Here is a 72,089-nt window from a genome sequence, read left to right on the forward strand (position 1 = left end):
TTTATCAAGTTGGGGCATAGTCCCTCCCAAGCTCGGTGGGATGACGACTGATGCCCAGTCAATGCCAGTGGGAAAGGGTGATTCTTTTCCTTTACTCTCAATTGCTTCCTCTTTTGTGGGTTCTCGAATTCTTTCTAATAGACTTTCGTCGGAATCCCCATTGAATAAAACATCAATGCCTTCAATGAAGGATGATTGGGACTCAACGACTGAGTCTTCTTGAATGTGCATAGGTTTGAAATTTACCTTCTTTGACTTTTTTGCTGGTTTTGTTGGTAGTGGTTCTGATAAGTTGTTGGGTCTAATCTATGTTTTTGGAAAGCTGATACTGATATGCGAAACTCTGTCCAGATTCTAGACATTCGGTTCAAGGTTTTGCTTTCTCGCTAGTCGAAGTTCTTTTTTCTTGTCGTTCATTTCTACTATGTCCTTTTTTGTGGGCCTAAACCCCAGACCGAAATAAAGATCGTGTTTTGTTGCTTCGACCGGTGTAGCTTTCCCTCTTCCTCCTGGTCCCAACCCTTGTCTGGGTAGATAACCTGTTTTCTTCAGAACTCGCCCAACCATCAGATTTTTCATTGACAACTCTGCTCTTACCTTCTCTTGCCCCTTCTCAATATGATTGATAATAGCGAATTGATAAGAGTGATAGAGTGCTTTGTCCTTCGTCCTCTTTATATCGATAAATGGCATGTCCGGAGCTCTGCCAGTCGGGATTAAGTTCTCTGCCAAAAAGGATATCATCTTCTGCCTCATAATGAATTTGACTCTTTGGTGTAGAGAAGAAGATACAGCCCCTGCTATGTGGATCCACGGCCTGCCCAGTAGTAAGTTGAATGTTGTCGGTATCTCCATGACTTCAAATGTTACTTCAAAGGTACATGGACCTATAGTGATAGGTAAATCCACTTCCCCCAACGAATCCCTTCTTGAACTGTCGAAACCTCAGACGACCTTGTTGTTGGGCTTGACATGTGACCAATCAGCGTTAAGCTTTCGAAAGGTTTCAAGAGGACAAACGTTAAGCGCTGAGTTGTTATCAATCAGTACTCTGGCAATCATCATGCCCTTGCATATGACCATAATATTTAGTGGCTCGACGTGCCCCTGTCCTTCAGGCACAAATTCACTTTCAGTGAAAATAATGGGATTGGGGGCCATGATCTGGCCAACCGTTTGCTCTGATTGTGCCGATGAGGTGTTTGCAAATACATGCGATTTTTCCAAAACTCTCAGTAATGCCTCTTGGTGTTCTTCTGACTTTTGCATCAGACCCAGATTACTAATTTGAGCTGGCTGTTTGTTCAATTGGTCCACTATATTATACTCACTCTTGCGAACGAGCTTAATGAAATCTGTAGCCTCCTTATCTGTCACCTTCACCTTATCTTCTTTCTGGTCACTCTCGTTCATTTTGTCCTTTCCTTTTACTTTTCTTTTATCTTCATCTTCATGCCTTTTGTTGTTTCTTCAGTCTCTTCCCTGATGCTTACCCCCTTTTTTGATATTTTTTTACATCGTCCTGCCCTTGTCATATGATCGATATCAGCCACCATCGCTTTCTTCATGGTCTCAACCCCTGAGGTTGTGGTGATGGTGGTTTCATAGCTCTAGGGAACTGCCTAGTCGGAGCTATAGGGGAATGGTTTAGGTGAGAGTATGGTCATGGGAGGTGGATCGGGTTTTACATTGAGAATGAGAGGTGGTGGCGATGATTTGGATATAGTGGTGGCAGGAGGAGTTATGTGAGGAGTTGATGGAGTGTATGGAATGACGAGCGGTGGACGTGAAGATGAAGTATATGGTATATGAAAAGGGGGTCAGGTTGATCTTTGAGAATTTGGTAGTGTGTAGGGTATAACAAGAGAAAGTCGGGTCAAATTTTGATGGTTTGGTGATCCATAAGGTATGACTAAAGGTGGTCGGGTTGCAGTATTTTGACGAATGGGATGGATGGTGAGGTCGGCTAATCTGAGTGGCAATTGTGAATTTTGATATGAATCTGTTGTGTAGTGGTTGACTGTGCTGACTATTGGTGCTTTTGATCCTTGAGTTAAATGGACCCTGATTTTTGCCCCGATAGGCGCTATCAAATCTGAGGGATTGAAGTCGAGCTCTCCACAAACAACATTTACCCTGTGTCCACTTCCCCCTCCATTGTGAGTAGGTAGGGGGCTTTGGTTGATGTTTGCTGCTGAGTAGGATTCGCTGGTCCATCCAGTATGAGTGCTTTTTTATCTATCAAATTTTGCACCTGGTGCTTGAGTTGCCAGCACTGATCAGTAGAGTGCCCCGGTGCACCCATATGAAATTTACAAAATAAGCTGGGGTTATACCCTGGTCCTTTCGTAGCTTCTGGATTTGGTGGTCGTTTTGTGAGGTACTCTCCCCTAAGTAAGATTGGAAGTAATTCTGTCAACGTCATAGGCAATCTGGTGAATACTCTGTTTACCCTGTTGGGCCGTGCTTGTTGATTTTTCCCATACTGTGGTGTTGGTTGTGCTTGCAGAGGAACTGTCTGAAAGGGATTCTACGGTGCTGGAGCCCAAACAGCTCGAGGTACTGGCGTCCAAGGGACTTGTGGTGCTTGCGGCCTCTGAACTGGTGCCTGAATGAAAAGAGGTTGGCTGGGTTGTACATTGTTGACTTGAGTTTCCTCTTTCTTTTTGAAAAAAAGGCACTAACTTCTTCTGTGCCGATGTCCCTACTGCCGCACTTAGGGCTGTGAAGTCAAATATTAAACCAGTTCGGATCCTGTCCTTGACCCGGTCAGTCACTTGAACTAAATTTGAGAAGGTGCCTGTAGTGTGTCCAACCAGATGGGTATAAAAGGCATGCCCTAGTGTTGAGATGAATGTGGTGTTCATCTCTTGTTCAGCCATTGCAGGCCTCACTTGTGAAGCAGACTCCCGCCATCTCTGGGCATACTCTTTTACTATTTTACTCTATTTTCTCACCATCTTAGCCATATCGTTTCGATCCAATCCCAGATCTGTATTGAACCGATAGTTGTGCCAGAACATCTCAGCTACGTCCTACCAATTCTTGATGAGTGTATGGTCCAATCCGGAGAACCACTTGAGGGTCGGCCCTGTTAAACTCCTCTGGAATAATTGTACCAATAGCCTGTCCTCTTCGCCATATTGGCACATAGACCCACAATACAACTTTAGATGTGACAGCGGACACCCTACCCCATTGTATTTTTCAAATTCTGGACATTTGAAGTTGGCCGGTAATTGAGCAATGGGGTAGAAACAGAGGTCCATGGATCGAGTTCCACTCATAGTGTTGATTCCCTTCATCCTTCTCATTTTTTCCTGTAGAGACTGGATTTGTTGAGCCAAATTTTCATCTGTGGCACTCTTGGCCTCTGTGGCCCTATACTCACATTCGTCATCAGGAATGACCACAGGGGGTGGTCGATTCTGTGGAATATAGAGTGGGGGCCCCTGGTATTCAGGCATTGTAGGAGGCATGGTGGTCTGTGGTCCTTGTGGAGGTTGTTCAGGTAAATCCTGATTTGATCCGGTCGCATGTTGTTGTATTGTTTGGGTTTGCATGATGCTGGCGTTGGCTAACACGGCACTTACCATTTTTTCTTGCCTCTAAATTATTTTTAATAGTGTTGCTATTTGTGGATCGATACCTGACATTTCAACTACTGGGGGTTGTGCTGGTTCGGAAGAATTCATGATGACGGTGGAAAATCTGAGAAAATACGGAAGTTCCTCTGGTAGCTTATATTTCTTTCGTTTGGCCACCTTTGGGTACAGAAGACCAAGCATTTTGTTTACAAAAAGAAAAATGCATGACATTTTATTAGGTTGGGTAAAGTTATTTATTTTAAAGTAAACGAGTTCTAAAGAAAAGAGTTCTTCGGCTCGGAGCTGACATTAACGCGAAGTTGGCATCAACACGGGACTGGTAAAATATTTTTGAAAATGAATTACATCAGCCGGAGCTGGCATCGATACGGAGCCGGTGAAAATTAAAATGATTACATCAGCATAGAGCTGGCATCGACACGGAGTCGGTAAACATTTTGAAAAAGAATTACATTAGCCGGAGCTGGCATCGACACGAAGTCGATAAAATTAAAAAGATTTCATCAATACGGAGTTGGCATCGACACGAAGCCAGTAAAAAGATTTCATCAGCACGGAGCTGGCATCGACACGGAGTCGATAAAATTAAAAAGATTTCATCAGCACGGAACTGGCATCGACATTGAGTCGATAAAATTTAAAAACGATTTCATCAGCACGGAGTTGGCATCGACATGGAATCGGTAAAACATTTCAAAAAAGAATTACATCAGCCAGAGCTGGCATCGACACGGAGTCGGTAAAATTAAAAAGATTTCATCAACACAGAGCTGGCATCGACATTGAGTTGATAAATTTTAAAAACGATTTCATCTGCACAGAGCTGGCAACGACACGGAGTCGGTAAAATTTAAAAACGATTTCATCAGCACGGAGCTGGCATCGACACGGAGTAGGTAAATTTTTTTTTAAAAATGATTTCATCAGCACGGAGCTGGCATCGACACAGGGCCGGTAAAAAAGATTTAATTAGCACGGAGCTGGCATCGACACGGAGTCGGTATGACTGATGGGTCATGGGTTTGATTCGAAATTGGATATGAGTCGTGGACCCAATCTGAGATGGATATGGGTTGTGGACCCATTTGAGGTGGATTTATTAATTGCGGTGTTACCTCCTTTGATAACATTTTGGTGAATCCTGAGATTGAATTTTGTACACCAACCCATTAAATAATTCATTTATGCAATGATTTTTTCACAAAGAAACTAAAATAAATTTTATTGAACTATTGAAGATTATTTGACAGATAAGATTTTCATTGAATAACAACTTTCAATAACTCTGACTTAGATTTTTTTACATGGACGTTTGGATTTGTTTTGATCGTCATCAGGATTGCTAGGACCATTAGGCTTGCTTCTCTTGGTTCTAACGACTAGGTATTTGAACTCTGCTAGTCCATCTGGATATCCTAAGGTGCGCTTGTTCCAAGCTTTCTCAATGAGATGCACTAACTTTTTAGTCAATAGTTCGAGAGAAAAGAATTCTTTGTGTTGAGGTAGCAAAAATTGTATAGGTACTCCATACTGTTCTGGGATCAAGGCAGGTTGGTAAAAAGATGTTTCCTTCAGTCCAATCAAACGGACATAATAGGATCCTTTGGTACCTAAAACAGGATAGTCCGTCATCTACCAAAGGCATCTCAAACCAATATAACGAGCAAGGCGAGAATCCAACCATTTGCTCCAACCCTTAACTGAGTTGTGACCCACTAACATGTTTCTCTTGGAAAAGTGCTCTGGCCTATACTCGAGGGTTGAAGGAATGTCCACAATTTTAAGACGATCGCAAAGCCACATATAAAGTAGGTAAGGGCTTCCTTTGAAATCCCTTCCCTCATCATTTTTTATGGCATCCAAACCTGAGAAGGTTTCAGCTAGAATGAGAGGTGCAGGATTGGCTTTTCTAGAGAGCTGGGAAGCTATGTCTATGAAAGACTCAGGAACAGTTTGACACTTACTTTTGGAGGTCAGTATGTATTGGGCTAAGATTCCTAAACACAATCGATAGTCTCTAATGGCTCTCCAAGCTTCTGATTTTACATTGATGGGATGACTATGGGAGTGGTATGGACTCAATAAGGGTACTAAATCCAATCTCCCATTACGGACTAAGGCCTTGGCTTCTTCTTTTGAAATGTTTAGACCTGTGGCGAGGTCACTAGAATATCCTGTCTTCAATGAAGGCCTGACTAGAGGACCTAAAGTAGATATCCCCATGATGCCACAATAGTCTTCATGAGTAAAACACAAGTGCATATGCCCAATGTGGAAGATGTGAAGATAAGGGTTCCAACGATTAGCCATAGCGCGCAAAATGTTCCAATCTATCTTCACCTCGTGGAAGTACAGGGTGCATCTCAACATGAATTTCCCAAAGTTGAATTTCTCTACGGTGTGCATCCCCGTGATGGTAATTTTGACCAATTGATCGATTGGGTTATTGCTTGCAGCTAGCATCCTGAGTTGACACAAAAAAATAGTTCAGTACATTTCCGAGGTCCATGTAAAATTACTTTTCTTTTGAAAATTTTTGTTCTTATGGAAAACATTTTCTTGAAAACACTTTTTTTTAGAAAACATTTTTTCCTAGAAAACACTTCTTTTGGAAAACATACTTTCTGAAAATATTTTCCTTTTCTAAACCATTTTTCTTCTTTGAAAATTTGATTTCCATTTTGATTTAAATGGCCCGGCCTATCATGATTATTGGATCGAGATGGACTGGGTCATTATTGAATTTTTGCAAGAAATAGATTAATTATTGGGTCGGTGCACCCATTTTAATTTCTAAAAATAAAATTTTTGATCCTTGAGAACAATTATACACTCTGATCTCATCATTCACATCATTCACATACATCAATCATAAGGTTTCATTCAATGAACAACCCGGGAACACCCATGATAAGTTCAAGTCGTGACCTACAAGGAAGATTTCTAGACTCTAAGCTTATTACGTGCAATGCATTTTTATCTTGCCACCATTGCCCAAGCACACCTATATACCTCTCAAGTGTACTCAATCAGACAGTACATGGTGACTTGGTTTGATATACCGTATAAGTGATAATCTAAAACTTCAACTCACTTCTCTAAAGCCAAAAACAGCCAGTTTGATCCCCAGTTGAGAGGTGGTGCACGATGCTGAGCAAGGGCCCACTTAAGTACCTCTCGTCTAGAATAGACGTAGTCTATCCCCCTCGTACAGTAGGATACAGCGGGGCAGAATCTTGCTTAGGTACTGGTTTTGACCAAGAAGTGCAATTGATATACTTGGATTATCTTTTATATACCTACAAGTACGAGTAAAGAGTTGTAGCTTTCATAAATGGTTTGGCATCCCACGAGGGGACCGACCACGTACTAGTACTACGTTGGCAATCGGGACATGTGACCGTGCGGCTTACAATAGGACAGAGGCTCAAGTCGCTCCAACATGGGTGTATCAATATACCTTTCAGAATCACTCGATCAAACGGTACTGATGTCCCAGTTTTATATACCTTACGGTACGTGATTGGAGTTGTGGTTTTTATGAATGACGTCGCATCTCCGAGGAGACCGGGCCACGCACTAGTACCACGTTGGCTATTAGGGACATGCAAGCGTGCAATGCAGTAAAGTAAACGTGCTAGTTGTGTGTGCAAATAGGATAGGGTGTGCCCGAGGCATTTTCCAGATAAGTGGGCCCGTTAGCCAGATCAAACCATTTCTACAAGGATACCACATAGCTCAAAGATTACCAAATCTATTACATCCACATTACGATCATGTAGGCATATTAAAATATACCTATAGAGACCATGGCCTTTTAGATAATTAGTCCACAAGGATAGCACATTCATGGTTACGCATCAACTAATCGATTTTTTAATTTTTTTTCATCATTTTTTTTTAATTTTTTTTAAAACGAATGAACTAATAACAAAAGGACTTCTCTTTTTATTTTTATTTTTTTATAGTCCAATCGATGATCGCTTTGAATTTTCATTTTGATCAATCAAAAGGTGGCGAGCGGTACGCCCTGAGTTTAACAAAAAAAATGATCCGTTTGATCTTTTGAAGCTTTAAAACTCGAAACAAAAATTAATTCCAAGAGGAAAGTTTTCAAGACTGATGTAAGGAACAAGCTGAGCAAAAAAAAAATAATTTTTTTTTATAATTTTTTTGTGCTCATTTTGAGGCACATTGCCTCTAGTTTTTGGCTTGGGCAAAAAAAAAATTTATGCTTTTTTTCTTCTACTCATTTTGTATCCCAACAAGACGTCAAACAGAAATGCTAGCATAAACGATAGTAAACGGGCTCAAAAACCGATTCTGACTTAAACAAAATCTTGTTGACTTTTGTCACATTTGAAAAATTTTGTTCTACTCCAAATCAATATGCACTAATAGTTAATCGGAGATCAGACGAGAAAGTTACAATCAGTTTAAATTCAACTGTCCATTCGGAAAAAAAAAAAAAAAATGATTTTTTTTATTTTTTATTTTTTATTTTTTATTTTTTTGTTTGTTTTTTACTCATTTTGAGGCACACTGCCTCTGGTTTTTGGCTTGGGCCAAAAAAAAAAGAAATTTTTTTCATTTTTTTCATGATATGCTTGTTTAAAAGACATATAATCGGATAAATAAAGTAAAAAACTGATTTTTTTCTCATTTTTTTTTTGTTTTTTTTTCAGTCAAAGGATTAAATAAAAAAAAATACCTACCTAAAAAATAAATACAACAAATAAACCAAATAATGTTAGCTTGCGAATAAGAATATTTTGAAATTTTTTTTTCAAAATAACCGAGTTTACACGAGGGTAGAGCCTTTACTCCCTAGTGGAGTCGCCAAGCTGTAGATACGTGATTTCGTCATTACGATAACCACATCTACTAAGGTTAGGAGTCACCACCATTCATATTGTAAGTAGGTGTGAATGGCCACCCGATTTGTATTTTTTTGAAAAAGTGACATTTTGGCATTTAGTGACTCTCGATGGATAAGGTACGAATCAAATATGGAGATTCGGGATAAGCGGCTCGGATGGAGAAAAGGGAAGGTGTTAGGCACCTTTTTCTCCCACCAAGTGCGGTAACCTCAACTCAACTCGATCCTTTGATTGAAAATACAAGAATAAAAACAAAGTGCCACGTGTGTGCATTTGTACCCTAAGTAGGGACTTACTTTCAGCTCGATCATAAGATCATCTCATTGAAGGAGATGATCATAATTAATCATTTGCCTTGGGGTCCATTCATCCTAAATCCATTGGAACAAAGTGAAGAGGAGAGGGGATAATAGGAGAGCGAGGAAGAGAGGGTGTAAAAGAGAAGGAGATTATTTTTGTTGCACCGCCTTTATATCTTCAATCTTCTTTTCTTCTTCTTCTTTGAATCTTCTTGAGTCCTTAGTGATTTAAGAAAATACAACTCTTGTATGATTGAAGGACTAGAGAATAGATGATGAGAGAGATGAGTGTAGTATGTGATTTTTTTTTGTGAGACTTGGGGAGGATTAATGAGAAAGGATTTGTAAGATTTTTCTTCGTGAGAGTGGGGGGGCCATTTTTGGGAATAGGAGGAGGGTATTTATAAATGTTGAGGGGTTATTTTAGGGATATAATGGGGTAAAATGAAGAGAAATGGTAGAATGATGTAGGGTTTAAGAGAAAGGTGGGGGTAAATTAGAGATGATTGAAGGGTATTTGTGTAAAAAGGGTAAATGGGTTGTTTTACAACTCAAATGGGTTGGATCTTTCAACCCATTTGGGTTGAGTATTAGATGGAATAAAATAAATGAGAGTGGTTGAGAGGATGGGATTGTGAAAGAGAGTAATTAATTGGCGAAGTGAGTTGAGTGGATGGGTTTTTAATTAAAAGAAGGGTTGTGTAAGAAGGTGGTTGATGATATTTTGGGAGGGTGTGGGAGATGATGCCATGTGTCAAAATGGGTGGAGATGAAGGGTTGAGATGGGTTAATGGAAGAGGATGAGTGTTTGATTTGAGAGGAGGGGTGTGGGTTTAGATTGTAGATGTGGGTTTTGTAGGGAATGATGAGGGTAGATTAGGGGGAGGTATAGGTTAGAGGTGTGGGTAGATTAGATTTTTTTTAAGAAAATGTGATGGGTTGATGTAAGTAGATTAGGGGAGGTATAGGTTAGGGGTGTGGGTAAATGTGATTTTTTGGAGAAAAGGTGATGGGTTGATGTGTGGGTAGATGAGATTTAAGAAAAATTAATGGGATAGGTAGTTGGATGAGGGAGGTGAGATGGGGTGATAACATGTGTCATATTTGATTATAAAGATGGTGATTGATTGATGTGGGTAGTGGTTTGTGGGTTAGGATTTGGGTTAGATGTGAATTGGATATGGGTTTGGGCTTAGGGGCATTGGGCTTGGGTTTAGGAAGGTTGTGTTGTACGTATTTTGAGATGGGGTAGGTATTTTTTGTTTTAGGGTAGGGTTGGGTATGTTGGAGATATTTTGGAGTTTAGGTTATGTGGAGTTAGGTTTAGGTTAAGGGGTAAGGTGAGGGATTGATTTTAGAAAGATGAAGGTTAGTGGGCCCTAAATGGGCTTAGACTATTTTTTGTTTCAGCAATGGAGCGGTGAGGGTAAAGGAAATGATAGGTGTCCCAAGTCTCATTTTTTTATTTTTTTTATTTTTTGAGTTTTTGAAAATATTAGTTTGATCCAAAAATGCCACGTGTTGGCAAATCGGGTTTTTTAGGCCCGTTGGTGAACTTTATAAAAAATTTAGCATTTTTTGTTTTGGGAGCGGAACGGTGAATATTGGGAAAGCGGAGGGTTGGCCGAGTCTTCTTGATGGGCCTCCCAAACCATTAGGAGGTCTTAGGGGCCTTAGTTCGATCAAAATGCCACTTTTCAATGACTTGGGCCCCTGAAGCCCGTTGGCCCATTTATTTGGAAAATTTGTATTTTTGGGCCCTTTCGAGTAGTGGCTCGTTCAAATTGAGGTGTCTATAAAACCCTACTAAGATTAGCATCTCAATTCATCCAATGCGCAGGAAGTTTATACAAAAAGTCTTATGATGGGATTCATTTATCATGTATTGGTGAAGATCAAGTTGAAAAGATAATGGTTGAACTACATTTAGGAGAATGTGGCCCTTACTTGAGTGGGAAAATGTTAGCTAAGAAAATTATGAGACAAGGGTACTACTGACCCACGATGAAAACAGATTGTCATCACATGGTCAAGACGTGTCACAAATGCCAAATACATACAAACCTCATACATATGCCACCTTCTCAATTAGTTGGTCTGACTTCACCGTGGCCATTCTCAGTTTTGGGAATTGACATTATTGGTAAAATATCGCCTAAGGCATCAAACGGGCATGAATACATTCTAGTTGCTATCGATTAATTTACAAAGTGGGTCGAAGCTACCTCTTAGGCTATTCTCACAGCATCTCAAGTTGTAAAGTTTATCCAAACGAACATCATCAGTCGATACGGGGTACATTTGGAACCGATTTCTGATAACGAGTCACACTTCAAAGCTGAGATTATTACATTGTGTTCAAAATTCAAATTCTCACACCACAAATCATCTCCTTACCGCCCTCAGACCAATGGAGCAGTCGAAGCAACTAATAAGAATCTAAAGACAATCATCAGGAAAATGTGTCAATCACATCAAGATTGGTCAAAAAATTACCATTTGCACTATGGGCATATCGAACTTTAATTCGATCCTCTACTAGAGCTACTCCCTACTCCTTAGTGTATGACATGTAAGCAGTCTTTCCAGTTGAAATGGAAATTTCGTCTCTCAGGGTCTTGTTGGAAAGTCAGTTGTCAGAAGTAGATTGGGTTCGTCAACGGTAGGAACGACTAAGAGCTTTGTACCACGTACAAGCTTATCAAAGAAGAGTTACCCGTGCGTTTGACAAAAAAGTCAAGGCCCATCACTTACAAGTCGGAGATTTTGTACTCAAAGAAAATCGAGCACCTATCTTTGACCCTAGAGGGAAGTTCAAACCAAATTGGGGACGTCCGTTCATCATCAAGGAAATATTTTCAGGAAAAGCTGTCAGACTTCAAGATTATGATGGAATCGAATTACCATAACCAACCAACCTTGACCAAATTAAACGGTACTACATTTAAGAAGGCCATCTTTGACCGAATCAATTCTCCTATTACCCAGTTCAATATATCCTTTCTCAACTCCTTTGCAGCCTTTTCAAAAATAAAAAAATAAAAATTATGCCTTTTTATTTTTCAGCCCGGTCACCTAACCTAGGGGAAGGAAGAATTAGAACTACGTCTTGGTCTGATCCCAAACTTCTGGGGTACGTAGACAACCTGAGAAGTTACTTCAGGCCCGACCACATCAAAATAAAAAAAATAAATTCTCCGACAAAGAAAATATCTAAAAAGAAAAAATTCAAGAGAAAAAGAAATATCATCCAAAATGGGGAAGAAAATTCAAAGAAAAAGAGAAAAATACCACACAAGGAGCATTCGGATTTTTGAGCCTTAAAATTCTTTTTCTTTTTATACCCAGTCCTAAGTCTACCTATAAAAGTACTCCTAAGTACCGTGTGAAATATTCAAGGAAGGTAGTAAATCATGATCAGGTAGTAATTCCAGAAGTTCAAAAAAGGGAAGAAAAAGAAAAATGGGGCCTACTATGTTGAAAACCCGAAAAGGCGACTTAGGAAAAAATTAAAGCAAGCTCGTAAGGTTGAAAATCCGGAAGGACGGTCTTGGCAATAATTAAAGTAAAAAAAAAATATCTGCTAGGTTGAAAATCTGAAAAGGGTGACTTAGGTAAAAATTAAGGTAAGCTCGTAAGGTTGAAAATCCGAAAGGACGGTCTTGGCAACAATTAGAGCAAAGAAAAAAAGAAAAGTTCGCTAGCATGCTCACTAGTTTGAAAATCTGAAAGGACAATCTAGGCAAAAGTTAGAGCAACAAAGAAAAATAGAAGAAAATCTCCATAGAGTCGAAGAGCTAAAAGGCGGTTCAAGTTGAAACATCAGAAGTCTGAATAATCAAGTTTAACACTTAGCTTAAACTGGGCAAAGACTCAGAAGCCACAAGTATCTTGTCTACGATCAATCTAAAATTTTTTACTTCCCCAAGTGAACCAAGGGGAGAAGGGTGAATTCTATGATGAGTCTCAAAAGGAAATATTTTGTTCTCTTAAGCCTGACTCAAAATCTTCAATAAAATTAATCAAAATTAAAAGTTGGATCTTTATTGCGCTTGTGGTAATCAAATATTTCAAACCTTCATACAAGGGTCATTTTCTTTTTCCTCTAAATATGTAGTTTCCCCCTTATACTAGGGGCATTTTTTTAATTTTTACATGATGTGTTCAATTGTCTTCAACGCTATGTTTCTTGTCAAACTGGGGCATTTTATTTTTGAGCAATGTTAATCCTAAAAGATAATGGGAACCCCTAATTTAAGATTACCCTCATGATAGCATTTTTTTTTAAAACTCATGACGTTAAAAAAAAGTTAAAATTCATAAAATTTTGAAAAAACTTCAGGTTCAAACAAAAGCATTTCGGATCTCACATTTGATTGTGCCCAGGAATTAACTCATAACCCTTTCACCTAGAATAGGAGATATGGCATTTATTCTTTTTCAGATCTATTCATTCCTATATTCAATCACTCTTTTCCAGATTCATTTTTAATCGTTATTTTCCAGATTTATTCCTTCATTCTCAGCTTTACTCAGTCAGATACCGCCGAGGGTTTCTCGAAATTATGCTCAGTTACCGCCGAGGGTATTCTAGGAATTATGCTCAGCTATACAGAGGGTTTTCTCGGAATTATGCACAGATACTACCGAGGGTTTTCTCGGAATTATGCTCAGTTGCCGTCGAGGGTTTTCTCGGAATTATGCTCAGATACCACCGAGGGTTTCTTAGAATTATGCTCAGTTACCACCGAGGGTTTTCTCGAAATTATGCTTAGATACCGCCGAGGGTTTCTCGGAATTATACTCAGTTACCGCCGAGGATTTTCTCAGAATTATGCTCAGATACCGCCGAGGGTTTTCTCGAAATTATACTCAGTTACTGTCGGGGGTTTTCTAGGAATTATGCCCAGTTACCGCCGAGGGTTTTCTCGAAATTATGCTCAGATACTACCGAGGATTTCTCGGAATTATGCTCAGTTACCACCGAGGGTTTCTCGGAATTATGCTCAGTTACCGCTGAGGGTTTTCTCGGAATTATGCTCAGATACCGCCGAGGATTTCTCGAAATTATGGTTAGTTTATACTCAATTTATGCTCAAATTATGCTCAGTTTATGCCCAGTTTATGCTCACCTTATGCTCAGATTCTACCCAATTCTCACTTAAACTATTTGAAATTTATCTTAGATTTTAAGTGCACACACGTGCACATTTCACACATTAATCAAGGAGAATTTTCTAAAATTCAAGGATCTAACACTGTCAGTGAGAGTTCGCTCTCAAGGACCTGACAACCTTCTAGTTCGGGGAAGTTTTATCTTCAAGGATCCAAACATCCTGATGAATTGCTAAATCAGGCTGTAAAATGAACTGTCACTAGCTTTGGCATTCGGATATTGCACTATCTACCCAAATAGATTTGCTATCTAATTTGCTTCAACCCTCTGCCAAATAGGGGCATCTGTAGACACCCCATTTTTGCACTTGCTTGATTAAGCAACTCGTCAACCTGATCGCAACGTTCCCGATGATGGATGTTTATTCCAATGTTCCGTTTTTTACCAGATATATTTCAGAAATTCGGATAAGGTATCTCAAACTAAAAAAATCTTAGAAATCACGCTACGCTAGGAAAATATAACTCCAAAAACAAAGAAATCATCATCTTGCAGACAAAAAGAAGTTTTACCATAAAAATCACTAAAAAAATGATCAAATTACTAAAATACCCCTAACTTCAAAACATCTATAAAGCCTACATTACGCTTAGGAAAACCCTTTCAAACACATAAAATAATTAATCGAAACCAAATAAACTATTTTATCAATTTTCACAAAATTCGACAAAATTATGAAAATGCCCCTCATAAAGTTCATGACCATTTCGCACAAAAAATTTCATAAATGACACAAATCAATAGTCCCATCAAAATCGACTTAAAACGTAAAAAGTCCTCTCCGAGGGTAAAATCGTAATTTTACAATTTTAATAATTAAAAATTCTAAAATTAATAATTAAAATAATAATTAATGTAAAGTGAAATCCTAATTAAAATTAAAGTCAATCAAGTAAGACTAAAGTCAAAATCTTAAAGTCAATCAAATAAGACTAAAGTCAAAATCTTAAAGTCAATCTTAGAGTCAATCAAGTAAGATTAAAGTCAATCAAGTGAGACTAAAAGTCAGAACCCTAATAGAATTCTAATTAAATAATAACTCTATTTAAAACAATTCTAATTAAAATATAACTCTACCTAAAACAATTCTAATTAAAATATAACTCTACCTAAAATAATTATAATTAAACAATAACTCTCTCTTAAAGAATTATAATTAAACACTAACTCTATCAAAATAAGCACTCAAAAAAATCTATAAATAAGGGACCTTACAACCTATTTTCATATGAAAAATAAACCCTAGAAAAAGTAAGTCAAAAAGCTTCCCTAGCCTCCTATAAACCTTGATTTTGAAGTCCCAACTCCTTATCTAACATCCATACCCCAATTTTAGCTCAAAAAACACCTAGAAACCCTTCGAAAACATCTCAGAAATCCATAAAAAAAAATTAGAAAAATTCAGAAGGAGATACTTTGTTTTGGAGATCCGAAACGAATCCGGTGACAAAACGAAGCAAGGGGTGCTATACGAAAAATTATTCTACTAGATCTTAGGGAACAAGACCATTGTCTTCGTAAAGGTATACATTCCTTTTTTTTTAACGGTTAGGTCTTTTTAGCAATGTAGTCTTTTATTTGGGAATTAGTAGAGACCGGCATTTGCCGGGCGGGATTAGTGCCTAACACCTTCCAATCTTGTAATGTGATCCCCGAACTCAGTAATTTTTTAAGTAGATTAGTTGTTTTTATCCGTTTAGAGTTGATGTCCGGTTCCTATACCGCAATAACTAGGTGATGACTCCCAAGTGGATCCGCTTACACCGCAGATCGATGACGCTTTCAGAAATTCTATTTTAGAGTTCGAAAAAGTTTGAGTCTCGTTTATCGAACTCCAGCTTATTGTAGCCACGTTTCTCGGGCTAAGGAACTTAAACAATCCTATTAATTCATTCTATGATTCAAAAAAAATTTGGAGTCCAGTTTCTTAGACTCGAACTTACTAAGCCACGTTTCTCGGGCCCAGATTTATAGGAACTAAACAATCCTATTAATTCATTCTATGATTCAAAAAAAGTTGGAGTCTAGTTTCTCAGACTCGAACTTACTAAGCCACGTTTCTCAGGCTTAGATTTATAGGAACTTAAACAATCCTATTAATTCATTCTATGATTCAAAATCGAGTTTAAAGTTTGAAAGATCGGGCCTTTATTGGCTTATCATGCATCTGGATTCATAATTACCATTGGACTTCATCAGACTTTTAAGTAAGATTTTCCTTTTTATCATCTGATTAAGCCTAGTTTCAAGGTTGGCTTTAACTGGAACTTGACTACGAGACTGATGGAATGGATTACGCTTGAAAAATAAGGACTCTGATGTATGACAGATAGAAGAACAGACATTCCCTTAAATTTAAGACTTAAGATTATCATATGTGCAATAAGGGATTGATCATTTTTCTTTTGAAAAATGCTTAAGCTGGACTTAAAAAATCTTGATAAATATTATAATAGAAGATCTTTCTCTTCAAAGTGGTTGATGATTCTACATCTTCCATTAGCGAATACTTGAACAAGTAAACATACTCTTGAAGATCTTACAATGTTCAAGATGACTTCTGATTTTTTCAACTTCAACATTATCTTCGTCAGATGTGAGCTCTTGACTAAAAAATGAATGTTGTGGTTTGAATGGTTCTGCATTTCCTAGTTTCTGCACAAGCTTCCTTCTGAATTTTTCTTCTTGATAGGACCTTTCCTCCCATTTGATGATGCCTTAATTTTTGCCTAGATCGCCTCTTCAGGTTTTCAACCTAGCAAGCTTTGTTTTTCTTTTTCTGATGATGCCTTGATTTTTACCTAGGTCTCCTTTCCAGGTTTTCAACCTAGCAGGCTTTTTTTTTATAGTTATGCTAACTTTTGCCAAAGTCGTCCTTTTGAGTTTTCGACTTAGCGGGCTTTCTTTCTTCTTAATAATCTTTAATAACCAACTCGACAACTTATTGGTTCCCTGTACCTTAACCGAGTCAATTAGCATTCAGTAGGACTTAATAGAAAGAAAAGATATAAGGCTCAACTTCCCAAAATGCCCCTATTTTATATTCTCTCTTTTGTGTCAATTATTTTGATTTTTTTCTAAATACCCCTAGTTTGGCATTCTTTTCTTTTTATCAATTGTTTTGATTCTTTTTTCTAATGCCCCTAGTTTGGCATTCTTTTCTTTTAACCTTTCAATAGGGGATTTTCCTTTTACCTGACACTTCTCTTAAGAGAATACACATATTATTTGCATGATCGGGCCTGAAGTAACTTCTCAGGATGCCTACGTACCCCAAATATTTCTTTTTTTTTTGGGATCAGGTCAAAACATAGTTCATACTAAAATTCCCTCCCAAGGTTGGTCGGTGTGGTTTAGAAAGACGAGGCTATTGATTTTTTAAAAGACTACGAGGGGCTAAAGAAAGTTATCTTCTTCTTGGTAAGGCAAGAAAATGGTTTGACCAAAAGAGGCCTCCTTTGGTGAAATGCTATTCGATTTGGTCAAGATTCTAGGAACTCAGTATCTGGATTGCTCTGTCAAGTAAAGTCTTCTTTTGAGAATGACTATTCTTCAGTCTTTTTTAGTGAAATCGAGTATGATCGAGTTTTCTGTATTTGACTATTCAACTCTTCTAGAATTTGAGAAATTATTTTATGAATGAGAACTCTCCTCTCTTGAGTGAAAAATAGGCAGATCCACTTGTACGTCTTAACACCTTTGTCGATGGTTTCAACTGCATGATTCTTAACCGACAATCTTTGATTTTGAAAATCACCCTTGACTTTATGTCTTGATCTATTTGGGTGTAATCTATCAATATATTCTCATGTAACCATGAAGGAACATTGTTGAATTTCTCAAGTAAGTTTATTATTCTATCATGTTCCCCTGAGGATAATGTAGTACTGATTTGTACTTCTTAAGTGTACTCTGTAACTCCCATATTTATCAAGTTTGATTAGTGAGCTTTGAGTTATTCCTCATGTTAGATTTTATGTTCACATCATTATTACATGCATGATAATCAAAAACTTCTTTATATATTGAAAATAAAAAAACATAGACTGACACACTTGATTAAAGTCCAAAATTAAGAAAAAAACTAACGTAACTAAAGTAACCAACTGAATTTAAAGACTAAAGAAAATTGAAGCTAAAAAAAGAAGACTTAAAGTAAGGACATCATTCTGAATGGAAGGACACAATTCTAAGGTCTCTGCCACTTTGGATATCTTCGATGTGTGACTTGAACTTGTCTGCTTTTACTACATCTTCATGTTCTGATTTGAACATGTCAATGCTGAACAATTTATTGCTTCAATAATTTCTCTGCTCTATAGTTCTGCCACTACCTTAGGGTAGTTGAACTCATTCTAGCATGGAGCGAACGCACTATTAGGACCAATTGGATGAATGAAGGAAACTGGGTCAACTGATTCGAATTTGGATATGGATATTAGGTTCAGAGTAGGAGGGGGTTGATTTTGAAAGGTAGGCAAAGGGTTTATCTTAACATTGGGAGTAATAGGAGCGGGTATGGTGACATTTTCTTGCTCAATAAGATCTTGGATAGCATGACGGAAGGTAATGCACCTATCAAGAACATGACCGAGCATTTGATGAAATTCACAAAATTGCCCATTGTCCAAGTTTGGAAGGAGGGGATTAGGTAAAGTCTTAGGTTGCAATGGTGTCAACAATCCCCTTTTCATTAATTTTTGATAAGCAACACTAAGGGACATTCCAAGATTGGAACATTGTCTCCTCAACTTAGTTTGTGAGGACTGAGCGATTTGAAAAGATAGTGCAAAAGAGGTGTTGGCCACTTGTAAGGAATTGACACTAGGTTTGAAATGTTTGGATTTTGACTCAGACGAGTTACCAAAAAGTCTAGAAGAGTAGGCATCCTCAACTTGATTTCCAGCCTTAAGGAGGGACTGAAAAGTGGGAAAGTATTGATGTATCAAGTACTTAACATAATTTGGAGTGAGATTCCTAAGGATGATCTTGACTTATTCCTTCTCTTGAGGTCAGTCCCACAATTGAGCGACTTTAGCTCCCCATCGAGTAATGAATTTAGTGAAGGTTTCCCCAGGCTTCTGTTTGGTAGTTTCTAAATCTATTATTGTGAGCTCAATATCCGTGTTGAAGGAATACCGACCAATAAACTCTTTCATCAATTCATGCCATGTTCTTACCCAAGATGAGTCCAATGACATTAACCAGCGTAGGACAGGACCTGTAAGGGTTTTTTGAAAAAGTTGAGCCATTTGTTCTTCACTCAGACCCTAAGATTGCATTATGCCGACATATACTTTCAAGTGAATACTAGGGCATCCAATCCCGTCAAACTTCTCCATATCTGGCATTGTGAACTTCTCTGACAGACGGACCATGAGAAACAAGGTCATTGCCCCTAATCCAAGAGCAAGATCATCGGAGTCTTTGATATTCTTCAAAGTAGTTTCAACCTTAGTTATTCGATGAGCTAAGATAGTGTCGACAGGTAATTCATTATCTTTTTGGTCTTCGATGAGGTCAAACACAGCCTGAGGTTCTATAGCTTCATCTTTTTTTCTTTTCGATTTTTTGGGATTCAATTTGTGTTTAGATAGAAGTAATAATCTGTGCTTGAAAAGATTCTAAAATCTGACGGAGCGCAGCTTCATCCATGATACTCATTTCTTCTTGTGGCAAAGACTGACTACTTGACAATGGTACTCTGGAAAGATGATTTTTTTCACGGACCCCAAGTAGTACAGATGGAGGTTTAAAACATTTGAGACCAATTATCACCTGAGTGGAAATACACCAAGATTAACCATTGATTCTGAAAGTTTGATTCTTAATCACATGACTAAAATTTTGAGATTAGCTCAAGTTCGGTGGGAAACACTAAATCCAATTACACTATAAGTCTATAGTGACCAGGAAGGTGAAAAAGGTTAGTCACGGGTTTGTCCTTGATTGGGATAGAACCTTTGATCAGACGAAATAATTTTGACCCTAGGATCACATCTATTTGGTATAAAGTGGTTTGAATCTTTGAAAGTAAAATCAATTAGTCCAACAGGTTTGATGTTGATCAGTTTGATCTATTTGTCGATAAGGCCAATTGACTTACATTTCACACATTGGGTTGGATAGATATTGCGGGTCTAGTTTGAACGGTCTGGATCGGTCCACCCATTTACATATTGGTTGGATTGATTAGAGCAACTCGCGAATACCCGTAGCCAATTCGGGTCGTGACCTATAGGAAGGTTCCTAGACTTTAGGTTTACTACGTGCAATGCAATTTATCTGGCCACCCTTGCCCAAGTCAACCTATATGCCTTTCGAGCGTACTCAATCAGACGATACGTGGTGACTTGGTTTGATATACCGTATAGGTGATAATCTAACACTTCAACCCACTTCTCTGAAGTCAAAAGCAGTCAGTTTAATCCTCAGATCAGAAGTGGTGCGCGATGCTTGAGCAAAGGTACTCTTAAATCACCTCTTTTCTAGAATTGACGTAGTCTATCTTCCTAGTACCGTAGTACATCAGAGCAGGATCTTGCTTAGGCACTGGTTTTGATCAAAATGTGCAACTGATGTACTTGGATCATCTTTGATATACCTATGGATACGAGTCAAGAGTTGTAGCTTTCATAAATGGTTTGGCATCCCACAAGGGGACCGACCACGTACTAGTACTACGTTGGCAAACGAGACATGTGACCTTGTGGCTCACAATAGGTCAAAGGCTCAGGTCACTCCAGCCTAGGTGCATCGATATACCTTTTAGAGTAACCTGATCAGACGGTACTGATGCCCCAGTTTTATATACCCTAAGGTACGTGATTGGAGTTGTGGTTTTCATGAATAACATCGCATCTCCGAAGAGACCGAGCCACGTATAGGTGCCACGTTAGTTATATTGGGACATGCAAGCGTGCAAAACAATAAACGTGCTTGTGGTGTGTGCAATACAGGGTAGGGTGTGCCCGGGGCCTTTTCAAACCAATGGGTCCATAGGCCTAATCATATCATCACAGTATGGGTATTATAGGAATATTAATCAACATAATACAAAACCCATCGCATCAAAATTGAGATCAAGGCAATCACATCTCATATATCAAGATCATGGCATGTTAGATAGGCAATCAACACAAAGACTAATAATCCGGGCTAATATTGAAGCAAATACACAATTTTTAGTCTAAGCCAAAAAGAATTTTTTTTTATATGGTCCAATCGAGGATCGCTATGGTTGACCCAAAATAAATCGAGATTTCAACGAAAATTGAATTGAAGATAGAATGATAGTGGTGGAGATAGGGAGTGATGACTTTTTTTTTTTTTTTTTTTTTTTAACAAATTGAATTTTTTTTTAAGAAAAGAAATTCTCTTTTTTTCTTTCAAAATTCATTGAATTGATGACATTGGCTCGACCCATAGTAAAAGTAAAATCATATTGATTTAGACTTATACCGTTGTGATGAAAAATCCTTACTAACGAATGTGATTCCCAAAGTTTGGGGTGGGACCCATGGTATTGTAAAGGTTCAAAAATCATATTTGTAGGTTCTAATCTTAAAAAATGATCAAGCGGGTCCCATCCAATGTTTGTTGTAACCAACTCCAAAATGAATTGCTTTTTAATATATGCTGTCACAAACAATACTTTTTTTTTCTTATTGTGTCGCTGCCAGCACACACAACACAACACTCAAAACTCTATTTTTTTTTTCGTATTCAATCTGTGAATGATTCTTGATGAATTTTAAAACCGCTGAAAATGAACATTTGAATCACTTCAAGAAACATCTAAACAAAACTAAGGCAATATTAACTAAAAGAATGGCATCAAATTAATTCTTGACAAGAAATCAACATGTAAGAAAACTAATGCAATTTTTATGAAAAACTAAGTAACAGCCTATTTAATCATGATGCAAAAAAAAAAAAAAAAATTGACTAAGAAATCTAAGCAAAATCTATGCTAAAAAAAAATTGAAATGCACATGCAATTATTAGATTATGTTCAAATCAACCAACCACAGCTATTAAAAGTAAACATATCTGGTGGCTTTAGATATCCTTCAGTGAAATAATGATGAAACTATTTTTCTACACCCAAGGTGTGAAAATGGGAACAAGAGACCTCGAGACTGATTGAGATGAAAGGAATCAGATTCAAAAGAAGTCGACAAAGAATGCAACGCACCCTTTTTTTTATTATGTGTTGCTGTCAGCACCACACTCACACAACCTTTTTTTTTGTTTTTTTTGTTTTTTTTGTTTTTGTTTTTGTTTATTAAACGTTGCTGCCACAACACACAAACACACAACTCCTTTTTATTTATTAAATGTTACTGCTAGCTTCATCTTCACCTGCTTTTGCTGGCCAACCAGTCTCAGAAATTTATACGGACACATTCTTGAACTCTAACGTAGCCAAAGCAGCGTACACGGCATCGATCTGTCCGAACAACAGGCTTTCGTAGCAAGATTCGAGATTGGATCCAAAGCCCATGAATTCGGTTGGAAAAGCACATAATCAAAAGGAACTTGTTTCAGATTTCCCTTATGTGCGAGGTAAGGATATGCATTTATTAATAGAGATGATCCTTATTTTACATGAAAGTTCAAGATCTGAGATATTCTAGCTGGTTTGTTAATGGAGAGAAAGAGAGAGAGAGAGAGAAAGAAAGAGGAAGAGAGATAGAGAAACGTCCTCTCTATTTGTTGTTTTTCAGCATGAGTGGAGAAGAAGATAAAAGATAAAAAAATATTTTTTTTGCTAATGGCACACCATATGTTAAAAAAATTTATGATTTTTTTTTTCGATTTTTTTTCTTGGAATTCTCTCCTCATCACAAACAACATTAAAAAATAATTTTTTTATTTCTTACCACATTACTCACAAATAATTTATTTTCACAACTGGCCACCTATGCCTAGTAATGTGCTAAAAAATCATCCAAAAAAAATTTTTTGTTAAAAAAAAATCCATAACTCACATCCCAACCACTATCCTTCCATCATCAATTTATGTCAATTTGAATCTTTCATTATTTAGGGTCATCAAAAATTGACCTTAATTGAATCAAAAACAAAAATACAATATTAAAAATTCAAATAAACAATCTACAATCAAGCCACGAAAAGATAAAAATAAATAAATAAATAAATAAAATAAACCAAACTAAATAAATAAATAAATAACTAGGTCGATTTGGAAATGTTCTCATACTTGGGGCTTTTTAAGTTTAATCCTCAATAATCACCAGTGGAGTCGCCACTGAAAGCGCCCTCGATCCGCGTGGTGCGCGGATCTGCTTTTGACTTTTGAGGTTTGGGAATCGCCACCTAGTTATTACGGTCTAAGAACTGAACATCGACTCAAAACGGATAAAAACAAATAACCTACTTAAGAAAATACTGAGTCCGGGGTTCACGTTACAGGGTTGGAGGTGTTAGGTACCAACCCCGCCCGACAAGCATCGGTCTCTACTAATTCTCAAAAATAATTGCATTGCAAAATAAATCAAATACAACAAATAAAAAAAATAAGTTACCTTGCGGATTACAACGATTTCCTCAGCACTGACGGAGAGTATTCTTGTATGTATTTCCTTGTTATTCACCCGTCACTAGATCTGATTTCAGATCTCTAAGTTGAGGTATCTTCTTCTTAGATCTATGAGTTTTCTGATTTTTTTTATGGATTTCTAGGTGTTTGGGAAAGGGTTTTGGGTGTTTTTTGAACAAAATTTGGGGGTTGAATGATAGGTAAGGAGTTAGGGCTTCAAAATCAGGGTTTTGGGAAAGTTAGGGAGCCTCCTTGACCTACTTTTTCTCGGGTCTTCTCTTGGATACGAAAATAGGTTGTAGAGACCCCTATTTATAAATTTTTTTAAGAACTTTTTAGATAGAGTTAGAGTTAGATTATGTTTCTTTTAGATAGTTTTAGAGTTTAATTAGAATTCTTTTAGATAGTTTTAGAGTTTAATTACGTTTCTTTTAGATAGTTTTAGAGTTTAATTAGAATTCTATTAGGGTTAGGGTTTAATTAGAATTCTTTTAGATAGTTTTAGAGTTTCATTAGAATTCTATTAGCATTCAGGTTTGACTTTGATCTTATTAGATTGATTAGGGTTTTGACTTAAGTCTCACTTGATTAACTAGATTTTAGGATTTTGACATAAGTCTTACTTGATTGACTAGATTTTAGGATTTTAACTTAAGTCTTATTTGATTGAATTTAATTTTAATTAAGATTTCACTTTACATTAATTAATTTTTTAATTATTAATTTCAGAATTCTTAATTATTAAAATTGTAAAATTATCGTTTTACCCTCGGAGAGGATCTTTTGCGTTTTAAGTCGTTTTTCAATGTTCCAAGATGTTTTGGAATCAATTTTTCATAAGGAATTCAATGGGAATATTAGTTTGTGTCATTTATGAAATTTTTTATGCGAAATGATCATGAACTTTATGAGGGGTATTTTCGTAATTTTTTCAAATTTGGTGAAAATTGGCGAAATGGTTCATTTGGTTTCAATTTGTTGTTTTATGTGTTTGAAAGGATTTTTCTAAGCATAATGTAGGCTCTAGGGATGTTTTGAGGTTAGGGGTATTTTGGTTATTTGGTTATTTGGTCATTTTGTAGTAATTTTTATCGTAAAGCTTCTTTTTGTCTGAAAAATGATGATTTCTATGTTTTGAAGTTATATTTTCCTAGTGTAGCGTGGTTTGTACAGTTTTGTTAGTTTTAGATACCTCATCTGAATTTCTGAAACATATCTAATAACAAATAAAGCATTGGAATAATCATCCATCATTGGAAATGGTCGCGATCAAGTTAACGAGTTGATTAATCAGGTGACTGCAAAAATAGGGTGTTTACACTTGATATTTGATATTTGAACTGTATAATGAACATACGTAATTAGTCTTCCGATAAATGCAATAATTTATGCAATTAAGCCTAATTAGCATGATAGAACATACGATGTGATAAATTGAGGCTTAACACAATTATTCACCTAATCTAATAAAATATGGCTGAAAATCGAGATAAATGACTGGAAAAAGTACGGTTAAATCAGTGTTTTGAGACACTGATCACAAAGTTCCACAACCACTTACCCAGTAGGGCCTTATTAGCCACTCTAAAACCTTTGATACCCAACCCCCCATCTTTCTTTGGCACGCAAACCACCTTCCATTTCACAAGATGAATCTTCTTGCTACCCTGTCATGTCACAAGAAGTCCCTAATCAATTTTTTCAATCTCGCTTCAACCCCTTTTGGGACTAAGAACAACGACAAATGGTAAATTGGTATGCTGGCTAAGGTACTCCTAATTAGAGTGAATTTACCACTCTTTTTGGTTAAATAATATATTGCAATGGTCCTATAAATGCTTCACATTTAAGGGCATGTAGGTAAGATTTACCTATCTTAGTACATGCAATGATCTAAAGATTATCCTATTTTTGCCCATTCAACCTGATAAGATTTTATGTAGATAAAAGCAATTATACTGCAAATCCTTTAATTTAATTAATATATAATTAAACATAGGGAAATCTACCCTATTTTTTTGAATAAAATTGAGTTTAATGTTTGAGTTGAGCACCAAATGTTGAGTCTGGCAAGTTTTTGATATATATGGAGTTCACTCCTTTTGCAGCTTGGGTTTTAACTCTTCTAAGTTATTGTTTTACTTTTGTTATTTTCCCAATCATTTTCAAGATGTAATCAGTTGATTTCATAGAATTTGGCGTTGGAGGAGTCATTGAATGATCCATAAGACTTCTTTCCATACTATTCATAAGCTATTGTACCAATTCATTATAGGGTGTTGTTGTTTGCTCATTTGTGTATCGTTTCATAGGATGTAATCCTAATTGCGATCCAAAGGATATTGAAGACACCAAAAAAAGGTTCTACTGTTCAATGGCCCCGCAGCCGCACACTCACTGCGGTGTATGATGCCATGATGGAGGATGTTGTGTATCCTGCTGAGATTGTTGGGAAGCGTATCAAGTACCATCTTGATGGGTCCAAAATTATCAAGGTGAATTAAGATAATTGCAATCGAAGCTTTTTTTTCTTCTTGAACTATTTATTTTTCTACAGTTCTCTAGGATAGTTTCTTTTCCATTCTTAATCTGGGGTTTGGTTTCTTACTTGTTACAGGTGTTTTTGGATCCTAAGGAGCGAAACAACACTGAATACAAGTTAGAGATCTTTGCTGGAGTTAACAGGAAGCTTTCTGGGAAAGATGTGGTGTTCAAGTACCCAATCACAGAGTGATAAAAATTTCCTTCTATTTTTCATAAAATCTATGAATTATTTGCATAGTGATTATATATATATATATATATATTATATATATATTTAAGCAACTTGGGAGACTATTGGACTGAGGGTCTTCCTGGTTTTTGAAGAGGATTTCTCTTTATTGACTTGTGTTTGATTGATTATTTAGAGGACACAAAAGAAGCAAAATTTGCTGAACCTTTTGAAATGCCAATAAGTCTATTGTTATGATCAACACGGTTCAATGTGTGTATGCAGAATTAGAGGAATCTAGATTCCTTTGTAAAGTGTAATGCAAGTGTTTTTGTTATAGAATTAATCAATATAAATGGAAAACTTATTAAGATGTTCTGACCAATAAATCTTCAACTTCTATGGGTGGGTATATTAAAGGAGTTGCATGTTAGTAAATTAGTGCAACTTAAATAAAGAAAATCGATTCTTATTATTGATTTTTCAACTAATATATGTAAATTAGTCCGATAGACTAGGAATCGACCGTGGCCCAACCAATATGACAAATTTTTTGTTCCAATTTTCACATAGCCATCTCCACGATTGAATCATTCATGAGATGAGATCCAAAGATATACCCTGTAAGCTTAAATACTAGAAATTTTAAGCCACAAAAATGGAGATCAAAACTATACATTAATTTTTTTTTACATTTATATTATACTGGTAAAATGTTGCACATGAACTATCATATGATTATCAGATAAATTATATAAAATTTTATATCATTAGATGTTAGAAATATTTAATAATGTAATTGTAAATGAAAAACCAAGTTTATTTGAGCACATCATCTTATAATACATGAACCTTGCTGGAGTGAGCTCAAGATTGGACCTTATATCACACATCTTGACATGAAAGTGGATAGTAACCATGGATGCTTTTTCACTCATATCTTGAGGAAAAACATCTATGATTCCATACACTTTCATGTTAGGGTGTGCCATGTTAGATCTAATCTTGAGGTCACTTCAGCATTATTCTTATTTTACTGGATTAGGATCACTTTTGTTACAATCAATAAAGTTTAAAAAATCTTCTTTGAATATTTTGCCTTGAATAATTGTAGCTAGGGTATTTATTGCTTCACGAGTTCTCTTTCGAAACGCATAGCTTATCCCAAGCCTATATGTGTCCATCAATTCCTCCCTATGGGAGCATTTCACGTCTTTCTTGCCTTCTTGTCTATCCTTCCTAGACGTCCCACCTGACTCCTCTTCCATGTGCTAATCCCATGAGGACGCCCAGCTTGGCCCTCAGAGGTTGATGTGGCACTTCCACGTCATGCCCTAAAATTACGTCGTCTACATTTAGCCCCCTGGTTGATAAGGATATGGCATCCCCGTTCTCTATCAAGCATTCTTAATGGCGTCTTTATTGACCTATGTAGTGCATGCCCACTTTGTTTGGAACTATACCTATTAGTTTAATGTGGATCCCGAGGCTTGATTATCTCAACCGTTCATTCAAAGCCCTGCGTCTTCGTTTCTATTGACAATGACGTCATCGTAGTGGTCCACATGACCACCATCAAATGCAAACACAACATGAGGCTTAGAATGCATTTCTTATCACACGGACCCACAACTCAAATCCCCTTTCTTCCTTATTATTTCTTTTATCTTAAAAGGATAGAAACCTCATGGCGTCTAGAAGCAAGGTGGTGTGCAAGGGCAAAGATCTTAGGATGATAAGGGAGAACATGACCGTTGCTGCCAGCGACATGACCTTAGGGCGTAACTACCCTCATCCCGACGATTCCTTTACGTAGTTAGCTGATGCCTTATCATTTGAGGAGTTGCCACCTGCCCATGAGTGGATCTTTGTCGATGAGGCTGCCGATCACCCTAAGAGGGTGGATCCGCACTCCACGAAATACTTTCCCTTTCAACAGAGGGACATGGCATCCTTTCCCGTAACCCTAACCTCTCATTCTGACCCCTCTGAGTATAGGGCCGATGGGGTTCATCACATCTTGGCTACTGAATACATGGTGTCTCACTTGAAGGCGACAAGGGTTTACGACGCCTTATGTATTTCCACCAAGTTGAAAATCTAGAAAGATGTGCCGGGGATAATGTGCTTAGCGTCGAGATGGTGCAAGTCGACCAATACCTTCATTTGTTCTTGGGGAAGATTACGATAACCCTTGAGGATGTGTTTTTCTTACTCAATTTGGCCCCAGGCCATCTCCCGTCGCCCGTCGCAATCTTCATCTCAATGCAAGCACTCACACGAAAAATGAGAAATCCAAACGTGCCAACTTCGTTAATTGAGTACGATATTTTTGGGGTACACATTCAAGCTTTGAAGAGGGCCATAGGTGGCATGAGAAGTGTCACCTCACCGGTTTGGTGGAATATTGGTTATCCTGCCACATCATCAAATGTTCCCCCACGAAAATGTCCAAAAGTTTTTATTTTCGATGGCGATCAAGATTTCCCATGGATTGCGTTTTCTTGGGCAACCTTTATCGCCATCTATCGTTGTTGGCAAATGATCTTAATTTTTCAAATGGTGCTTGCTCTATATAAACCTACTTGCCTGTGAATTTCTTACAAATGTGGGTTTAGGAGTATTTTCCGTTGTCTACGCCGCCACTAATAAGGTTTGGGAAATCTCAAAGGTGGGCTCCATTCTCAAGGATGGCTCCGTTGCAAGCGAAGACCAAGAATCAGTGATGCCAAGGGCATGGAGATGGTGTGGGCCAAAGACCACTATCACCCTAGCTATCATCATTGCCCATTGTCCAAGATCTAGTTTCGCCTCTATTCCCCCCCCCCCCCAACTTGAGGGCATTGGGAAGATTAGCACTTTCGCAAGTGACTTGGGTACGAACCTATCCATTTTGTAGTGGCCAAGGCTTTAGGAAGGTCAGTTAGCCTTTTTTTTGCATAGCACTTCCTCTGGATATGTGCTGTCATTCTTTGGTGGCTAATGGGCAATTGAACCCTATAATCTAGACAAGTGTGCATGACAATGTGGATTCAATCAGGATCCTCCAAGTGCTCTATCGAAAAAGATATCAACCTCTTCAACGTTATCCCACTATGTTGTCTTTATTCTAGAGATTCTCTCACGTTACCTTTATTCCATTTGTGGATTCGTTTAGAGATTCTCTCGCATTACCTTTATTTCATTTCCCCGATGTGGGGAGGCATTGTTTTGTAAGTTCCCCAACTCAAAATTTCTGGATGCAGACCCTTGCCAAAATTAAAACTTTCCTTAGCTTGCCGCCTAAGCTTTATGTCTCCCAGTTGTGAAAGGTGCTACTAGATTTGCCACACCTAACAAAGTTGCCAAACAAAGTATAAATAGGGAAAATGCCGGTACCACCAAGGGAAGAGACGTCTTCTCCTCTAAGGAAACATCATATGACAATTAGTATGAGAACGCCCGTGTAAACACCTCATTTTTGTACTCGCCTAATTAACAAATTCATCAACTTGATCGCAACGATTCCCAATGATGGATGAATATTCTAAAGTTTTTATTTGTTATTAGATGTGTATCCTAAGCTCAAATTAGATATTTCAAGCAAATAAACTTTAAAAATCACACTATGCTAGGAAAATATGACCCAAAACATAGAATCATCATTTTAAAATAATAAACGTTTTACGAGAAAAATAATTTAAAAATAATCAAATTACAAAAATACCCCTGACACCAGAACATCCTTAGAGGCTATGTTACGCTTAGAGAAATCCTTTCAAAGACATAAAATAATAAACTATTTCACCAATTTTCACAAAATTATCAAAATACCCCTCATAAGATCCACGATCATTTCACACCAAAAATCCATAAGTGACACAAACCAATATTCTCATTGAATTCCTTACGAAAAATTGATTTTGAAACATTCTAAAATATCAAAAAAGACATTCCAACTCAAAAATCGTCTTCGAGGGAAAAACGATAATTTTTAAATCCTAAAACTCGAAGATCAGAAATTAATAATAAAAATATTAATTAATGTAAAGTGAAATTTTAATAAATCAAATTAAAATTTTTGAACAAATAAATTCAATTAATAAAACCCATGGGCCAAATTTCAAGTGGCAACCCATTTATTCAAGTAAGACCCACCTAATATTTAATAAAGAACCCTCCATTAGGGGTCCAAAAGAATTCAGAATAATTTAATAAAGAACCCTCACTGGGGGTTCTCTCAAATTTCAAAATTCTCATTCTACGTAAGTCAAAAAATAAAACCTAATTGAAACTAATTAAAATCTTATCTAAACCATTTAACAAATTACTTAAAGATAGACCTTATCTCTAAGAGACCTAATCAATCCCTAATCTTATCAACAAAGTTCTTTCAAAAGGGGCCTCTACTACCTAATTTCGTAGGTCTTAAGAAACCCTAGAAAACCACCATCAAAAACTCTCCAAAATCTTTTTAAAACCTAAAATCTGGAGCTTCAAGCCAATACCTAACCCCCCAAGCCCTAATTTTCAACTTAAAAACATCCAGAAATCCTAAAAAGTAGCACAAAAGTCAAAAAAAATATTTAAAACTAGAAGAAGAATGTCTCATTTTGAAGATTAGAAGCAGATCTAAAAATAAAGATAAAACGAGAAGATTCAAACGAAGAACACTCACCGCCAGCTTCTGAGGGAACCGACAGTCACAATCACTCAGGTAAAGAAAATGTAATTTTTTATTTTATTTTTATTTTAAATTTTAGCCATTTTTTCTAATTTAAATATTTAAGAAGAGTAGAGATTGACTTTCGCCGCGTGAGATTGGTGCCTAATACCTTCCAATCTCATAACCTGATTCCTGTACTCAAAATCTATTTGTAATTTAGTATTTTTTATCCGTTTAGAGTCATTAGTGGTTCCTAGACCATAAAAATAGGTGGCGACTCCTAAAAAAGAAAAAGTTGATCCGCACCCGAGGATAGAGTGTGTTTCAGTGGTGATTCCATTGGAGAAAATTTGAAGATCAAACTTGAAAATCCCAAATATTAGTGTATGGTAAAATTGGCCTAGTTTTTTTTTATTATTATTATTATTACTATTATTATTTATTTATTTTTGGCATATTGGTGAATTGTTTGATTGATTTTATAGTTTTTGGGCATTTCATTCTTAAAAGTTTTTTTATGGTCCAATCGAAGGTCACCTTTGATGACTCAAAATAATTTAAAATTAAAAAAAAATAATAATGAGATGAGGATAGAATGGTGGTATTTAGAATAAAGCAAAAGTATGTTAAAAATAAATAAATAAATAAATAAATAACAGAGACATACTATGGCAGCCTCTCTATTACACCCTTATTGAGGAAATAATAACTTCCCGTGTTATTTGAGAGTTTCTATTGCCACACCAACCGTTACTAATGCTACATCAACTATGTACAATTATTTTAGTCATTTATATAATAAGTGAAGGGGCATTAGTAAAAGTTGATTTGGCAATAGCAGTTTTCTTGTTACATAAAAATATTTTTTTTCCATTAACATGCGTTGCACTCTAGGTTTTGTTAATATTTTTTATGACATAATTTGTGTGTTTCAAGTGAATAAGATTAACTTACTAACCTAGTAAAATTTCATATCTTACTAACGGTCTTTGAGATTGTAGTGTGGCATCTAATACATGGTTTAAGAAACAAAATTTTCGTACTTTGAAAAAAAATTTCTCTCAATACAATTATTTGGCACTAAACTTTTTTAATATTTAATTTTCAAAACCTTGGATCTAAGTTTATAGGTTTTAAAATTGAATTTTATTCTTAGATCCAAGCTTTTTTCCTTCAAATAAAAAAGGTTATGATATTGGATTATTGATACGATGAACCACGTTGGCCTAATGACCTTTAGTAAAATTTGAAACCTTATGAGTTGGTCAAGTTAGATTATGTTCTCACTCACGGATTTTTTAGGATAACAAACTTCATATAGTAAGGGAATTTTGTGTTAAAAATTACACAAGGTTTGCCAAGCATGTCCCTCATATATATAAAGTCTTTTTTATTTTGTTTAATAAAACATAATTCAATTTTAAAAAAATTAAAAAGATAAAAATAAAAATAAAAAAATTTTCTTGTGCCTATCTCAATGATTGATATTATTTTGTGCTATCCTAATTGATTGATCATCTTTGTTCTTTTTTGCACTATCTTGATTGATTGCTTATATGATATGTCATGATCTTAATTAATACATATCTTTGATGTGCGTGCATTGATCTTGATTGATGTTATGAATACATTTATGTTTTATAACTATGTTTTTCTAATATCCATTTTTTAATGATGTGATGTGGCCCATAGGCCCATTTATCTAAAAAATGCCTGAGGCACATCCCACCTTATTTGCACACACCACTAGCAGGTCTAATTTATGATATATTGCACGTTTGCATGTCCTTTATAGCCAACGAGATACTAGTGTGTGACCTGATCTCCTTGTGGGAAGCGACATCATTCATTAAAATCACAACTCCGATCACGTATCTTTATGGTATATAAAAATAGGGCATCAATACTGTTTGTTCAGGTGACCCTGAAAGGCATATCGATGCACCTACATTGGAGCAACTTGAGATTTTGTCCTATTGTAAGCTGTAAAGTCACATGTCCCGATTGCCAACGTAGTACTAGTACGTGGTTGGTCTCCTTGAGATATGTTATACCAATTACGAAAGTTATAACCCTAGTCTCGTACCTATACGGTATATCAAACAGAGTCACCATGTACCATCAGATTGGGTACGCCCAAGAGGTATATAGGTGTATTTGGGCAAGGGTAGCCAAAGATTGCATTACATGTGGTAAACCTAGAGTTTAGGAACTTTCCTATAGGTCGCGACTCGAATCGACCATGAGTGCTCCATGGTTGCAATTCTTTAATCCAACCGACAGGTAAGTGGGTGGACTGATTCATACCACTCAAATTAAACCCATAATATTGGTCCAAGCCAATTGGTAAAAAAAATGCAGTTCATTGTCAACCAATTAAACTAGTTAGCCTAATTGGCAAATAGATCTAATCAGCCAATACTAAATCGTTTGGACCAATTGCTTTTCGGTTCAAATATTCGACCTAATTCCCACAAAGAAGATTCGGCCTTATGAATAAACTATTTGTCTGCCCAAAGGTTCAACTTCAACTGGAGTAGACCCGTGACTAACTTTTATTCTCCTTATACTCACTATAGACTTATAATGCATTTGGACTCAATGTTTCCCATCGAACTTGGGCTAATTTATATCAAATTTTTAATTATGTGGTTAATAGTCAAACCTTCATAATCAATGGTTAATCTTGGTGTACTTCCACTCAGGTAATAATTGCTTCCAAACGTTCTAAATCGTTATCTATATCACTTTGGGTCCATCAAAAGAGTCATCTTGCTAGAGTATCATCGTCAAGTCCAAGTAGTCAACCTTTACCACAAAAAAATAAGTAGCATGCATGAAGAAACACTATGTCAGATTTTGGAATCCTTTCAAGTATAGATTATTACTTTTATTTAAACACAAATTGAAGTCCTAAAGACTGAAAAGAAAAAAAGATAAAACTATAGAACCTCAAGTTGTATTTGACCTCGTTTAAGACATAGAAAATGATCAATTACCTGTAGACCCTATCTTAGCTCATCAAATAACTTAAGTTGAAACTACCTTGAAAATTATCAAGGACACCAACGATTTTGTCCTTGGATTAGGGGTACTGACGCTATTCCCTATTGTCCATCTGCTAAAGAAATTCACAATGCCAGACATGGATAAGTTTGATGGGATTGGATGCTCTAGGACTGACTTGAAAATATATGTTGGCATCATTCAATTTCAAGGTCTAAGTGAAGAACATATGGCTTAGGTTTTTTAGAGAACTCTAATGGGATCAATCTTATACTAGCTAATGTCACTAGACTCATCTCGTGTAAAAACATGACATAAATTAATGAAAGAGTTTATTATGTGATATTCATTCAACACGGACATTGAACTCATAAGAAGAGATTTAGAAACGATCAAGCAAAAGTCCAGGGAAACCTTCACTAAGTTCATTACTCGATGGAAAGTTAAAACTATTCAATTGTGGGATCGACCTCAAGAAAAGGAACAAATCAAGATCATCATCAGAAATCTCATTCCAAATTATGTCAAGGACTTAATGTCATAGTACCTTCCTACCTTTCAATCTCTCCTTGAGGCTAGAAATCAAGTTGAGGATGCCTATTCTTTAGGTCTTTTTAGTAATCCGTCTAAGTCAAAGCTCAAAATTTTCAAACCCAGTGCCAATTCCTTATAAGTGGCCAACACATCTTTCGCACTAGCTACTCAAGCCACTTGATCTTCACAAGTCAAGCCTAAGAGAATATTTTTCAATCTTGGAATGTCCGTTACGTCTTTCAAAAATTGATTAAAAAATGATTAGTGACACCATTGCAACCTAAACTTTTGCCTAATCCTTTCCCTTCAAACTTAAATAATGGGCAATTCTGTAAATTCTATTAGATGTCTAGTCATGTTCTTGATAGATGCATTACTATATGTTATGTTATTCAAGACCTTATTGAGCAAGGAAAGGTCATCGTATCCATTCCTATTGTGTGTAATGTTAAAACTAATCCCTTGCCTACCTTTCAAAATCAACCTCTATCTGCTTTGAACCTAATATCCCTATCCAAGTTCTGAATCAATTGATCTAGTTTCTTTCATTCACTCAATTGGTCTTAATGGTATATTCTTAATATACCAGAATGAGCCCATCTACCCTAAAATAGTAGCAAAATTGGAAGACAAAGAGATTATTGAAGCAATGGGTTACTCAGCATCGGACAGGAACGAATCAGAACATGAAAAGGTAAGAAAAGCATATGAACTCAAGTCATCCACCATGAAGATATTCAAAGTTGCATAGACCCTAGGAGTATGTTTAATTTTTCCCATTTTCTAGTTAAGCACCCCTGAGTTTTCTTTTATTTTCAGTTCAGTTGCGTCAGTCTTTGAGTTCAGTTAGTCATGTTAAGCATGTTTAATTTTTAAGTTTTAGTTGAGTTTGTTACTGTATTTATTTTTTAATTCCAATAAAATAAAGGAGTCTTTTGATTATCATACGCGTAATAATAAGTTGGACATAAAATTTAACATGAAGAATGGCTCAAAACTTATTAATCGAACTTGATAAATATTGGAATTAAAGAGGATACTCAAGAAGTACAAATTGGTACTACATTAACGTCAGAGAAACATGAGAAAACAATAAACTTACTCAAGAAATCCTATAAGAATATGTCAATCATATGCATAATGTAGCCTTTCATCAAAATAAATTACACCAAAAATAGATCGAGATATAAAGTCAAAGTCAAAGATTATTGATCAAAGATGATGCAGTTGAAACCATCGACAAAGGTGTTAAAACCCACAAAAAGGATTCATCGTGTTTTTGACTTGAGAGAGAATTCACAAAAGAATATGAGATTTTTTCGATGTTCGAAAAGGGTTGAATGAATCAATTTCAAATACAAAGAACTCTATCATACTCGATCTTTCAAAAGAAGATTGAAGGTCATTCATTTTCAAAAGGCATCAAGTTCCCAGCACCTTGATTAAATCAAGTAGTATTTCACCAAAGGAAGCCTCATTTGGTCGAACCATTTTCCTATCTTACCAAAAAAAAGATAACCTTCTTTAGCCCTCGTAGCCTCTAAAAAATCAATAGCCTCTTCTTTCAAAATTGCACCAACCAACCTCGGGAGGGAAGTCGTATGAACTACATTTTGACATAATCCTAAAAGAGAAGAAAAATTTGGGATACGTAGGCAATCTAAGAAGTTACTTCAGGTTCGGTCACGCAAAAAATACAAAAAAAAAATATATTCTCTTAAGGAAAATGTCATTCAAAAGGTAAAGGTTCAAAAATAATGCCAAACTAAGCGCATTAGAAAAAAAGAAGAACCAAAAGAATTGACGAAAAAAATAATACCAAACTAGGGGCATTAGAAAAAAGAGATACTTGAAATAATTGACAAAAAAAAATATTAGACTAGGGGCATCTAAGGAAGTCGAGCCTTATACCTTTTATTTCTAAATCCTGTCCTAAGCCCATCTATTAAATCCTTTTGAATGCTAATTAATTTGGTTAATGTATAGGAAATCAAAAAAGTAGTCGACTTGAATATTCGAGATCATCAAGAAGAAAGAAAAGTCTGCTAAGTTGAAAACTCGAAAAAACAACTTAGACAAAAGTTAGGGCATAACCATAAATAATAATAAAAAATAGGGCCTGCTAAGTTGAAAATCTAAAGAAGCAACCAAGGCATCCTTAGAAAAAGAAAAAGAAAAGCCCGTTAGGTTGAAAACCTCCAAAGGTAATCTAGGCAAAAATTAGAGCATAAAAGATAAAGAGGAAAATGAAAGATCATACCGAGAAGAAAAATTTAGAAGGAAGCTTACGTAGAAATTGGGAAATACAGAAAATCATTCAAGTCACAACATCCATTTTTTAAACAAGAGCTCCCATTCGACGAAGACAATACTAAAATTGAAGAAACTTAGAAGCCATCTTAAACATGTTGGATCTTTAACAATACATTTATTTGTCCAAGTGTTTCCTAAAAAACAATGTAAAACTATCAACCACTTTGAAGAGAAATATATTTTATTTTAATAATTATCAAGATTTTAAGTTCAGCTCAAAAGAAATTTAAATAAAATATCAATTCTTTATTACACACATGTTAATCTTAGGAGTCTTTAAAATTTAAAAAAATTATTCTGCCTGTCATATATCAAAATCCATAATTTCTCATCATGCTTTCTAAGTGCAATCTATTCCATCGATTTCATAGTCAAATTTCGATTAGAGGTCAACCTTGAAACTAGGGCATTTTTTAAATTCATTGTGATTCCAAAGTGTTCATTCTTAATCACATGATTAAAAGAAAAATCTTACTCAAAAATTTAAAAGTGGTGGAGTCCAATGCTAATATGAATCCAGATGCATGATAAGTCAATAAAGACCCAATCTCTCAATCATTGAGATTGATAATACCGAGGTTAAAGCTAACCCAAGCCCGAGAAGCGTGGTTCTTGTGAAATCCCGAATTTCTGATTTGTATCTCGAGAAAAAATAAATAGTGAAATTTTGAGAAAAATATTGAAAGTGGGACTTAGGAGTAAAATTTTAGGATGTTTCTGATCATTTTTAATGGAATATGACCTCACCATTAGATTCAAAATGATCGAAAAACATAGTTTAGCCTGTAAGCACGCTCAAATGCGAGTCCGAATATAAAAGTTGCAAAATCCTCGATTACCGGGTCGGACCAGGCTAAAACAGTGACTTTTTTGTTAGAGGAATAATTTTTAAAATTCGATCATACCATTGGGTTCATAACGAAAAATTATTTAACATAGACTATTTATTTGTCATTTTTGGAGATCAGGAAGTCGAATTATCGCCAAAAACGAAAATGACATCAAGTTTAGCGGTCACGTCAGGCTAAAAATGTAAATTTTTTATGGAGACATAATTTGTAGAAATTGACTATACCATTAGATCCGGAATGAAAAATTAGGCAAAATAGAGTATTCGTTTGTCAGATTTGGAGTCCGAATGATCAAGTTATCGACGATCCAAACAATTGACAAAATACCAATTTCGTCCCAACTTTTATATAAATAAAAAAATTTAATTTTTTTTTAAACCCATCTTCCCCAACGCATCCATACAACCGAGACATATAAAACGATTTTTTTTTCTTTTCTCTTCGACCTTCCACCTCAGATCATTCGCAAACGGTTCGCCGTCGACGATCGCCGCAGAAGGGAAAAAGGTCCGCAGCTACGTTCTCTACAAAATCCACCCAACCTTTCTTCATTTCACTTTCTATTTCACTCGATATCGTCAAAAATCAGCCGTATTTGGATACGGAAATTTCGAAACTTTGACCTCGGATTTCGTCCGTTTCGGGGTCAAACCGTCTTCCGACGCAGAAGGGAGAAACGTTCGCAGCCTCATTCTCTACACAACCCAATCAAATTCCTTCCGTTTTCTCATCTTTTTCACCCCGTATAGTCAAAAATCAGCCGTATTTTTATACGGAGATTTTCGTAACTTCGACCTCGGTTTTCATCGATTTCGGGGTCAAATCGTCTTTCGCCGTAGAAGGGAGAAGAGACGAGCACATCGAGATCTTCAAAACCACCGGGCCGGTTTCAAAAATCAGCCGCTTCAAAGTTCGGTCCGTCTCGATTTCCATGCCGTTCGCCTCGATTTCCGCGCACGTGCTTCAATTCCGTCGCCTAGTGATTGTAAGGAACTCTCAATTTCTATTAGTAATCTAGATTGTGAAAATTTCATTTAGGATTTTATCAAAAAATTTGGATGTATTTTTAAAATATAGAATTATTTTGTTATTTCAAAAATTCACGTCAGAATTGCATGTTTGATATGTTTAATTGTATTTTTAATAAATTATACGTGGGTAGGGTATTTTAACGGGTTATTGCCATAAATTGGGTCTTGTGCACTGCTCGGACCCCGTTTTGATATGAAATTTGTATTTTTTCAATATTATTGATAGAAATAAATTCTATAGTTGAAAAATGTGATTTAATATTCAATGAACTCATATTGAGTAGATGAATATCAGAAAATGGATATTTTATGAAGAGATTGAAAATTGTAAAAATCGAAAAAAAAGGGGAAAAATGGTATGAAACGGTAAAATGTCAGAGTCACACCCGAGGGGTGATGTCTGCATTTTATGTTGTTGTGTAGTATGCAGGTTGGTGAACGGATATCCGGGGATAATGTTACTAGTTGCATGTTTATTTACTTTCTGTTAGCGCGAGGCGCTCTGTTATGTTATTTATTTTAGGCCGGGTGGCCACACTTGCATGGTAGGAAACTGGATATCTATTCTCAACCTTGTATTGTTAATTTCTCTTTTGTTTTCAAATGAAAATAATATATATAAGTAGCTATTTTGTGAGCTGTTAAAGAGTTTGTGAATGCCTGAAGGGATAGTGCATCATATCATCCGGAGTGGTGTACTATCCTGGGATGTACGGTAGGGACCACCAAACTCATACGTGGTATGGGACGCGTATGAGAGTAGAGTCACAACTGGAATCCGGGTTTATTCCTCTCTATCTTTACTAGTGAACTTGTAATGTAAAGGTGGTCGTATACGAATGGTTTGTATCTTTGGGAATCACATGTACGCCTGATAGGCATAGACGAAGATGATTAGTCAGTGATCACTAACAATCTATAGTAGTCGAACGTTCTGACACATCAAAAAGAGACCCATTGCTTACGGTCACGTCAAACGGCCAGCCTGAGCCGGATAAATGGTCAACCAAGCGTGGTAAACAGCGACCAGCCACAAAATCAGGAACTAAAAGCCCGAGAAGAATTGTAACATCATGTCCCGACTGGGAGCGATCCAGTCGTGAATCCCAACTCTCTAATTCCAATACTCCACCATTGTGTATTATGTATCTGTTGTTTATTTTGATATATAAGATGAAATGAATGTTTATTGTTTCCATTTGATCAATTAGATTTGTATAAAAAGAGAATGTTATAGTGAGTACTGCTGATCGATGTAATGTGAGTTTTAAAATGTTTAGTTGCTCATCCCTGGCTATATGTACCAGTTAATCGTAGTTTTCTTCTGTAAAATTTTGTTTATTTTAAAATGATTCAGTATGTTTATTCGTTCATGTTAGGAGAGATTATTGGCAGAAATTGTTGCTTCCTTACTGGGTAACCCTTGTTACTCACCCTTTCCTTCTCTATTTTTTTTAGTTTCAGATCTAAAGCTTGGCGAGACAAGTATAGAGCACGAGTGAGAATCATCTGGTGGGTCAAATAGATAGCCAGACTTTGTCACTTGGTAAGTATTGGAGTTATACTCCATTTGTCTAGGAGTATTATAGATTTGTATTGAGCGTTAGGATTCTTGTTAGAGTGAGAAAATTTTGTATAATCCCGTAAATTTTCTTCTTCCGCACTCTGATAATTCGTACGTTATTAGACTTATATAGGCTTCCGCTAGTATTATATTTTGTATATGTATGCAGGATTGTATGTCGTTTATCAGGTGCAGATTGAACGCCTTGGAATGCTAACATAAACAGAGGAGACCATGCCGAAATTTCGAGGTGCTACATAATACCTCGAGATCTGACATGGGGATTTGTGTTAGCGTCCGGCGGGGCGCCACAGTTCTAATAAGTTTGAGTCTGAAAAATGAGACTCCAATTTTTTGAATCATAGAATATGATTTAAAGTAGGATTCTAATAAGTTCCTACAAACCTTAGCCCGAGAAACGTGGCTTTAGTAAATTCGAGTCTAAGAAACGAGACTCTAACTTATAAATCATAGAGTGTGAGTTAAAGTAGGATTTTAATAAATTCTTACAAACCCTAACCCGAGAAATGTGGCTCCAATAAGTTTGAGTCCAAAAAATGAGATTTCAATTTTTTAAATCATAAAATGAGAATTAAAGTAGGATTTTAATAAGTTCCTGCAAACCTTAGCTCGAAAAGCATGGCTCTAGTAAGTTTGAGTCCGAGAAAGAAGACTCCAACTTTTTGAATCATGAAATACAAGTTAAAGTGGGATTTTAATAAGTTCCTGCAAACCCAAGTCCGAGAATCATGACTCCGATAAGTTCGAGTTTAAGAAGCGAGACTTCACTTTTTTGAATCATAGAATGCGAGTTAAAGTAGGATTTTAATAAGTTCCTACAAATCCAAGCCCGAGAAACGTGGCTCCAGTAACTTCGAGTCTGAGAAATGAAACTCCAACTTTGTGAACCATGGAATATGAATTCAAGTATGATTTTAATAAGTTCCTACAAATCCCTGCCCAAGAAATGTGGCTCCCATAAGCTCAAATTCGATAAACGAAACTCAAACTTTTTGAACTCTAATAAAGAATTTCAAATAGGATTTAATAAAACTCCAACATCACTTGATGTCGATAATGCTACGACTCCAATTATCTCATTGTTCAACCTTGCCATAATTTCATATCGTATGATTGCTTTCATTGCATAAGTGGACTTCAATTTGAATCATTATTGTCAATGAGAGAAGATCTTTAGGGCCTAACACTTTTTTAATTGATGAGAGTTTATTTTCAACGATCTGATAGAACACTCCGTAGGCATCACACCATTACACACACGTACATTTTTGCATTAGTAAAGGATAATTTTCAAAAATTCAAGAACATGACAATCTTTAAATTCGGAGAGAGTTTTACCCTCAGAGATTCGAACGTCCTCACGAATTGTTAAATCAGGCTGCAAAATAAACTGTCATTGACTTTGGCATTCGGATATCGTACTATCTACCAAAGTAGATTTGCTATCTAGTTTGCTTCAACCCTCTGCTAAAAAGGGGAATCTATAGACACCTCATTTTTGTACTCGGTTGATTAACCAATTTGTCAACTCAATTACCACGATTCTCGATGATGGATGAATATTCTAAATTGTTTTTTTTTGTTACTAGATGTATTTTTCAAGCTTGGATAAAATATTTCGTGCAAGTAAATTTTAGAAATCACACTACGCTAGGAAAATATGACCTAAAACATAAACATTATCAAAAAATGATCAAATTACAAAAATATCCCTAACACCAGAACATCCCTAGAGGTTAAGTTATGTTTAGGAAAATCCTTTCGAAGACATAAAACAATAAATTAAAATTAAATAAATTATTTTACCAATTTTTATAAAATTACCAACATGCCCCTCATAAGGTCCACGATCATTTCACGTCAAAAACTCATAAGTGGCACATACCAATATTCTCATTGAATTCCTTACAAAAAATTGATTCTAAAATATTTTAAAATGTCAAAAAAAGACATCCCAACTCAAAAAACCTCTTTGAGGATAAAACGATAATTTTTCAATCCTAAAATTTGAAAATAAAAAATTAATAATAAAATTTTTAATTAATATAAATTAAAATTTTAATAAATCAAATTAAAATTTTTAAATAAATAAATTCAATAAATAAAGCCCATGGGCTAAATTTCAAGTGGTGACCCATTTATTCAAGTAAGACCCACCTAATATTTAATAAAAAAAACCCTCCATCAAGGATCCCAAAGAATTCAGAATAATTTAATAAAGAACCCTCCATTGGAAAGTTCTCCAAATTTTCAAAATTCTCATTCTACGTAAATCAAAAAATAAAATCTAATTAAAAACTAATTAAAATCTTATCTAAACCATTTAACAGATTACTTAGAAATAGACCTTATCTCTAAGAGACCTAAATCAAACCCTAATCTTATCAATAAAGCTCTTTAAAAAGGGTTTTCACCACCTAATTTCATAGGTCTTGAGAAATTTTAGAAAATCAAGGTCAAAAACTCTCCAAAATCTTTTCAAAATCTAAAATTTAGAGTCCCAAGTCAATACCTAACCCCCAAACCCTAATTTTCAACCTAAAAACTCCCATAAACCCTAAAAGTGATCATAAAAAGTCATAAAAAAAATATTCAGATCTAGAAGGTCACATTTTGAAGATCGAAAATAGATCTAAAAATAAACATAAAACAAGAAGATTCACACGAAGAACGCTCACCACCAGCTTTTAAGGGAACTGACTATCGCAATCACTCACGTAAAGAAAATGTAATTTTTTATTTTATTTTATTCTAAATTTAGTCCTTTTTTGTAATGTAAATATTTGAGAGGAGTAGAGACCGACTTTCGCTGGACGAGATTGATACCTAATACCTTCCATTATAGTAACCTGATCCCCGTACTCAAAATTTATTCGTAGTTTGGTTTTTTTATCCGTTTAGTCATCATTGGTTCCTAAACCATAATACTAATTGGCGACTCCCAAAAAAGAAAAAGTCGATCCACACCCACTGATCGAGTGCGTTTTTATCCCAGGACTCGTACAAGGGAGGCGGTTGGGACTCCAATGGTATGTTTGAATCACTTTTTGTTCATTGTTTGAGTTGCGACTTCTTATTTTCTTAGTTTTGTCTTAGTATTTACAATTCCACTTACTCCACAAAATAGGGAAGAGAATTCATTAGGTAAAAAGCACTCGAATGCCTCTTTATTAGTGAGGCGCATGGTTCGCCCTTCGAGTACTTCTCCTAGCGATGAAGGAAATGATACCTCCATAGTTACTCATCAACGTGGCCTTTTTCATTTGAAAGCTCTCGATTCGTCATCAACCCATTTTAAGGATGGGTTTAGTGTTCCCAACAATGACCTCTATGATGTGATTTTAGTTGATAATCTGAGGGGGCTGCTTCATGCTGATCTCGACATCTCCTTGGGTGAATCTCTATCTGGTTTTCTCTATGTAGGGTGTGATTATAATGAAGGGGAAAATGCATCCCATTCTCACATGGAAGAGGTCAAGTACTTCCCCAACCTCGTGTAATGCACACACTAAAAGACAAAAGACAAAGGTAGGAGACTCTTCAGGCATGGGGTTGTCCAAAGGGCAGGTGCTCAACGCCTAGTATAGGAGGGGATAGTTAGAAGGCGGCGTTGACTTCGTTAGTTAGTACCATTTGCATGGAAATCTTGGCTTGTGGCAACCTAACTCCCACACTATCATGTGAAAGCTCCTGAGTACGCACCAAATTAATAATGGAAAATCAAGGCTGATTCAGGTACGTTGTAGTAGGCAGAGGTTGATAGTATTATTGTCGCCGCTAGGGACAAGGCCCTTTATATAAAGATCCATGTTTGGCATGGCCACATACCCCGGAATGATTTTTTTATGTTTTGTTCTATTCTACAAGCACATATGATCTCTGATATCTTGAAAGTGGTCAAAGTGATGAGGAGCATGACTTTCGATGATCTTACCGCAGGGGAACTCATCGTTTGGGACGGGAAGATCAGGACGGTCGAAAAGGTTGATTTTGATGTAGGGTAGTTGAGGTCCCAATACGTACTCATTTTCGTCTCATTTACAGATCTAAAGCGAGTCGATGCCCAAGTTGAGGAGGCTTGAGACCTCGTTCGCCAGAGGGAGACCGCCCAAATTGAATCAGTGCTAGAGGTGAGTGGTTTAGAAGTCTCACTCGAGACCCAAGACAAAGTGATCTAGCTTCGCAAATAATGGGATGGGGTATTTCTATTTTAGAATCCATGAGTCGCTGGACTCGTAGTCTTTAAAATCCGTAACTGAGGGATCCCTTTTGACTATTTGATTCGTTATAACTTCCTTTCTTTTGTAATTACCAAAACGCAGTTTATGTTTTATTTTGTTTAAGTGTTTTTTTAACTAAGTGATCATGTTTGTCCCTCAGGTGGTTAGTAAATGAATCAATATGTATTTTGTAATTTGGAATGGAAAAAGACTTTTCATTAATGATGTTGTCATTACAAATATTTTCTTCCCTTCTCCGTTACTTCTTACTCAAAAGACTAACTCGCGATACATTAGATTGAATAAACTAAACATGCCTACTTACGAAAATGAAAGAAAACTACCTAAATTGATGACAACTAGTAACCACTTAAGTTGGATAAACTCATGGAAAATATTTCTTCAGTCATTCCCTGTTGATCGGGTCATCGAACTCTTTACCCTCAATTGTTGCGAGTCTATAATATTCGTTGTCAAAGGTCACATGAACGACAAAAGGTCCTTTCAATGTGGGTGCGAATTTCTATGCCATCATACCCCTTCTTAAGTGTTTGTTAGTTCGTAGCACTAGATCACCCCTCTTGAAACGTCGAACCTTGACTGATTTTTCATATGTCGTGGTCATCCACCTTTGGTAGTTGTTCGCGTTGTCTTTAGTTATTCTTTTCTTTTCCACCAGTGATTTTAATCGAGCCATACTTTCATTTTCATCTTCTACGGGCATCTCACTCCCGTGGCTATCCCTGCTAAAGGGAACTCGATCTCTATTGGTAATACGGCCTCTGAGCCATATTCCAAAGATAAAATAACGCTTTTGTAGACACACGAGGAGATGTCTGGTAAGCCCATATGGCCAGGGATAAATGTTGGTGCCATTGTCTGTGGTGGTCGTGGACCATTCGGCTTAGAATCCTTAAGAGTACTCAATTTTTGGCTTTTGCCTGGCCATTCCCTTGTGGAAAATACGGGGTTGACCATTCATGGTGTATTTTATATTCCGACAACATTCGCCGCACATAGCTGATTGATGAAAGGTGTTCCATTATCCTATATTATTTGCTTGAGGATGTCAAAATGATATATAATGTTCTCCTTGATAAAGTTTGCTACTATAGGCCCTTTAGCCATTTTGAGTGGGATCGCTTCGACCCAGTTAATAAAGAATTCCATGGCGGTAATGATCTAGATGTGTCCCTTGGAAAACTTAGGGTTAGTCTATCCGATAAGATCTAGACCCCATGCAAAGAAAAGCCAGGGAGTAGTAAATGCTTGTAGAGGGAGGATCCGAGCAAGTATCATGTCCCCGTGTCTTTGGCATAAATCATATCTCTATACGAGCAGTGCAATGCCCCCTTCTAGTGTTGGCCAATAATAGCACAATTGTAGCAATTGTTGGAAAAGTTTCATCTTGCCTTGGTGTTCACCTACCTCGCATACATGTATTTCCATCATTACTTGCAAGGTTTTGTCATCATGGAGACAATTTAAGGGGTCCCTCTTTCACATTCATTTTGTATAAGGTGTCGTCGTACATTCGTAACTTAATTGCGTGCTTTCGTAGCCTCATTGCTCCAACTTTCTTTGGTGGTAGATATAATTGGATCTCGTTAGTCCCCCTCCTTTTGAGCTAAGTATGCTTCCACTTGTTGCAGGGTTGATGTCGTCAGTGTCTTCTCATCAAAAATTATATTTTTTATATTCTTCTTAGCTTGTGAGCAAGTAAGGGATCAAACCGAAGAAAAAGGGGGGATGTTACCAAGTTAGCAAGAATTAAGTTAATCTAAGTTACAATTTAAAATCTATTTTTGTATTTTTTGTGAAACAAAATGAAAAGTGGATGTTGTTGAAAAATAAAATAATATAAGGAAAAATTATACTAGGAAAACAAAAGAGATAAAATCATTAGTGATTAGAGTAACCTAGGATTAGCAAATAAAACTGTATTTGAGTTTATCCTTCTTTACACTCAAACCTCAAGGGCTTGGTGTGAGCTCCTTGGGTTGGAAGATATGGCATGAAACTTATTGAGAAAACACTATACTTAGGATTCCATCACTTACTAATGTGTGAAGTCCCTACCAGAAGATATCTAGTTTTAGCATGTTCTATCTTGATTTTATCTAAACATAAAATATCTAAGTTAAGCATATGAGGTGTAAACCTTCATTTAAAGCTTTGATCCATTAGAGTTGGATAAAACTTTGAAGTGAATCATAAAAATATTATAAAGAACATGGAAGTATAAAGAAATATCACAGAATTAAAGCTTGCTCCTAGGCTTCTTTCTCTCACTAATGTCATGGCAAGGATACAAGAAGAAGTAAAAGAAACAACAGTTGTATTCATGGTAACCAAGACACATTATCTCCTCGAGAAATTAGAAAAGTTGTTGAAATAAAATCTAACTAAAAATGAAAATTACAAAATAAATACCAAGGGCGTTGGGGGGAAAAGAGAGAAGGGACAAGAGCCCAAAGACTCTTTCCTAATTGGGAAAATGATTTATTTATAGACTAGAGGTGTTCTCGAAGGATCCAAAAATAACCGCCATCACTCTTGCATATAATCTCACGTGCGAAGCAAACTGGAGTAATTCTAGGATGATCCAACCGAGGTAGACTGCGCCACATTGATTTGGAAACATCCAGATCTCATTTTTGGCTGGTTGCTTAATTTGACTTCCTGACTGCAGTGTACTCCTACTTAAATGATTTGGTGTTCATCTGAATAAGTTGATCATTGACCTGAACAGTGAACACACACGATCAATTTTCCGATATTTACAATTATTTTGTGCAATTAAACTTAATTAACATGGTATAACATGAAATATGATAAATTGATGTTTAACATACTTATTTATTTAATCTAGTGAAATAGAACGGAAATCAAGATAAATACTTGGAAAAAGTGCGGATAAATCAGTGTTTTGAGACACTGATCAAGGATACTTAGCATTTGGGCAAGCTTTTAGAAGATCTTGGGCTCATTATGCTATCTCCGGCTAGTAATATACCATTTTTTGCATCTAGCAATACAGCGTTATGCGTGGTCTTGTCCACAAGTTTCATTATGAAATTCTTTAAGTATCCTTTCACCTTCCGTTTGATTCACACATCATGCTAAAGTTACGTGGGGTTTTCTATACTTGTAGACACCCCATTTTTGCACTCACCTGATTAATCAATTAGTCAACCCGATCGCAATGATTCCCAATGATGGATGTGTTTTCCATTACTTTATTTTGTTACCAGATGTAACACCCCGGATTTTCAACTCATATCTCGAGGAAATTAAATGGTGAGATTTGGAAGAAAATATCGAAGGAGAAACTTAGAGTAAAATACTCGGATTTTGTTATGATTAATTTCGAGGAAAATCAACTTCGCCATTAGATTCAAAAGGATCGAAATATATACATTAGCCTATAAGCAAGTCCGAATTCGAATTCGGATAAAGAAGTTATAGAATCCTCGAATTTCGCATTAAGTGGGACCCAAAACAGTGGAATTTCGTTAGAGCGAGAATCGAAAAGATTTGATGATACCATTAGATCCGTAGTGAAAAATTATTCGAGATGGTATATTCGTTTGTCGTTTTCCGAGTCCGAATAGTTAAGTTATGATCGAAACTAGAAATAAGGGGGAAATTACAAGTATGCCCCTCAGCTTTATTATAAAAAGGAATTTGATTTCTTTTATTTCATTCTTTCCTCTTCTTCTCTAAAGAACTCAACTCAGCCATTTTTTTAGACCTAGGGTTTGGACCCATTCCTATCAAGATCTATCCCAATCAAGTCCGTGTTGAACCTCGACGAAGAAGGCAAAGTCGTCGGCGTTGTCGAGCTTTACGTCCTCACCCCATCCAACCTCCATTTCCTCTTCTTTTCTCTTGGTCTCCCACAAGAATCAGCAAGTGGGTTTTTGTATAATCACTTGGAACCTCATCCAAATCATAGGAGAGTCGTTGTTGGTCATTAGGAAGCGGGGAGAACACCTTCAAAGAGGGTTTCACAACCAACCACTCCGTTGGCACCCGAGCTCAACCACTTTCGGAACTTCGAGCCGCCTAACATTGATCCTTGGTGTTGATTCATCACCATTGGCGTCCACAACCAAGTAAGGAACTTCCGATTCCTATTGATAACTTTAGATTTCTCAAAATGTGCATTTAGGTTATTTTAACAAAACTTATTGTTTGCTTTTGAATCGTAGACGGTTGTAGTTTGATTTCAAATTCATGATAGAAGTAGGTGTTTTATTTACATTTTATCGAATTTTGACAACAAAATCGTGGGTGGGTTGAATGATTCGAAGAATGGAAGGAGAATCCGAAACATGGATCGAAAACTCGAAGGTTCGAGTAAGGTTCAGGCTGTAGGCGGGTAGGGTCGGTGCCACCGGCACCTACCGAAAGCATTCTGTCGGTCCCACCGACAGAATGAGGTTTCTGCCACCGACGAAACCAAATAACGCGAGAAAATTTTATGCTGTCGGCAGGACCGTCGGTCCCACCGACATCTGCCGAAGACCAATCTGTCGGTTCCACCGACAGAATCCTGGTTCTGCCGCCGACAGCCACCGACAGACACAGTTCTCTTCAGAACAGTGTTCTGACTCTTGGCTTGACCTCTTCACACCTTAGACACTATTTCTCACCCTTTATTTCATTAAAAACATTTAAGTAAATGTTCCATTTACTTTAAGTTCTTTAATGAAATTAAGGTTTTACCCCCCATTTCGGAACAATGGGAATGGTTTTAAGATCCAAATCTCAAAGGATCAAAATCCGAATTTTGGTTTCAAGAACAAAACGTAATTTTCGACGTTTTCGGCAAGTTTTCAAAATGAAATAACTTTCGCGTTTCTTTGAATTAGATTACAAAAACTATATGGTGTCGAATCTCATGATCGAGACTTTCATTTCGAAAAACCCGTTTTTAATTTCGAGAACTTTGAAAAATTGAGTTTCCAACACTTAGCCAAATTTTCACCAGCTTTTACCATTTTTAACAGCTTTGGTCTCGTGCATTGCCGGGACCTTGTTTTTGAATAAACTTTGGTGGTTTTCAATGGAAAGACCAAAAGAATGACTTGGGAAGATTGAAAATGAATGATTGATTTGAAAGGATGAAAAATGAGAATGTTGAAAGAATGGGAAAAGGGAATGAACGGTAAAATGTCAGAATCACACCCGCGGGGTGATGTCTGCATTTTACATTATATGTTGTGTGTAGGTTGGTGAAAGGATATCCAGGTTATTAATGAAAGGGTTGCATGTTTATTTCCGATTATGTTAGCGCTTGCGCTGAGTACTGTTATTTATTTTAGGCCGCGTGGCCACAGTTGCATGGTAGGAACTGGATATCCGTTCTCAACCCTGTTCTGTTAATTTCTCTTTTGTTTTAAATGAAAAATTATATATGTACGTAGCTATTTTGTGAGCTGTTAAAGGGTTGTGAATGCCTGAAGGGATAGTGTGTCACATCATCCGGAGGGGTACACTATCCTGGGATGTACGGTAGGGACCACCAAACTCATACGTGGTATGGGACGCGTATGAGAGTGGAGTCACAACTGGAATCCGGGTCCATTCCTTTCTTATCTTTACCAGTGAACGTGTTTTGTAAAGGTGGTCGTATACGAGTGGAGTGTCATTTGGGAATCACATGCACGCCTGATAGGCATAGATGAAGATGATTAGTCAGTGATCACTAACAATCTAGTAGTAGTCGAACGTTCTGACACATCGAAAAGAGACCCATTGCTTACGGTCACGTCAAACGACCAGCCTGAGCCGGATAAATGGTTCCGCAAGCGTGGTAGACACGACCAGCCACAAAATCAGGAACTACGATGTTATTGGGGAATATCATGTCCTGACTGGGAGCGATCCAGTCGTGAATCCCAACTCTTTAATTCTAATACTCCACCACTTGTATTATGTATCTGCTGTTATACTTCGAACTATAAACTGAAAAGCATGTTTATCATTTTAATGTTGTCAACTGTATTTGCATAGAATGGAAAATGTATAATGAGTATGGATGATTGATGCCATGTGTAATCTTTAAACTGTTTAGTTGCTCATCCCTGGCTATATGTACCAGTTGATCGTATTTTATCTTGTAAAACCTTGCATGTATTAAAATGTTCAGTATGCTTTATTCGATCATACCTAGGAAGGGTTATTAGTAGGAATTGGCTGTGGACTTGCTGGGTAACCATTGTTACTCACCCTTTCCTTCCTATTTTTTTTTAGTTTCAGCACTTGCAGCTGTCGAGGCAGGCGTAGAGGCAGAAATTGAGGAGTATCTGGTCGATCAGATCGACGATCAGATTTTATTGCCTGGTGAGCACTAGGGCCACATCCCTTAGTGTTGTCAGTTTCATCTAGGATGTATATAGTTTTTGGATTGAAAGTTTAAGCCTCTGTTAGAGTGAGAGTATTTTGGTAAGCCTGTATATTGATAAATCTTCCGCACTCTGATCTACTTACATGTTAGATGTAATTAGTCTTCCGCTGTTATTTTCCTGTATCTACATTTTTATATACAGGTTTTGTTATGAATTGGGTTATCAGGTTTGAGTTCCGTGAAATGCTAACATAAACAGAGGAGACCATGCCGAAATTTCGAGGTGCCACCTAGTACCTTGGGATTTGGCCTTGGGATTTGTGTTAGCGTTTGGCGGGGCGTCACACCAGATGTGTTTCAGAAATCCGGATAAGGTATCTCAAACTGACAAAGCCTTAGAAATCACGCTACACTAGGAAAACACGACTCTAGAAACATAGAATCATCATCTTTCAGACAAAAAGAAGCTTTACGATAAAAATCACTAAAAATTGATCAAATTTTCAAAATACCCCTAATCTCAAAACAACCCTAGAGGCTACATTACACTTAGGAAAACTCTCTCAAACACATAAAACAACAAATCGAAATCAAATAAATCATTTCACCAATTTTACAGAATTTGACAAAATTATAAAAATACCCCTCACAAAGTTCACGACCATTTCACACAAAAAATTTCATAAATAACCCAAACCAATATTTCCATTGAATTTCTTATGAAAAATCGATTCTAAAACATCCTAGAAGATTCAAAACCGACTTAAAACGTGAAAAATCCTCTCCGGGGGTAAAATAGTAATTTCACAATTTTCATAATTAAAAAATTCGAAACTAATAAATAAAACATTAAATTATTTAAGTGAAACATTAATGAAATTAAATTAAAAATTTGAATTAAAAAAATCGATCAATCGGACTCTCAAGTAAAATTGTTGAGGGTTCGTGAGATATTTCTTTAAGGACCCCTCCATTTGGGGGTTCAAAGAATTAAAGATATTTTAGAGGGGGGTTCTCCAAAAATTTAAAGTAAATCAAGCAAGACTAAGGTCAAGGTATTAAAGTCAATCAAGTGAGACTAAAGTCAAAATTAAAGTCAATTAAACAAGACTGAAGTCAAGATATTAAAAGTCAATCAAGTGAGACTAAAGTCAAAATTAAAGTCAATCAAATAAGACCAAAAGTCAAAATCATAATAGAGTTTTAATTAGATAATAACTCTATCTAATAGAGTTCTAACTAAAAAACAATTCTACCTAAAACAATTCTAATTAAAACACAATTCTACCTAAAACAATTCTAACTAAAACACAACTCTAATTAAAAGAACTCTAATTAAACACTAACTCTATCCAAATAAACCTTAAAAAATTCTATAAATAGAGATCTCCACACCCTATTTTCGTATAAAATCATAAATCCTAAGAGAAGTAGACCTAGAAGCCCCCCTAGCCTCCCATAAACCCTAATTTTGGAGCCCCAACTCCTTACCTAACATCCTTCGATTTTAGCCTAAAGAACGCCTAAAAGCCTTCCAAAAACATCCCAAAATCCACAACAAATTTGAAGAGTTCAGATCCAAAAATAAGGAGATACCTTGCCTCGGAGATCCGAAATCAAATCTGGAGACAGAACGAAGCAAGGGAGTACGATACAAGGAGCTATTTTTGTCAGATCTGAGGGAATAAAATCCTTGCTATCGGAAAGGTATAAAATTTTTTATTTTTATTTTTATCTAGGTTTTTAGCAATGTAATTTATTTGGGACGTTAGTAGAGACCGGCTTTGGCCGGACGGGGTTGGTGCCTAACACCTTCCAACCTCGTAACGTGATCCCCGGACTCTTTTTCTCTTTCGTAGATTAGTTTACCTTTTTTAGAGTCAGTTTGGTTCCTAGACCTTAACAACTAGGTGGCAACTCCCAAACCTCAAGGGTCAAAAGCGGATCCGCGCACCCCGCGGATCGAGGGCGCTTTCAGTGGCAACTCCACTGGGGACTGTTGAGGATCAAATTTGAAAAATCTCAAGTATGGGAGCATTGCCAAGATGACCTAGTTTTTTTTATTATTTAGTTCGATTTATTTTATTTATTTTTTTTTATTTATTTATTTTTGTGACTTGGTTGTAGATGATTTTGGATATTGCATTTTTTTTTTCCAATTAAGGATCACTTTTTGATGACCCCTAAATAATGAAAGATTCAAATTGACATATGAAAATGATGGAATGATGAAGGTTGGGACAGTAATGTTAAAACGTATTTACAAAATATTCTATTAAGAATTAAGTCTGAGAAATCTTAATAAAACGTAGATCTCATCGAGTAGATTAATTTAGAATCTGAGTTCACTCAATTTCCTTATCGGAAGCCTTAGATATCATCGATGCAAGTTCAATCTGTAAATCTGGAATTGTTGCTGAATGAAGGTTGGGACAGCAATGTTAAAACGTTTCTACAAAACGTTCTATTAAGAATTAAGTCTGGGAACCTATTAATAAAACGTAGATCTCATCAAGTAGATTAATTTAGAATTTGAGTTCACTCAATTTCGTTATCGGAAGCCTTAGAAATCATCGATGCAAGTTCAATCTGTAAATCTGGAATTGTTGCTGAATGAAGGTTGGGATAGCAATGTTAAAACGTTTCTACAAAACATTCTATTAAGAATTAAGTCTGGGAACCTATTAATAAAACGTAGATCTCATCGATTAGATTAATTTAAAATCTGAGTTCACTTAATTTCGTTATCGAAAGCCTTAGATATCATCGATGCAAGTTCAATCTGTAAATCTGGAATTGTTGCTGAATGAAGGTTGAGACAGCAATGTTAAAACGTTTTCATAGAATATTCTAGTGAGAATTAAGTCTAGGAACCTATTAATAAAACGTAGATCTCATCGAGTAGATTAATTTAAAATCTGATTTCACTCAATTTCATTATCAGAAGCCTTAGATATCATCGATGCAAGGTCAATCTGTAAATCTGGAATTGTTGCTGAATGAAGGTTGGGACAGCAATGTTAAAACGTTTTTACAGAATATTCTAATGAGAATTAAGTCTGGGAACCTCTTAATAAAACGTAGATCTCATCAAGTAGATTAATTTAAAACTTGAGTTCACTCGATTTCATTATCAGGAGCCTTAGATATCATCGATGTAAATTCGGATTGTATTTTTCTAATTCATAGAAAATCCGAATTTATCTAATGTTAGCACAATTAATGTTCCTGAGAGTGAGCTCATCTCAACCATTGTCATTCTATCATCAATGTAACATCTATTGGAATCTCGATTTATTTTGGATCACCCAAAAGTGATCATTGATTGGACATTAAAAATTATAAAAATTATGCCTATTGCAATGTTTGTTTGATCAATTATTATATGTCATGCTCATTAATTGATTTGCCATGATCTTGACAGATATATTTGTGATGTGTTTGCTTTCATCTTAATTTCGATGTGATGGGTTTTGTATTATTTTCTTGATCAATATTCATTTGATATGCATATGTGATGACATAATCTGGCCCATGGGCCCATGAGTTTGAAAAAAAACCCCAGGCACACCCCATCCTGTTTTGCACACACCACAAGCACGTTTATTGTTTTACCCACTTACACGTCCCATATAGCCAACGTGGCACTAGTGTGTGGCCCGGTCTCTTCGGAGATGCGACATCATTCATGAAAACCACAACTCCAGTCACGCACCTTAGGGTATATCAAACTGGGGGCATTAATACCGTCTGATCAGGTGATTCTGAGAGATATATTGATACACCCAGGCTGGAGCGACCTGATTCTTTGACCTATTGTGAGCCACACAGTCACATGTCCCGATTGCCAACGTAGTACTAATACGTGGTCGATTCCCTCGTGGGATGCCAAACCATTTATGAAAGCTACAACTCTTGACTCGTACCCGTAGGTATAAAAGATAATCTAAGTATATCAATTGTACTTCTTGGTCAAAACTGGTGCCTAAGCAAGATCTTGCCCCGCTGTACCCTACTGTACGAGGGGGATAGACTACGTCTATTCTAGATGAGAGGTATTTAAGTGGGCCCTTGCTCAGCATTGTACGCCACCTCTCAACTGGAGATCAAACTGGTTGTTTTTAGCTTCAGAAAAGTGAGTTGAGGTTTTAGATTATCACCTATACGGTATATCAAACCAAATCACCACGTATCAAAAGGTATATAGGTATGCTTGGACAAGGGTGGCCAAATAAAAATGCATTGCACGTAGTAAGCCTAGAGTCTAGAAACCTTCCCAGTAGGTCACGACTCGAACTTGTCGTGGGTGTTCCTGGGTTGTTTATTGAATGGAACCTTTGGATTGATGAATGTATAGATCAGAGTGTATGATTGTCCCTAAGGATCAAAAATATTGTTTTTGAAAATTAAAATGGGTGCACCAACCCAATAAAAAATTCATTTTAAACTTGACTCAGTCCATCTCGATCCAACGATCATTATGGGCCGAGCCATTTGAATCAAAATGAAATTCAAACTTTTTTCTGATTTGGATTTTAAACCTATTTTAAAAGAATAAAAATATTTTTCAAAAGAAAAATGTTTTCCAAAAGAGAAATGCTTTTCAAAAGTGAAATATTTTCTGGAAGAATAAGATTTTCCAAAAGGAAATGCTTTCCCAAAAAGTTTTCTAAAAGAAAATATTTTCTAAAAAAAAATAAAAAGAAGAAAAATATTTTTCAGAAAAAAATGGTTTACAAAAAATATATTTTTGTATGAAAAATTATTGAAATATGTTTGTGGAAGTTTTCAGTAAAAAACTTTATTTGTTAATATTTTTCAACAGTGCAATAAAATTATTTTTCTGAATAATCATTACATTAAGGAATTGTTTAATGGATTGGTGTACAAAATTCAATAGAATCTCAGGGTTCATTTAAAATGTTATCAAGGGGGTGACACTGAAATTGGTTAAATTCACCTTCAAAGAGGTTTAAGGGTTATCATTGTATCTAAGCTCAATCGTCCATAGGCTAGCTAGGGTTGTAAATCCGGTCAGTTAGAGTAAACGTCAATATCAAGTCAATAGTCAGAAATGACCTCAGAATTTCTCAACATCGTCCAGTTGTTCCCTAAAGATCATAGTGCTTCAATCCTACAGGTTGTAAGTAATATCTCAGCCCTCAGTCCTAATCAAACTCGTGTGGGTACTTGTCTTGAGTTTTCATGAGTCATTTGGGTTAGCTCGAGTCTTTTTTTTCCAGCAAGGTCATGTCTTCCTTAGATTGAGTCTACTCATCCCTATTGAGTCAAGTTAATTCATCGAGTCTATAGAGGTGTCTGTTGCCCCATCTAAAATTGATCGGATAAGGGAAATTTTTGAATACCTCAAGCGCATTAACGAATTAACTAATAATTTGATAGATTTCATTTCTGAACAAGAAGATAAGAGTCGGGCTCAACCTTTAATTGAGAAAGGAAAGGTCTTTGACCTCGAAACAAAAAATAATTCCTAAAGAGATTCAAATAGAAACCTTCTTATCCCTAAAGGAACACGAGGGGATAATGAATTTACTCAGAAATTTCAAAAGACTTGTTCGTGTGATCATATGAGGGTATGTTAGGTACAAGCTTGGGTGTTGTTCAATACGGAATAGATACTCGTCTATATCGATGGAATCAAAGAAGATGTTATAAAATGTATCAGCACTATCCTTACTACATCTTGAGTTTCAAATCACATATTATCAGTCGATATGGGGGTACTTTTTGAACTGATCTCTAATAATGGGTCATACTTCAAAGTATAAATCATTACTCTATGTTTAAAGTTGAAGATCCGGAAGTACAAATCATCCCCCTACCGTCCTCAAATCAATGGAACGGTTGAAGCAGTTAGTAAGAGTCTCAAGACTATCATCAGAAAAATGTGTCAATCACATCGAGATTGGTCAGAAAAATTATCATTCACGCTATGGACATATCGAACTTCAATTCGATCCTCTACTAGAGCTACTCCCTACTCCTTAGTGTATGGCATGGAAGCAATCTTGCCAGTTGAAATGGAAATTTCGTCTCTTAGGGTCTTGTTGAAAAATCATTTGTTAGAAACAGATTGGGTTCGTCAGCAGTATAAAAAATTAAACTTGATCGAAGAAAACGAGTTAAAGCCATGTACCATGTGCAAGCTTATCTAAGAAGAGTCACCCGTGCATTTGACAAAAAGGTCAAAGCTCATCATTTACAAGTCAAGGATTTAACTATCAGACTTCAAAGAAAATTGAACACTCCTCCTCGACTATAGGAGAAAGTCTGAACCCAATTGGAGAAATTCAATCATTCAGGAAATATTATCTGGAAAAGTCGTCACACTTCAAGATCATGATGGAAGTGAACTACCAGAGTCAACCAACCTTGATCGAATCAAATGGTACTACATTTAAGGAGGCCATCTTTGGCCGAATCAATTTTCCTGCTACCCAGTTCATTATCTCCTTTTTCAGCCCTTTGCAGCCTTTTCAAAAAAAATGATGCCTTTTTCTTTCTCAGCCCAATCACCTAACCTAGGGGAGGGAAAATTCGAACTACGTTTTGGTCTGATCCCAAAATTCTGGGGTACGTAGGCAACCTGAGAAATTACTTCATGCCCGACCACATCAAAAAAAATAAAAATAAAAATAGATTCTCCGACAAAGAAAAAATCTATAAAAAAAAATTCAAAAGAAAAAAATTGTCAAAGTGGGGAAGAAAATTCAAGGAAAAAGAAAATAATTTAAAAGGAAATGTCACACAAGGGGCATTTGGGTTTTTGAGCCTCAAAATCCCTTTCTTTTTATACCCAGTCCTAAGCTTACCCATGAAAGCCCTCCTAAGTACCGTGTGAAAAGTCAAGGAAGATAGTAAAGCATTATCAGACAGCAACTCCAGAAGTTCAGACAGAAAAAAAGAAAAAGAGCCTGCTAGGTTGAAAATCCAAAAGGGCAACTTAGGCAAAAATTAAGGCAAGCTCGCGAGGTTAAAAATCTGAAAGGATGACCTTGGCAACAATCAAAGCAAGAAAAAAAGAAAAAATTGTAAGCTCGCTAGATCGAAAACCTAAAAAGGTGATCTAGGCAAAAGTTAGAGCATGCTCGCTGATTGAAAACCTGAATAGGCAATCTAGGTAAAACTTAGAGCTATCAAAAAATAAAAGAAAATCTCCGTTGAGTTGAGAAGCTAATAAGGTAACCCGTGCCGAAATATCAGAAGTCCGAATGATCAAGTTTCAATATCCAGTTTGAACCAAATATAGACTCAGTGGATACAAGTATCTCGTCTATGATTGATCTGAAGAGTTTCATGTCCCTAAGCGAACCGACGGGGAGAAAGAACAAATTCTATGATGAATTTCAGAGAGAAATATTTTGTTCCAATTTCTTTGAGCCTGACTCAAAATCTTCAATACAAAAAGTCAAAATTAAAAGTTAAACCTTTATTGCGCTTGCGGTAATCAAGGATTTCAAGCTTTCATAACAAGGGATCTTCGTTTTTCTAAAAAGTACAGTTTCCCCCCTTACACTAGGGGCATTTATTTTCAAATTATGTTCAATTATCCCCAGTGTAATGTTCCTTGTCAAACTAGGGGCATTTTTGTTCTAATGCCTGGTCAATTTCAACCCCAAAGAATAAGGTTAACTTTGAATTAAAGGTTACCCTCTTGATAGTAATTTTGAAAACTCCTCAGATTCAAAGAGAGTTAAAATGTTTACCGGACCTTTATAAAATCCAACTTTTTATTAAAAAAAAAATCAAATGCGAGGTTAATCCCCCATTTCTTTCCTCAAAGCTTAGTTCATTATTCTTGCACCCTGGGTAGGTAGAATAGAACTTCCTAAAAAAAAATTAGTTCATTACTCTTTCACTCCGAGTAGGTAGAGTAGAACTTCCGAAAAAAAATTAGTTCATTACTCTTTCACTCCGAGTAGGTAGAGTAGAACTTCCAAAAAAAAATAGTTCATTACTCTTTCACCCTGGGCAGGTAGAGTAGAACTCCTAAAAAGTTAGTTCATTACTCTTTCACTCCGAGTAGGTAGAGTCGAACTTCCAAATAAAATAGTTCATTACTCTTTCACCCTGGACAGGTAGAGTAGGACTCTCAAAAAGCTTAGTTCATTACTCTTTCACTCAGAGTAGGTAGAGTAGAACTTTTCCAAAAAAAAATGTAGTTCATTACTCTTTTACCCTGGGCTGGTAGAGTAGGACTCCCAAAAAAATTAGTTCATTACTCTTTCACTCCGAGTAGGTAGAGTAGAACTTCCCAAAATAATTAATTCATTACTCTTTCACCCTGGGCAGGTAAAGTAGGACTCCCAAAACAATTGGTTCATTACTCTTTCACTCCGAGTAGGTAGAGTAGAACTTCCCAAAATAATTAGTTCATTACTATTTCACCCTGGACAGATAGAGTAGGACTTCAAAAAGCTTAGTTCATTACTCTTTCACTCCGAGTAGGTAGAGTAGAACTTTCCAAAAACAAAATTAGTTCATTACTCTTTCACCCTGGGCAGGTAGAGTAGGACTCCTAAAAAATTAGTTCATTACTCTTTCACTCCGAGTAGGTAGAGTAGAACTTCCCAAAAAAATTAGTTCATTACTCTTTCACCCTGGGCAGGTAGAGTAGAACTTCTAAAAAGCTTAGTTCATTACTCTTTCACTCCGAGTAAGTAGAGTAGAACTTCAAAAAAAAAAATAGTTCATTACTCTTTCACTCCGGGTAAGTAGAGTAGAACTTCCAAAAAAATTAGTTCATTACTCTTTCACCCTAGGCAGGTAGAGTAGGACTCCCAAAACAATTAGTTCATTACTCTTTCAATCCGAGTAGGTAGAGTAGAACTTCCCAAAATAATTAGTTCATTGCTCTTTCACCCTGGGCAGGTAGAGTAGGACTCTCAAAAAGCTTAGTTCATTACTCTTTCACTCCGAGTAGGTAGAGTAGAACTTTCCCAAAAAAAAAAATTAGTTCATTACTCTTTCACCCTGGGCAGGTAGAGTAGGACTCCTAAAAAGTTAGTTCATTACTCTTTCACTCCGAGTAGGTAGAGTAGAACTTCCAAAAAAAATAGTTCATTACTCTTTCACCCTGGACAGGTAGAGTAAGACTCTCAAAAAGCTTAGTTCATTACTCTTTCACTTAGAGTAGGTAGAGTAGAACTTTTCCAAAAAAAATTTAGTTCATTACTCTTTCACCCTGGGCTGGTAGAGTAGGACTCCCAAAAAAATTAGTTCATTACTCTTTCATTCCGAGTAGGTAGAGTAGAACTTCCCAAAATAATTAATTCATTACTCTTTCACCCTGGGCAGGTAAAGTAGGACTCCCAAAACAATTGGTTCATTACTCTTTCACTCCGAGTAGGTAGAGTAAAACTTCCCAAAATAATTAGTTCATTACTATTTCACCCTGGATAGGTAGAGTAGGACTCTCAAAAAGCTTAGTTCATTACTCTTTCACTCCGAGTAGGTAGAGTAGAACTTTCCAAAAAAAAAATTAGTTCATTACTCTTTCACTCTGGGCAGGTAGAGTAGGACTCCTAAAAAATTAGTTCATTACTCTTTCACTCCGAATAAGTAGAGTAAAAATTCAAAAAAAAAATAGTTTATTACTCTTTCATTCCGGGTAGGTAGAGTAGAACTTCCCAAAAAAAATTTAGTTCATTACTCTTTCATTCCGAGTAGGTAGAGTAGAACTTTCCAAAAAAAAGAATAGTTCATTACTCTTTCACCCTGGGCAGGTAGAGTAGGACTCCTAAAAAATTAGTTCATTACTCTTTCACTCGGAGTAGGTAGAGTAGAACTTCCCAAAAAAATTAGTTCATTACTCTTTCACCCTAGGCAGATAGAGTAGGACTTCTAAAAAGCTTAGTTCATTACTCTTTCACTCCGAGTAGGTAGAGTAGAACTTCAAAAAAAAATAAAAAATAGTTCATTACTCTTTCACTCCGGGTAGGTAGAGTAGAACTTCCCAAAAAAATTTAGTGCATTACTCTTTCACTCTGAGTAGGTAGAATAAGACTCTCAAAAAAATATAAATTCATTACTCTTTCACCTAGAGTAGGTAGAGTAGGACATTTAACTTTCTCCCAACTTTTGCTCAGATTTGTCTCAAATATCATTCAAATTTTCTCGAGTTTTGTTTTACTCAGATTTTACTCAATTTCACACAGTGCACACACTTGCACATTTGTTCTTTTAGTCAGGGAGAATTCTCTAAAATACAGGGATTTGACACTGTCAGTGAGAGCTCACGCTCAAGGACCTGACAACCTTTTAATTCGAGGAGAACTTTACCCTCAAGGATCCGAATACCCCGACGAATTGCTGAATCAGGCTACAAAATGAACTGTCACTAGTTTTGGCATTCGGATATCGCACTATCTACCAAAATTGATTTGCTATCTAGTTTGCTTCAACCCTCTACCAAAGAGAGGCATCTGTAGACATCCCATTTTTTCACTCACCTGATTAATCAATTCGTCAACCCGATAGTAATGATTCCCAATGATGGATGTGTATTCCATTACTTTATTTTGTTACCAGATGTGTTTCAGAAATCTGGATGAGGTATCTCAAACTGACAAAGCCTTAGAAATCACGCTACGCTAGGAAAACACGACTCTAGAAACATAGAAATCATCATCTTCCAGACAAAAAAAAGCTTTACGATAAAAATCACTAAAAATTGATCAAATTACCAAAATACCCCTAATCTCAAAACAACCCTAAAGCCTACGTTACGCTTAGGAAAACTCTCTCAAACACATAAAACAACAAATCGAAATCAAATAAATCATTTAACCAATTTTAACAGAATTTGACAAAATTACAAAAATACCCCTCATAAAGTTCACGACCATTTCACACAAAAAATTTCATAAATAACACAAACCAATATTTCCATTGAATTCCTTATGAAAAATTGATTCTAAAACATCCTAGAACATTAAAAACTGACTTAAAACGTGAAAAGTCCTCTCCGAGGGCAAAACAGTAATTTCACAATTTTCATAATTAAAAAATTCGAAATTAATAAATAAAACATTAAATTATTAAAGTGAAACATTAATGAAATTAAATTAAAATTTTGAATTAAAAAAATCGATCAATCGGGCTCTCAAGTAAAATTGTTGAGGGTTCGTGAGATATTTCTTTAAGGACCCTCCATTTGGGGGTCCAAAGAATTAAAGATATTTTAGAGGGGGGTTCTCCAAAAATTTAAAGTAAATCAAGCAAGACTAAGGTCAAGGTATTAAAGTCAATCAAGTGAGACTAAAGTCAAAATTAAAGTCAATTAAACAAGACTGAAGTCAAGATATTAAAAGTCAATCAAGTGAGACTAAAGTCAAAATTAAAGTCAATCAAATAAGACCAAAAGTCAAAATCATAATAGAGTTTTAATTAAATAATAACTCTATCTAATAGAGTTCTAACTAAAAAATAATTCTACCTAAAACAATTATAATTAAAACACAATTCTACCTAAAATAATTCTAACTAAAACACAACTCTAATTAAAAGAACTCTAATTAAACACTAACTCTATCCAAATCAACCCTTAAAAAATTCTATAAATAGAGGTCCCCACACCCTATTTTCGTATAAAATCATAAACCCTAAGAGAAGTAGGTCTAGAAGCCCCCCTAGCCTCCCATAAACCCTAGTTTTGGAGCCCCAACTCCTTACCTAACATCCCTCCTTTGATTTTAGCCTAAAGAACGCCTAAAAGCCTTCCAAAAACATCCCAAAATCCGCAACAAATTTGAAGAGTTCAGATCCAAAAATAAGGAGATACCTTGCCTCGAAGATCCGAAATCAAATCCGGAGACAGAACGAAACAAGGGAGTACGATACAAGGAGCTATTTTTGTCATATCTGAGGGAACAAAATCCTTGCTATCGGAAAGGTATAAAATTTTTTATTTTTATTTTTATCTAGGTTTTTAGCAATGTGATTTATTTGGGACGTTAGTAGAGACCGGCTTTGGTCGAGCGGGGTTGGTGCTTAACACCTTCCAACCCCGTAACGTGATCCCCGGACTCTTTTTCTCTTTCGTAGATTAGTTTACCTTTTGTAGAGTCAGTTTGGTTCCTAGACCTTAACAACTAGGTGGCGACTCCCAAACCTCAAGGGTCAAAAGCGGATCCGCGCACCCCACGGATCGAAGGCGCTTTTCAATACTATAGTCCCCCATCAAACATGGTAAAAGGGTTGCAAGTTTTTCAGATGGACTCGTCTTTCGATCGTTGGCTTTGCTAGTAACTCTATCAACGGTCGGGGTCAATCATCATTTGTCTCATCCATTTTCATTGTCATCCAGGTGCTTGGTAGGGTTCATTTTGTCACTTTGATCTCGGATTCTTCACCTTCAAAAGACAGCTTTGTTGCCAATGGTGCTAAAGCGTCTGTGTGACGATTTCGTGACCGTCCAGTATATAGTATTGTGGTTTGCTCGGACATCTTTAGTAGATGTTGGGTGCCACTTTATATGTAGCCAAGGTAAGCTCTTTGAAAGAGAAAATGTCATTCATCTGATTGGATTACAAGCTGAAGTCTCCTTTGATATCCATGTGAGTCACCCCAGGTCTTTTCAATTGTTAAGCTGATAAGGAATTCCTCATATTTCGATGTGATGTTTGTGCACGGGAAATCGAATTTGAAATAATAGGATGAAGTGGTTTTGTCAGGCACTATAAACACTATGCCTGCTCATCCTCCATTGTAAGTAATCAACCCATTAAAGTACATCTCCCACTTACACTTTTCAATACACATGACACGCTCTCCAGAGGAGTGCCTAGCTGTAACGGCCATAACATCTGTCACTTAGAGTTAGGTGTAACCTCGCCCCGGAGCTTCCCGAGAGCACCCATGTAACAGTATGTAAGGCTCAATATGAAGCCATGTCAACCCCCGTACCAGGGCATATCTGTTAACTTAGATGTACATGTCAGCCCCGTGCTAGGGCATACTTATTAGCTTAGTGGCATTTCTGTAAGAAGGGAGTATGACCGGCTTCCATTTTTTATGTTTCCTTCTGAAAACCTAATAAAGACTTAGTGTACTCCTTGTAGGAAGGATATTTAGTGCTATCCCAATCCCCAGCCTACACCCACGTTGTTGAAGCCCTCACGCCCAGCTCTATGGAAATCCCGCATGTCATATGATCATCTATTGCTTGTAACGCACTTTATTGCTTTTGTAACGCGTTACCCTGTGTAATCAATATTATATCAACAAAGTTGCCTCCGAACTTTGTCTCGTGTTGCTTCATTTACTTGTTTGCTAGCTCCATATGTGTGGTATACGATCATTTTACAAGCTTGCAAGTGGATTTGACCCCCTTGCGCCGCACGACCTCACTTCGAAAGAATACGGCCATGATAGTTGGTATCAGAGTTATAGTTGTTTGAGCATAGTTGGAATTTCAACCACGATAGTTGGTATTGGAGTTATAGTTGTTTAGGTACACATTGGTTTTATCCCTACGCTCTTCCCCCAGTTTCCATTAGTTAACGCAAACAATGGCACGAGAAGCTACTAGTACTGCGGACCAACCCATTCCAAACACACCAGCACCATGTATAAATAAAGAACACATTGAGGTATTAGAAGAGAAGGTAGCCATGCTATCCGGTCTCATTGATGGTATTGCACAATTAGATGGTCGCTAGAACACGCTGGAAGAAGAATCTACGATCCTCAGAGCTAGGTGACTAACCTCGAGGAAGATACCCGAGGAAACCTAGCTGCCTTACAGGAACAGATTACGGAGCTCACTACGAAGGTAGGTCTCCTGGTCCAAGCCGTCGCTAATGATCGACCTACTAGTAGTGATGCTTCTCCCTCGCGCTTGCAAGTACCCGAGCCACGCACCTTCGATGGTGTTCGTGATGCGAAAGAGCTCGAGAATTTCCTGTTCGACATGGAGCAGTACTTCCGTGCAGCTCGTCCGGATTCAAAAGAGGTAAAAGTAACAACTGCTTCTATATATCTTGCAGGTGAAACCAAACTATGGTGACGAACAAAGTACATCGAGATGGAATGTGGCCAATGTTTCATCGATACATGGGAGGACCTCAAGAAAGAGTTGAAACACCAGCTCTTACTAGAGAACGTAAAGTTCATTACCCGTAGAAAGTTGAGGCAACTCCAACATACAGGTACAGTTCACGAGTACGTCAAGCAGTTTTTCGCCTTAATGCTTGACATTCATAACATGTCAGAGAAAGACAAGCTGCTCTCATTCCAAGAAGGACTCAAGCCTTGGGTTCAAACAGAGCTCCAACGGCAACGTATGGAAGATCTCGCTTCTGCAATTGCAGCAGCCGAGCAATTGACTGATTATACTCCCACGGGAGGGAGCCAGCAGAATGTACACCCTCAGTCGAAGGGTTACTACCAGCAACCTGAGTACACAAAGAAGTTCTCGAATGGCAAGAATAGAGGGCACAAACAGAGTTCTTGTCAGGGATCCTCATGGAACTCCTTCCCTTCACAGAGCAGAAGTACCTCGCCAATCAAGCATCGTCACAAGCACGTATGTGTTTTGTGTAGTGGGCCTCACAAGACATTTAAGTGCCCACAGCGAGCCAAACTGACTACACTTTTAGCATCCTAGAGTGACCCTAGTCCCGAGAGTACGAGTGGGCGAGATCATGAAGATTCTCCTCACATGGAAGCCTTGCATCTTTTGAATGCAATGAAGCAAACCTCTGAGACTTAGAAGATCCGTTAGCGTAAGGGTCTCATGTATGTTGATGTGGAGATTGGTGGTAAGACCACCCAGGCAATGGTTGATATGGGAGCTACGCATAGCTTCATTGCCCCTACGGAGGAGAAGCGCCTCAATATTCGGCTCGAAAAGGATTCAAGCAATATGAAAGCTGTTAACTCAAGGTCACTCCTATACAAGGGTCGGCCAAGTCTGTGGCCGTCAAGATAGGTCCATGGAAGGGTAAACTAGATCTACTCGCAATTCCGTTCGATGAGTTCAGAGTCATTATTGGGATGGATTTTTTACGACAGAACAGGGCCGTACCAATGCCGTTCGCCAACACTTTGGGCATGCTAGGTGAATGTCCAAGCTTCATTCCCCTCTCTACAGGTAAGGAAGAGGGAAAGTTGATTTCAGTCATTCAGTTAAAGAAAAGGTTGAAAAAAGGTAAGCAACCGTACATTGCTTCCTTCAGAGTTGAATCCATAGAACAGGACCATAGTTCAACTCCCACATAAGTAACATAGGTTTTAACAGAAGTTGATGACGTGATAGTGAATGAGCTTCCGAATATACTACAGCCACGTAAGTCGATAGATCATCAGAATGAATTGCTACATGTTGCCACACCTCTTATAGAGAGGCCTTTCAAGATGAATCCTCCAAGACTAGCTAAATTGAGCAAGCAATAGTATGGGTCTTTGCGACATTGTATCGATTATCAAACATCGAAGAAGATCACCATCAAGAACAGGTATCCTATCCAGCCAGTTGCCAACTTGTATGATAAACTTGGGACAGCCAAGTACTCTTCAAAGTTGGGTCAGAGATCAGGTTACTGTCGATTCAAGTTGCAGAAGAAGCCCCTCATGTACTATGTCAGAGTGTCAACAAGAATTGGGATGTGCCCAAGAGTATTGTCAGCATCAGAGATTCAAGAGTCACAGGGAAGTTATGGGACGGACCGTGCAGATTACTTGGATTCCAGCTTGACTTTCCAACCAGTGGACATCTTCAAGCAGATTGGTCAACAGAGAGATTCAGTTCTGCGTTCGAGTATTTCAGGCATCTTGCCAATGCTGATCATGAGAATTGGGCGAATTTGTTCAATTCCAACTTTCAGAAGAACTCTTTCTCCAACAAGAGTACTTTTGAACTTATCACAGGCCAACAATGTTTAACTTCTCACACTATTGTTTCAGGCTACAGGAGATACAGTCCAATGATGTACAGGTTTACTAAACTCTGGTTACCGTACAGGTTACGCAGCATTCACTCTGTCATCCATGCAAGAAGTCTCAAGCCATACCATGCAGATCCAGGAGATCCTGAACGTAGCATTCCAACACGTACATCTTTTCATTCAGCTATTCAACCAGAGCGTGTTCTCGACCAAGTTATCGAAAACGTCATTTCAGCAGTAGTTCCATCTAGCAACAACAGCAGCAGCACGTGGAGTACTTCGTCATAAAGAACATGCCAGAATTTGAAGCTACACAGGAGAGTGCAGAGAACCTACAACCTTTCAAGCAGAAGATTGAAGAGTTTTCCAGGTCAATGCGACGAGGACGTCTACAGAATAGGTGGGGGAGTCTGTAACGGCCATAACATCTGTCACCTAAAGTTAGGTGTAAGCTCGTCCCGGAGCTTCCCGGGAGTACCCATGTAACAGTATGTAAGGCTCAATATGAAGCCATGTCAGCCCCCGTACCAAGCCATATTTGTTAGCTTAGAGGTACATGTCAGCCCCGTGTTAGGGCATACTTGTTAGCTTAGTGGCATTTCTATAATAAGGGAGTATGACCGACCTCCACTTTTGATGTTTCCTTCTGGAAACCTAGGAAAAACTTAGCGTACTCTTTGTAGGAAGGGTGTCTAGTGCTATCCCAATCCCCGGCCTACACCCACGTTGTTGAAGCCCTCAAACCCAACTCCGTGGAAGTCCCGCGTGTCATATGATCATCTATCGCTTTGTAACGCACCTTATTGCTTTTGTAACGCGTTACCTCATGTAATCAATATTATATCAACAAAGTTACCTCCGGACTTTGCCTCGTGTTGTTTTATTTACTTGTTTGTTAGCTCCGTGTGTGTGGTGTACGATCATTTTACAGGCTTGCAAGTGGATTTGACCCCCTTGCGCCACACGACCTCGCTTCAAAAGAATACGACCGTGACACTAACACCCTTTCATAATAGACAAAGTCACCCGATCTAGGGAATACAACAAGCAAGTCAACTACCGCCTATCCCATTATAGCCTTTGGGTGTAGCATTCAATATCGAATTTCGATAATTGAAGCAACCACTTTGCTACCCGTCCTAAAAGGGTATGTCTTGACAATAGGTAACATACTGGATCCAATTTCATCAAACTTTACTTTGTTGGCCATTACTTAATGCTGTAGTTTTTTAGTGTCCTACCGTAGGGTACTTAAATTTGACCGCCCTCAATACGCGACTTATGTAATAGATAGGCCTTTCGCCATCTAGTCCCTCTTGTGCAAGCAATGCACCGATAACTTTATCGGTGGTGGCTATATAAAGCAAAAAAAGTCGATTTATATCTAGTGGCGCCATGGGTGGTGGTAAGCTTATCAATCATTAGATTTTAGTAAAGGCATCGGCTTGCTCTGCCTTCCACTCAAATGTTGTTCCTTTTTTCAATAGCCGTCCCAAAGGTTTAATCACTAGCAGTAGTCCGGGTATAAAACGCATTATGTATGATACTTTTCTGAAAACTCTTCAATTGGCTTAAGTTTTGTGGTGGCTCCATAGACATAATGGTCGCTGACTTGTCGCCATCAACTTCAATCCCATGTTTATGGACAACAAATCCTAGATTTTTTCCTACAGGCACACCGAATGTCAATTTCGTGGGATTCATTCGCAATTTGAAGGCTCGACAACACTCAAAGATCCTTCGAAGAACCACAACATGCTTCTCCTTTGTCCTACTCTTCACCACAAAGTCATTTACATAGTCTTCGAGGTCGTTATGTAACATGTCACTAAATATTGTTGCCATCGCTTTGTATTAAGTATCCCCCGCGTTCTTTAAGCCGAAAGGCATGATAGTGTAGTTGAAGTTTCCCAAAGGCATCCTTAAGGCAGTCTTCTCAGCATCCCCTTCGTCCATTCAAATTTGATTATAGCCACTATAGCCATCCATGAATGAAAACATGGCATGCCCAATAGTAGCGTCGTCTAGCACGTCAATGTTGGGTAATAAGAATTCATCCTTAGGACAATCAAGATTCAAGTAACAGAAATCTACACAACACCTTATTTTGTCGTTCTTTTTATCTACTAGGACCACATTGGTCAACCACATGTGGTGTTGAACGGGTTTGACTGAACCAGCGACCTCCAAATGTTTTACTTCCTCCACTATCTATTCCTCGACTTCATGTCAGAAGCGTCAAGCCGGTTGTTTTACTAGCCTTGTCCCAAATTTGTTGTGCAAATAGTATGTCACCAGACTTCTGTCAAGTCCTGGCATATCTTCATATGTCCACGAATTTTCTTAGTAGGGCCACCAATCCGACTTGTTCGTCTTCCGTAAGTGCTTTATTTATTTTAACCATCCTCAGTGAGTCACCCCCTACAGATCAACTTCTTCTAGCTTGACCAAATTATCTGTCTCATTACTCCTTCTTCATGGGCTTATGATTGTTGGGGTGGGGTCGGTATTCTCGTGTTCAGCTTCTGTTACGTGGCAGTGTTGACCATCCCCACCGGGAAACTGTCACAAACGATATACAATTGTTCTATCCGACCTCATGATTCTCGATACTCAGCTCCTCAGACGATTCTCCTCATCTTCTCTACTCCACTTCCACCATGTCTTTTGTTCGTATGTCTCCTACTCCAATAATTTTATGGTAGGTTGTGTCGACGCCCAAGACATAGAATCGAATATTTGCTTGTACTGGTCCGACCGCCAACTTAACGTCTATGTAGCCTGTTGTGTAGAAGCTATGGCCATTAAATCCTTTTATATCTATCTTGGTTCTGACAATATATCTCGACGACAGATCCACGCTTTCCAATGTTGACATCGGCATCAAGTTGAGCGAGGCACCTATATCCACAAAAGAACGTCTTAAAGACACTCTAGCCGTGATGTAAAAGGATCTCATGTGGTCGATTACCTCTTGCACATCCGACCTTGAGAAGTGTACCTCAGTCGGCCCAACCCTTTGCTTGTACGCTTCGTTAGCGCTTTGCGGTGTGCCATGGCATGAATGTGAATGGGTTTGATATAACTGCCAAAGCAAGCGACGCTTCGTATCTCTTTTCATCAAAGAGTCACAATTGGTCAAAGAATTGTTTGAATAAGTTTGTGTCCTTCAATCATCGAGCAATGACGTCTTGGCCCCCATCGTCTACATGTTTGTCCTTCTCAAGGGAGACATGTGCAATAGTCATGGCGGCATTATCGTCCTGCCCTCTCATTTATCCTTCTTCTAGGATGCCTTCCAAGGGTATTTCCAACTATCCCGAAGTGCACTTTTCTACGAAAATTTGACGCAATACCTGAAAACTCTGTGTGGGGTGGCCAACCATCCTATGAAAACAACAAAACTTAGGATTCTCTCCGTTCACTAAAGAGGGCTCGCAGCATACGGGCGGTAGTCGGTTTACTTCATCTTGAATCCATACTTCTAGGATTTCCTCTCGTCCTCAATGCTAAGAGGGAAATCTGGGATGGTGCCCTCCTCTCTTCTTATTGTGGGTTCGTAATTGAGTTGAGTTTGGGTATCACGCTCTGTACCATGTTTCTTAGGAGGGGGTCCAACCGTAAAGGCCTAAGGGGCTGGTCGCTTGTCACTTTTCACTCAGTCTATTTTCCAGGGTCTATTGTCTCCCCTTTCTACCCGAATCGACGCAACCGTCCTTCAAGCAGACTCGTGTAACGTCGATAAGGTCGGAATCCCCATATTTTCCTACAGAGCTCTATAAGCCACCTTCATTCCGTTTACGCACATCTCCATTAGGTGCGCTTCTATCACTTATTTGTGGCAGTCCATTGCTAAGTGTTAGAAGCATCTTACGAATTCATTTAAGTTCTCTAATTCATTTTGTCGTGCTCTCCCTAAGTTAGTCAGCATAACTTGCTAAGTCACGAGAAAGAATTTTCTATAAAAGATATCCACCATTTGACACCAGGTAGTGACGGAGCCCATCGGGAGGTTGTTATGCCAATTGTAGGCTCAACCCGTGAGTGACTTCGAAAACTCGTGTAAACGTAAATTGTGGTTCCCGCTTTGTCCTCCAAAGGCCTCTATGAAACGTGAGACATGCTCACAAGCATTTCCTATCCCAATATACATCGTGAAGTTTGGGGAATTTATCCTTGTGCGTATGGGCATTGCTGAAGCTTTGAGGGGTAAAGTGGTCCTTGCTCATATAACTGCTCTTCGCTCTTGTTATGCTCATTTTCTAATAAACATGTTAGGTCGAACATTGTAACGAACTGTGTTGTATGGGGGGACCGCTCTTGTGCATCGGCTGAAATGTGTCACCACCTTGTTTACATTCCCCTTGGGATGTCAGAGGTGTCTAATCGTTGGCCCATCACATCCGATGTCTAGCGGGTGTCCGGCCTCCCCACGCTGGGAGGTGCCGTGGGTGGTGTTTGTATCACATTTGATCTGGACTGCTTCAAGAACATGAGAATCTCCTAGTTGGTAGTGGCAAAGCCTTTGATAACCTCTGCCAATGATTCTTGTGTATCCTCGTCCTCTTCGGCTATACCTGCCCTTTTAGGTGGTGGGGGGATGGTCGCTGCCATGTTTGCGACTAGGCCTTGTTGACAGCTCACCCAACCCACTTCCTGCACTGGATCCTGCATGGCTACGCGAAGTGCCTACTTGCCCTCTAGCACCTCTCGTCATATGTCCAACTAAATAGGAAACATCTATGATCTTGTCCCCACTGTGATCGCCAAAATGTAGCGGGTCAGGATCTCTTTTGTTACAATCGATAAAAGGTTTAAAGAATCTTCTCCAAAAATACTGTAGCTGGGGTATTTATAGCCTGGTGAGATCTCTTTCGAAACACAGTTCATCCCTGACCTACACATGTCCACCAATTCCTCCCTATGGGAGCATTCCATGCCTTCTTGTCCATCCTGCCAGACGTCCCACCTGACTCCTCTTCCACGTATCAATCCCACAAGGACGCCTAACTTGGCCCTCGAAGGCTGATGTGGTATTTCCACGTTATGCCCTAAAATTACATCGTCTACACTTAATATATTCATAAAAATTTTATGCTAAATGCTTTTTAATTATTTTGTTTGATGTTGACAAAAACTAATTGAAAATTTAATAAATTTACCATTCTTATTAGCTAAATTTTGTGCAAGACACTATAAAGAGCCATATTTTAATTTGGTAATGCCCAAAAAGAAGCCATCTTCAATTCCTTTTATTTCCCAGGATTAATAGTCTGAACTTCAATTGTAATACAAAAAAGTAAATATGCCATATATTGGATGGACCAAACGCATTTGTTTCACTTTTCGGACTTAAAGCAACATGAATAAAAAAAATAGCTGGTTTCCCTTGATTTTCTC

General features: G+C 37.2%; 1 protein-coding gene and 1 long non-coding RNA gene across 2 annotated transcripts; both read left to right on the forward strand.

Moving 5' to 3' along the window:
- The first annotated feature begins 22,284 nt into the window (after nucleotides 1-22,284).
- LOC147406118 (small ribosomal subunit protein eS7-like) lies at nucleotides 22,285-27,126 on the forward strand. Its single transcript, XM_086434024.1, has 3 exons — nucleotides 22,285-22,531; nucleotides 25,841-26,023; nucleotides 26,146-27,126. The coding sequence occupies exons 1-3, from the start codon at nucleotides 22,523-22,525 to the stop codon at nucleotides 26,260-26,262; spliced, it is 309 nt and encodes a 102-aa protein (XP_086290150.1). The 5' UTR covers nucleotides 22,285-22,522; the 3' UTR covers nucleotides 26,263-27,126.
- Nucleotides 27,127-37,904: 10,778 nt separating this feature from the next.
- On the forward strand, nucleotides 37,905-40,343 carry LOC147406119 (uncharacterized). The gene is made up of 2 exons (XR_015175767.1): nucleotides 37,905-38,575; nucleotides 40,080-40,343. It is a non-coding gene; the product is annotated as an uncharacterized LOC147406119 (long non-coding RNA).
- Nucleotides 40,344-72,089: the final 31,746 nt, after the last annotated feature.

Source organism: Akebia trifoliata, chromosome 3 (genome assembly GCF_017979445.1).
Source record: "Akebia trifoliata isolate Shusen 1 chromosome 3, ASM1797944v1, whole genome shotgun sequence".
Lineage (NCBI taxonomy): Eukaryota > Viridiplantae > Streptophyta > Magnoliopsida > Ranunculales > Lardizabalaceae > Akebia > Akebia trifoliata.

Excerpts from the sequence above, each read along its gene's own strand:
- LOC147406118 (XM_086434024.1), top strand. Across the intron at positions 26,024-26,145 it reads ATGGGTCCAAAATTATCAAG|GTGTTTTTGGATCCTAAGGA; the intron begins GTGAATTAAGAT and ends TACTTGTTACAG.